Source organism: Scardinius erythrophthalmus (genome assembly GCF_964197995.2).
Source record: "Scardinius erythrophthalmus genome assembly, chromosome: 18".
NCBI lineage: Eukaryota > Metazoa > Chordata > Actinopteri > Cypriniformes > Leuciscidae > Scardinius > Scardinius erythrophthalmus.
The window spans coordinates 33,826,702-33,883,821 of NC_138238.1; the positions used below are offsets into that span (position 1 = coordinate 33,826,702).

Genomic DNA, 57,120 nt, shown 5'->3' on the forward strand with positions numbered 1-57,120 from the left:
TGTGCAATGTGTGATCAGCTGATGATGGAAACTTTAAGTGGCTAAACCTCATCATAAATCAAATTCATAATGACCCATTACAAGTCTGTGGCAAGCAAGCTGTTAAAGACATGCTTTTGGGTGGCTCTATTGCCACATTCACAGTCTACGACACAGTCTATCTCACAAATGAATATGGAAAAATCTGTCTGAATGCATGCTTTACCATGACTTACTGCTTTAGTCACAGTGATGACAAACGAGCAAGGTTTTTTTTTTAGCGAATTATGGGATAAAATTCACAAAGTGATCAACTAAGAACAGTGTCATTATAAATAACGATTATTGATTGTAACATACTGTATTCTGCATGGTGAAAATGAATTGACTAGAAATATTTTACGCTATATGGATATTTTGTAAAATAAAGAAAACAAACAGGATGCCGCTTTCTGCTGTTCCGGTTTCCTTTCCGTGAAGCTTGTGGAGCGTGTCAGAATGTATAGAAATTCAGCGTGCATAGATCATCTCTTCTTCTGCTCTTTTTCCTGTTGTGGTGGTTAGCAAACAGCACTGCATTACCGCGTGCGCCCCCTTCTGGATTGGAGTATAGATCGCCTGTAACTGAATGTATTCGACTGTTCGGGACAGACACATGTACCATTACACCCCTAATGGATAAATCATTTATAGTGTTGTTCAACATCAGACTGCCTACGATCCTGGGAAATAAAACACTTGCTGATGAAAATATGAACGGCGAATGAATTATATAAATTATGAATTGCTATGCGGTTCCTACCGAACATGGAACATTCTTAGAACTTTGGCTTTGTTGGCTTTGAACTTTGTTTCAAGTATCATTTATAGAATGTACGTTCAGAATTATCTGGTCTTTAATAGTATTCTCAAAAGTATACCAAAAACAACAATAAAAAAAAAAAACAATAAAAAACAACAACAAATAATGAAATGACCCTCACAATAGATAATGCTTTACAATGAACTCTGTTAGAGAGCTGCATATGGCAATTTATCAGTTCAATAAAAAAACATGTCTGCATCGCTTTTACAATGTTTCAGATCCCTCAGTTTTTGCTGATCTCCTAAAAGCCTAGCCAGCGTTGATTCTCATTTTATTACGAGCTCTGTCACATTATCTTTTTGCCAGCATGCTCTACTCTGTTCTGCATTTTTTAACAGCTGATTCCCCGGACAGCAACATAGTGTCGGCCCAGATCCGGGCCACATCTGGTACGGGCCTCATGTGGATTCAGCACATAACGGATGTGGGCCAGATCTGGGCCGACACTATGTTGCTGTCTGGGTCCCCTAGTGATGAGCGCTTTCCAAACACGCTTTGTGAAGCTTTGAAACCTTTGTGAATCATTTGTTTGGAATCAGTGAATCAGGGCTGGTATCAAACAGCCAAAGTCAGTAAACAGGGCTTTGACGCTTCGTTACCTCATAGCTGTTTCAAAATGTCTTGAAATTTCAATGGTTTGCCGCTAGGGGGCAATTATCTCTGTGAACACATGAACCAGTGTCTGTATGGTTTTTACATCATCTCGGATCAGTTTTATAAATTTGTACACATTTGATGACACATTTGTATAATAAAAAGGAAAAGATGTAGTTAAAAGTTGATATTTGTTCTGATTAACGAAGCTCTCCATAAAACAAATTAAACAATTTAATAAAATAACACACATTAAAAAGATGCTTAATATTTAATGGTATTAGAGGATTTGTTAATTGCAGTTCCCTTTCGTAAAGGGAACTCCCGCTGCATCGATACTCGATACTTTGGGGAATGCCTTCGGCATGAAGCGTCTGAAGTCTACTATACAACTATCCCAATCTGGATTGGTGCAACGTCATTACGTCACCCGTGACGTCGCATGTGACAGTGATCCGGAAGCTATAAAACGGTCACAGGAACCAGGAAATGTTAGCTTCTGGTCTTCAGCAAGCGCTCTATGTTACAACTGTTTGTCTTATTTGGTGTTGTCTGTCCCGTGATAAGAGTTTTGAGATGGCGGAAAAGCAGTTTAGGCAGTGTGCTTCCCCTTGTCCACGTTATTTGGCGGAAGGTGACACACATTCACTTTGCGTGGTTTGTTTGGGAGTGGAGCATGCACAGGCAGCGCTCGAGGGTCGTTCCAGCTATGGGAACTATGGGAAGCTAGTTCCCATAGTTCCGCTCAGGGTGCGGAAGCCCGCACTGCGGCTTCTTCCGCCCCAGCAGTGGAACCGATGCTCGAATTATCTGGTTCTGAGGAGCTAGATATTTTGGGCATCGAGGCAGGGGAATGTGAAAATTCGCCACCCCATTCCCCTGCCTTTGAGGAGCTGCTAGAGGTTGTGACCAGAGCAGTTCAAAAATTAAATATCAACTGGCCATCTGAGACGCAGGAAGCGACTGTAAAAAGCAAACTTGATGAGCGCTTCCTGCAGTCTCGGTCACAACCTCTACGCCGGAGCCTGCCATTTTTTCCCGATCTCCACACCGAGGTGTCGAGATCGTGGAACAAGCCCTTCTCCTCAAGAATATCTAGCCCCAATGTCCATCTATATTCAAATATAATGGGTGCTAGGGAGGAGGGCTATGGGATGATGCCCAGGGTTGAAGAGTCGTTTGCGTCGCACCTCTCCCCTGACGTTGCGTCATCCCTGCGGGCTCCGGCGCTTCCCACTAAGCCCTGCCGTACAACATCGGCTTTAGTTGTGAAGGCATTTATGGCGGCAGGTCGGGCTGGTAGTTGTCTGCATACGATGGGGCTGTTGCAGGCATACCAGGCCGACCTCCTCAAAGAGGTGGACGACGGTGGGGAGGTCGCCTACGACGACATCCGCGAGATGCGTCGTGTGGTCGACTTGTCTTTCCGTGCTACCAAGGAGACGGCCCGTGCCATCGGCCGCTCCATGGCAGCACTGGTAGCCACGGAGAGACACTTGTGGCTGAATCTGTCGGGCATCGGGGACAAGGACAGGGCTTGTCTCCTCGATGCCCCGGTTTCGCCTTCTGGCCTTTTCGGCGACGGTGTCAACAATGTCGTCGATAGGTTTCAGGAGGCGAAACGACAGTCAGCCGCATTTAAAGAGCTTATCCCCCGCCGTCGTTCCAGGTCTCGTGGGTCTGCTGCCAGGGGGCAGTCCCACGAGGCCGCCGCCAGCTCCTCACACCTGCTGAGGCAGAAGGAGAGTGTGGCCTCTCGTGCTCCCCCCCAAGGGGCCTGGAGACAGAGGCAACACCCTCAGTCGAAGCCTTCCAAGCCGAAAACAGATCTGAGGACTGTTATTCAGGCGAGGAAGGCTTCGACTAAGAGGCCGTGACGGGACGTCCAGGCCTCTGAGGGCACCCCCCTCCGCGTGGGCTTTCTAAAACTTCGCTCCGCGGAGCCCTCAGGAAATCGATGTTGCTTCCCGCCGCCAAGTGCGCTTCGGGACGCATCGAATTCTAGCGAATGTATCTCACAGAATGTTCCTATGAAATCTATGGTTCTGAAACGTTCGCTACCTCTCACGAGGCCTGTAGAAAAGATGATTCGGTTAGTTCCTGCCAGAAGAGTGCTTCAGGTCACCGAAAATATAAATGAGAATAAAGATGAAAATAGAACACCTGAGGTTAGTCCTGAGAGACTGATTCCCTTAGTAGATTATTTAGACACCTGGAAGGGTCTTCAAAATATATCTCAGTGGGTCCTGAGTACAGTTGAGAAAGGATATAGAATCCAGTTCCAGTTTAGACCACCCAAATTTAGTGGTGTTATTCATACGCTGGTATCTCCTGATCAGGCTCAGGTGATGGAAGATGAAGTTCAGACTCTCCTAGCTAAGGAGGCCATAGAATATGTGCCCTTAGAGCAGAGGGATTTCGGGTTCTACAGCCGGTACTTCATAGTTCCAAAAAAGGATGGTGGGCTGCGTCCCATTATAGATCTTAGGGTATTGAATAAATCTTTGAGGAGATTTAAGTTCAAAATGTTGACGATACCTATGATCATTCAACAAATCAGATCCGAGGACTGGTTTGTGACGATAGATCTTAAGGATGCATATTTTCATATTTCCATCATCCCACATCATAGGAAGTTTCTTAGATTTGCTTTTGGGGGTAAAGCTTATCAATATAGAGTTCTTCCTTTCGGCCTAGCCTTGTCACCTCGCACCTTCACTAAATGTATGGACGCTTCCCTTGCTCCATTGAGACTTCAGGGGATCCGTATATTGAATTATATAGATGACTGGCTCATTTTAGCCCAGTCAAAGGAGCTGGCGATTCAACATCGAGATGTTGTTTTGAGTCATTTGAGGTGATTGGGGTTGAGACTCAATGTGAAGAAAAGTTCCTTAACTCCTTTCCAGAGGACTACGTTCCTGGGTGTAGAGTGGGACTCAATCACGATGCGGGCACAATTGTCTCCTGCTCGTATTAATACTATTTTAAACACAATGAAGAGTATTAGGCTAGGCCAGGCTATCACTGTCAAACATTTTCAAAGAGTTTTGGGTCTTATGGCTGCAGCTTCCACGGTAATTCCCTTTGGTCTGCTCCATATGAGGGCCTTGCAGTGGTGGCTCAGGAACAAGGGGTTTTCTCCTCTGGGAAACCCTTTTCGCACGATCAGAGTTACGAGCAGATGCCTTCGTTCTCTTGTCATTTGGAAGAAACCATGGTTCCTGTCTCAGGGCCCGGTGTTGGGAGCACCATGTCAGAGAAAAACCTTGACTACGGATGCGTCCCTCACGGGCTGGGGTGCGGTTATGGAGGGCCGTTACACCCGAGGTACTTGGAAGGACCATCATCTCACATGGCATATTAATCGCTTGGAGATGTTGGCTGTATTTTTTGCCCTGAGGCACTTCCTTGTGGACCTCAGAGGCCATCATGTTCTTGTTAGGACGGACAATATGTCGGTGGTCTCTTATATCAACCGCCAAGGAGGTTTGAGATCTCGCCCTCTTTGTAGACTGGCGCATCAAATTCTTCTTTGGTCCCAGGGCAAATTTCTCTCTGTCAGATCCATTTATATTCCTGGGGTTGAAAATATGGGAGCAGACATCCTGTCGAGGCAGGGGCTGAGGCCCGGGGAATGGCGGCTCCACCCTGAAGTGGTTGAGCTTATATGGAGAGAGTTTGGCCGGGCGGAGGTTGACCTGTTCGCTTCTCATGAGAACTCTCATTGCCCGCTCTGGTACTCTCTCTCACATCCAGCTCCTTTGGGCTTGGATGCTATGGTTCAGATATGGCCGAGGTCACGTCTGTACGCTTTTCCCCCGATCGCTCTGCTCCCTGGGGTTCTAGAAAGGGTCAGGAGGTACGGAGTGAGACTACTCCTTGTAGCTCCGTACTGGCCGGCCCGAATTTGGTTTTCGGACCTTATCAGTCTCTTGGAGAGTCCTCCATGGAAAGTTCCTATTAGGAGAGATCTTCTGTCTCAGGCTGATGGTACATTATTTCATCCCCGACCAGAGTTATGGAGACTATGGGTCTGGCCCCTGAGGGGGTCCCACCCATAATTGGGTTGCCCTTTCCACTGAGGTGGTCAGGACATCCGCACTAGAACCCCACTCTACTAGGAACTAAACAATTTAGTTAGGGAGGGCATTGAACCCAGTCTATTACTGCCCACTGGCTTCAGTTCTGGTGTTCCATCCCGCTCTCTAACGGGATCTCCTGTTCATGCTTAGGGCCTCTGTGGCGGCCTAAGTGCCCTCCGCAAGCCTCTTAGGGTGCTCGCGATAGGAAGTTCCCACTGAAACTCCATGTTCCTGTAGATTGGAGGATGAATCCTTTTCATCCAGCCTATTGGCATCAGGCTGATGGGTTATCCCTGGCACCCATCATGTCCTGTGGATGACATATATGAATATATACAAGTATATATAAGTATATAGGAGAATCTATTGAGTTGCTTCACGCTCGTCTTACTCCCTGGAAGAGGGGTGGTGCTGCCCCCTCTCACTTACTAACGTAGGAGCCACTCTACATTATTGTTGCCCCGGTACCGAGGTGCCGGTAGGCAATATCATGATTCTTCAGGTATTCCATCCTCCATCGCATGTGTCGGATGGTCAAGGTTTAGCCTTGGAGGTTCCTATGCTAGGCCTCGGGCTGGGAGAAGTCAATCCATCTAGTAATGTATCAAGGGTTAGGAGTTATTCCCCTCTATCAAGTAGTCAGTTGGTTATCTGCAGAAACCACTCATAATTGAAGTACAAGGTGCGCTTTTGCCTTCACCTCTTATCCAATACTTTCTACTGTCTGGGGTTTCCCTTTCCATGGGGTCAGGTTAGCCTCCGGCTCCTCACCTCCCCTTCTTACACCAAATCTTACAACAAACTAGTTTGGATCTGCTCTCTACTCTTTCTATCGTCCTTGAGTGTACCAGATCTTTGTACCAGGGCGTTTTTTCTCTCAGTGTGGCGGCGTGGGTATTCGTTCCCCAAAGTATCGAGTATCGATGCAGCGGGAGTTCCCTTTACGAAAGGGAACGTCTCGGGTTACGTATGTAACCCTCGTTCCCTGAGTAGGGAACGAGACGCTGCATCCCTCGGCCACACTTTTCGCGCCCCTGAGAACGACTTGCTTTGACCAATTAGAAGCTAACATTTCCTGGTTCCTGTGACCGTTTTATAGCTTCCGGATCACCGTCACATGCGAGGTCACGGGTGACGTAATGACGTTGCACCAATCCAGATTGGGATAGTTGTATAGTAGACTTCAGACGCTTCATGCCGAAGGCATTCCCCAAAGTATCGAGTATCGATGCAGCGTCTCGTTCCCTACTCAGGGAACGAGGGTTACATACGTAACCCGAGACGTTATAGATTACACATTCAATAAAACATAATTGCATCTACCGGCAGCCGGGCCATGAGTGCATGAGTGGGGGGTTGTTGTTGTTTTAAATTAATTAAATAATTAAAGGATTAAATGGATTTAAGGGAATAAGGAAAAATAAATAAAAACGTTGTGTGGTGAAGTTTAATATTTCCAGTTGGGGTTTGCTCAAATAGAAATTGTAAAAATAGTAAATGTTTGGTACATTATATGTTTGTTTATTGCAATTTGTCAAATCTGAATAGCTTAGATTTCAGTGCACACTGCATAGTATCATTGTTTAGAAATCAATTTGCATTAGCTTGTCAATTTTGCTAAATCTGTGCCAAGTTATTTTTGACATCTCAGTCTATGTTTAGAATGGGTTTAAGTTCAGCTTTGAGTCAATTGTTGTTTTTAAGTCTCCACTTACTCTAAACACATTTGTTTGGATGGGAAACACCTGTTCTTGTAGATGAGATTAGGAGCGTCTCTCAGCGTGGAACACTGTGTTTGGCTGATAATAAGATTCTCTGTAGTCTGTTTCAAAGACTTCACTCACAGTCTCAAGCAATGACCGTATAGTTGGAATAGTTCAAACCAAAATGTAAGTTCTGTCATCATTTACTCACCTTCATGTTGTTCCAAATCAGTATAATTTTCTATTTTGAGTGAAACAGGAATAATGTTGTTCATGCTGCTCCTTTCTGTACACTGAAATAAATGGTGGTGGGTGCTTTTGAGTTCTAAAAATGACAGAAAAAAAAAAACCTTGATGTAACGTTAACATTTCATGTGATGAGCTACACCTGGTTACTCTAAAAGGACATCTGTGTGAATTTGAGGAGAACTGACTTCAGCTAAGGGGCCATTTACACAAAACCGTTTTCAACGGGGGAAAAAATATGCATTTTGGCTGTTCATTTACAAGACAACAGCGTTGTGGGGGACTGAAAACACAAACCTTAAAAAATGGGTATCAAAGTATCAAACTATACCGTTATCGTCTCTGAGCAAACTACAAACACACGAATTTGTGAAAACGGTGACCTCATGCGCATTCATATTATGTGCTCAATCTATAAGCGTGTTAGTGTTTCTTTACAGAGTGACACCGCCAACTACTGGCCTGGCAGCAAAATACAGCGTTAATCATAATTGTGTGTGAAAAAGATTAAAAGTGCTTGCTGTTTTACTGCCTCTGGTGTTCATTTCTGTAGAAACTGCAGTGATATGTACATAGTATGTAATTAGCATTTTGCAAAAATGTTGCCAGATATTTTTTTCCAATGAGCCTTTGTTGAAAAATCACCTGAGGCCAGGTGGTTAAAAGTCAATATAAAATAATAATAATAATAATAATAATAATAATAATAATAATAATTAACCCTTTTTTGGTTCCCCAAAGAATCTTTCAGTGCATTTTTAAAATGTTCTTTAAAATAAAAATAAAAATAAAAATTCTTAGTGTGAATATTTTTTTTTATAAACTAAAGAACCTTTTCTCATGATTTAAGAACCTTTTGTGGAATTGAAAGGTTAAATGGATGTTAAAGGTTCTTCGTGAAACCATAGATAAAAAACCTTAAATTTAGGTATATAAATGAGTCATATAAATTCCTTTGCTATGTAGTAGTATTAACACAAGCTCTTCTTTATTTGACAAAGTAATACCACATGATTCACGCACCAAAATATTATCACAAATGTTAAATAATTGGTCCCATACACTATTTTGCAGTTCAACAGCTCTGTGATACATTCCTTTTTAAAATAACTAATATACCATCTAGTCTAATCAATATGAGGTAATTATAAAAAAAAATAAAAAATATTTCCAAGTGTTCATGACTTCAAATATGCTTGAATTCCAATCTTTCATCTTTACACCTTATATGATCTAATTCCATATTGGACTAAAGCAACAAAACAAAAAAGAAAAGAAAAAGAAACAATCCATTTGATATAAGAGCCAAGCCCATTTCCTTTGAAAACAGAGGCAATGCTGTAGATTCCACAATCAATTCAGGATCAGAGATTAGGATAAAACAGGAGAAACAACTGGGAATCGAACTGTAAAATAATAACAATAATCTTTTGCTGTTCCATTAATGCAGTCAGTAAAATGAAACCTTTGAGACCTGTTTAAGAAGAGAGTATGCAGATGTTCGCCAGCCTTATAAAGAAAATCAACTAAATGAATTGTGAATGTCAAAAATGACTCGCAACCCCTTGTTAACCCTTACTGACATGTCTGTGGGGGGGAAGACAAAGTAAAACGTTTCGAACACACAGCCAAAAATATGTAATGCAAGAAAATGTGACATCATCGACAACCACATTATGTGACCGCCGTGAATAGCACTCTTAAGGCGCTGATGTGTGACTCGATATATAAACGTCACCGTCTGTCATCTCGAAATGACGTGAGATAAAAAGTCTAATAAAGTAATATGGGTGAACTTATCTTCCTTTTATGTGAGGCCTCTCTGTTGTTTTTATGATATAATTGATGAAACTAAGCCTTTGTGCTGGTGTGTATTTTCTCACGAGGCAGCCAACTGTAAAACGGGAGGTTAATTGACACAGCCCATGGGGGTGACGCGAGGTCACCGCCGTCGTCTCCGTCAGTTTCAAGTTCTCCGGGACCTGTTTGGATCTTTTTTATTTCGGAGGAAACTGTTAAGTGTCCCTCGGGTGATGATGAGTGATGTAGCCCCAAGTCTGCACACATGAATAAGCACCTTGAAAATAAGCACACTGCCTGGGCTCTATGGGGGAAGAGAGCGAGCCTTTGAAGTCATGTAATGTACACCTACCCCTCCCTCCTTCTCTTTGACTTATTTATGGTATTTGTTTCAAGTGTAGTTGAGAAGAAAAACTTTTCCCCCGTCCTTTGCATTCATATTTAGAGTGAGGCCTGGTGAATGGGCCTGGGTAGCACGGTTGCTCCTCTGAGGAGATGGATGGTGTGCTCTGCTCTATTGTGTGTGGAGGAAGTGTATTTGAAAAGGTCATTGACGGAGACCCGAGGACGCCCCTCTTTCATGTGGATCCGAGCAGCTTGTTTGTCATTAGCACTAGGCGCTGAGGTGCTAAATGTTGTTTGCCTTTCGACGGCGGCCAAAGCTGCTCTTTTTGAAGTGTCCCCTCCAAATTAAGCCTGCCCCGCTGGTCCTCTCGGATGACACAGATAAACTTGACGGGCTCGCTGCATCTGTCCACCCATCGACACGTATTCTTTTCTCCTAAACCCTTGTGCAAATGAGCAAACACGCAGATAGTAATGTGCGGGTAATAGCTCAAATTAGGGGCGCCATTGTTTCGGTCAGCGCCTCACGCTGCCACACAACGGCCTGCGGTCCGAGTAAAGCCAACACATTTGCACCTCACTGAGATCAAAGATTCGAGCCTTTTTTTGTGGATGCAATCACTTAGGCAAATGAGATTCTGTGTAACCACCTCTTTGTGTAGTTTAAGTTGGGCTTTTGTGTAGAACAAATGGGGGCATTATGGGTTTGGCGGAGGAAGAGGTAATATCAAAGGGAAGCGGCCTGCCCTATTAAGCCCAGTAAACTGTACGCAGCACAAAGGAGACAATTGAAGAACATTAAATTGGCTTTGGCTACTTCCCTTCAGAGCAGAGAGAGGAGAAGTGAATGTGACATAATTGTCTTTAATGATGAAGATCAGTGGTCTGAGCGCTCCTGTGGAATGACATTGTCTCTTTTCAGAGGGAGACAGGAGATATGCCTTTCTTTTCCGAAGCGATTGTGTGGATCTCTGTTGAGGTTTGCTGTGTTATCTGTCTTCAACTCTGGGTGACCTGCAAATCTCAAAGAGGCCTCCAGCATATCTGCGATTCGGGGAATCGCAGATCCAGCCTTACGGGGAAGGGCGTCACACGCAGAACACCTTAAAATGTTTAGTCCGCTATATTTAGTCGCTGTCTTAAAGGGATGGTTTGCACTAAACTGAGAAGTCTGTCACCGTCTGCACACGCTCGTGCCGTTCCAAATCTGTGTACTGAAGAATCAAAACATCTGTCAAGCTCCAGAAATAAAAAAATAAATAAAAAAATTGCCAATACGTCCTGGATCATATGATTTGTGCCTTGTGTGCAACAGATCCAAATTTCTATAATAATAATACAATTCTGAATCTGAAGGCTTGAAATGCAGGGTTGTAAAACTTTATGGTGTAGAGTTTTTATATCTGCCTGAACTATTTCTTTTAGTACAGTGAAGTACAGAGTCCAGCATTTTCCCTTTGCCCCTCTGCTAATGCACTGATACTCAATAGAGACTTTTTATGAGTGGGTGTGGAAGCTTTTGGACTAATCAGACACTTAAACGATGATGACACCCAGCACTATAGTGACAGCAAAGAAGCTGCCTCTGTCCTCCACATGACACAACCATACGCAGCCACATCATCAGCTCAGTGCTCCTATAGGAGACTGAACAGTGCATTGCAGTACATCTAGTTCAGTGTCACATTTGCATGCTTCTCTGCACATTTTTTCACTGCTATTTCATTCAAAGGTTGATATAACGCTACACCATTTCTCCGCAGCACACAAAGCCAAGTGTGTAATCCCTCTTTTGGTTCTATGTAAATGTTTTACACTGTAAAAAAGAAAAAAATTGCTGCCTTAAATTTTTAAGTACAATCAACTTGGATGTTTAAGTCATTTTAACTTAAATTATATTAAACTGACAAAAAAAAAATGAGTTGACTCTTGTATAATAACTTATTTTGATAAGCAATGTAACATGATGTCGAAACTTATTGATCATATCATTTTTTACAGTGTTTGTTTGTATGTGTGTAACTGTGAAGCTATCTCCAATACCGACTGTTTGTAATGAATAAATAAAAACCGGTTGATAATGTATCATGCATTTACTCCTAAGATTTATTCCAGAGAAAAACACCCTATCTCACATGTCCCCTTAAGAGTTTCAGAAGAGATTGGAGCAATGCCTCAAACTTTGCCAGAATCTCAGCCATTTCAGTATATTCCGTGTGAATAATCTCTTCCAAAACCAATTTAATTATCATGTTGTACTTTACAATAAGGTCCATTAGCTAACATTAGTTAATGTATTAACTAACATGAACTAACAATGAGCAATACATTTGTTAATCTTTGTTAATGTTAGTTCATAAAAATATAGCTTTTCATTGTTTGTCCATGTTACTTGACAGTACATTAACTAATGTTAACAAATACGACCTTTGATTTTAATAATGCATTATTAAATGTTGAAATGAATATTAACTTAGATTAATAAATGCTGTGGAAGTATTGTTCATTCTTAGTTCATGTTAACTGAGGTAGTTAACTAATGTTAACAAATGAACCTCGTTGTAAAGTGCTACCAATCATCTTTTAAATGAGTAGTAACAAATTAACATGCACAAATTGGTAATAAAAACGGTGAGAAGAATAACAGTCTATTAATTAGTTTGAAGGCTATTCTGTTACTGAAGATGCAATGTCAAAAAAAAAAAAAAAAAAAAACATGACAGGTGCAAAAAGTGATGTTTGTCATAAAACGTAATATACCCATTCCAGAATCTGCTACTTAAATGAAAGATGAGAGGCTGTTTGTCCTTTTTCTCACATCGTATTCTCCACCAGTGTTTGAAGAGCCAGTCATTTGTCAACACGAATGAAAATCACTTTTCCATGAGACATCAAAACATGTCAAATATTTATCATGTAATTATTCCGACAGGCCTTACTGACCAAGATGTCCATAAATCACATTGTAAAGCTGCGTGGAACAAGAGCGAGCGTTCAGACCGTTCTCAGATGTTCCATGACACAACATGCCCTTTTAGTTTAATGATGAAATAAACAGTCAGATAATGTGTCAAAATTATTCATAGAAAACCAACAACATTTCACTAAACCAAGTGTTGCATTAATTTTGTGCCAAGCATCCAAACCAAAGCATCACTTTTGCATATGTGGCTGTGGTTCATTTAAAACGCTTCAAAAACATCTCATCTAGAGTTTTAAAAAAGATCTCAACAGCTGATCTGATTTGATTAGGCAGAGATCTCAATATGAATTCCAGCATTTCTCATTCTTCTAAATCCAAGTTAACTGATATATACCATTGGTCATTTTATAACTCTATACTAGTCAGCAATGGTCATTTTAGGAGAAACATTTAAGACAAGGTTGATCCCCCAAAGTTGAAAGTTCTCACCCTCAATTTGTTTCTGTATGAATTTCTTTCTTCTGTTGAACATGGAATATATTTTAAAGAATGTTGGATAACCAGACAGTTGATAGGCCCCACTGACTTCTATAATAGGAAGATAAATACTATTTAAGTCAATGGGGTCCATCAACTGTTTGGTTACCAACATTCTTTAAAATATCTTCTTTTTGTGTTCAGCAGAAGAAAGAAAGTCACACAGGTTTGAAACAACTTGAGGGTGAGTTAATGATGACAGAATTGTCATTTTGAACTATTGCTTTAACTCCATTATACACAGCAAAAGTGTTGAAAAGTAAGCCATTTTAACCGGTTTGTTTGTAAATTTGGTGTGTTTGTCTTATCTTGAGATACCTCTCGTGCTTTAGTTATGAAGGGCAACCATTCAGAATAATTGTTAATGCCACATCATAAAATTCCCCTATAGTTGTTGTCATTGTTAACTGTTTCTTGCCCTTTGACTTGAGATAAACAAAGCCTTCGAGACGGTGGTGTTACGTTCTCTAACTCTGTGTTTGGACTGCTGTCTGCTGCTGAAAACCATGCATCTTAAAGAGCTCATATCTGTGACGCCTGCCATCATTACAGTCGGATCTCGCTGTCTGTAATTTGCAAGCATGGCAGTCAGTCAGCTAGTAAAACAGCACAGGGTCATTCCAAGCCATTCTACAGCCAACACTGACCCACAAACCTCTACTCTGTGACACAGACGAGACATCTCTGTATTTATGCACATTGCTTAGACTTGGGGATATAATTCCTCAAATGCTAACTGTGTTAGTGAACTGAATCAAATCCAGTAAAATGGCACAGTGCGAATCATCCTTCCACAAATTGAAAAAGTAATGCTGCTTAATTATTTTCATAATATTCATTGACCTGCTGTTTTAATCACCACATCAGTATTTTCTCCCCTTTGATGAAAACATCTAACAGTGACTAGTAGGGTAAGATCATACTAGTAATTACACACAACCTTTAAATTAAAGACAACCACGCAAATGTCATTCATTTATGCAGCGTATCTGCCATTATAATATAGAGCTGTGAAAATCATCTTTTACCACACAAAATGTTTCCTTAATTGTATCCTCTCATCTCACTTCCTGCTTAAGGCTAATCAACATTAAGAGATCTGAGCCTTAAAATATAACCTCAATGAAATCGTAACCTCTTTTGAAAGCGTTATTTTAAGGCAATGTCAAATATATGTGTATCTGTTCACTTTTATTTCTTGTTTGCTAATTTTATTCCTTCTTCACAGTTTCTCAACTTAAATGAATTTAAATAGTCAATCAATAAATCAATCAAAAAATCAAATATTATGATACAGTACATGCAGCCATGTGTCCCATTCATCTTGCCTAACTGACTAACTTGGCTAACAGGCACATACTTTCGAGGGTAAACGCTCAATTCACATTAATGTGTTTGGGTTCTTTTTAAGTAACTCTGCGTGTGAGTCCCAGTTACTTAACTATTTGTTGAAAAATAGTATGTGCCGTGAAGTGTTGACTGATCTCAACTTCAAAGTGAACCAGGCTTTAGGGGCAGTTCGCAAACATTCACACTGCTATGCTCAGAAGCCCCAGTATTGCTGCTTTATTGTGCCTACTTTGAAAAAAGAAGGAAATCCACCTTTTCACACTCGTGTTTGCAGATCATTTCTGCCTGAACACTAGAAGCATCCTTCATGGACCCTTGATTCCTCTTAGTGAAGCATATCAAATGGCCTTGACCTTACTTAACTGCTTTACTGTATGCAGACTGCGGAGGTTTGGGTTTCTTTTGCACCATTGTGCAGCTTGGGATTCCATCCACAGATGTTTGTGGTCTTCAAGCTGTTGACGGTATTGACAAAAGCATGGGATAAAGCCTATCCAATGCCAGCAAAGGCACATGGATGGGAAAGGGACAATTGCAAACTGTATATCCTGTGCTTTGAAATGCTTACCCCACTGCTTTGTCTATCTTGACAGCTCCAGGTAAAAGACTTAAAGTTTCCAATTACAGATGGGAGAAATGCAAAAGGAAGCAGAACGCGCAAAACCAACTTTCTGAATGAGGGCGTGTTTTGAGAAGAAGGGTATTTGCTCTTTTGCAGCATTGTATTCTGTTTGAATGCTACTCTGTTAAAGTCCCCCTGTGGTGAAAATCAAGCTTTTAATGTTGTTTATATGTCAATGGGGTGTTTTTAATACGCTTTAAGACAAACCAAATTCATAAGTCAGCAGCATTGCTGGGTATTTTCTCCTTAAAACTTCAGAGAACCAAAGACGGTTACTTCCCGTGGTTTGAAATCGCTGGTATCGCTGACATCACAAACTACCTTGTAACCAATCGTCAACGAGCTAGTCAGCTATTTTAAGGCATTTTTTTTTTTTAAATGTCATTTTGGTGATCAAAGATGTGTTTTAAGGGATAAAATGATTGATTACAGGGGGGCTTTAAAACGACCAATATTAAAACATAAAGGAGGTTAATAATCATTTAACAGTGTATAAAACCAATAAACGTCCTATAATGATTCACTGAAATGTAATAAAACTGCTTCCCATCCCATGCTCTCGCTATGAGCAGACAGAGCCATTAAACGCTGCCACTATCAGTGAGCATCCTTGAACTTTAAAGAGAAGGTGACTATAGTCAGTCTCCACGTGCTAGACCATATTAAAGCCTCTCACCTTCAAAGAGAGAGAGAGAGAGAGAGAGAGAGAGAGAGAGAGAGAGACAGACAGAATTCACAAGCAGACCTCAAACAGATGCTTGTTTGTAATGTGTGACCTGTCTATATAAATGCTTTTCAAAGCATCGGATCAATCAGACATTGGTGGCTTTTAATCTCCGTTTCAAGATGGGTTCGTTTACATTACTGCGATTTTGTTTTTTTGTTTTTTGTAACATCGCTTTATCTGTTTATATTATATTCTTTAAAAAAGTGTTTTATTTAAATGATTTTGAATATCGTTCTCTTTGGTAACTTTGTTTCAACATGTGTAACACAAAATGACTTCAAAGTAACACAAACTAAAAATAGCCTCCCTGATGCAATTGAATATGACTTTTTTTTATAGACACCTTATTGAATACCTTAAAGTTATAGAGGGGAATACATTAAACCTCCTCAGCTCTGACCACACCTAACTTAACATTCTGTGTATTCTTTACATACAGCTCGAGAAACTCTCTCTTAATCCTCTTAATGCAAGCATGACTTAAAACACAGCAAACTGAATATCATCTGGACAATCTTTATTTAGAATAAAATAGACATTTAAATCAGCTCTATATGACTGTAAAAACCAGATATACACAAATAAGATAGACTAGTAAAACACTGAAGCACCTTCTTTCAAAACAGGGTTGACAAAAACATCTGAATTAAGTGCCAACTGCCTTATATTATTTACAGTATAATACAGTAATTTACTGCAATATTTAAGTTCCGTTGAGAAACAATTATATCTACTCTGCAATGTTGACACAAGAAAATGGAGGAAACCAGTTGAAAAACAGAGTATCCCATTCCAAGTCCTGTTCCCCTCAACCGCTCGTCGCTCAAGTCTGTTTTTGAGAAGAAAATTCCTTAAATGTTCATTCAGTGTCTCTGGCAAGTGTGCAGACTCCGTGATGACTTGCCGCCGTCTCCTCTTTGCGTTTTGCAGGACAGACCATCCCCACAATCGCAACGCTGGAATATTTCTAAGCCATGGGTGCCTTTCCTCTTGTGCTTGGTGCAGACCTGGCCTTCTCTTAAGACGGGCTTGCAGATTTTGGACCAAAAGTGACGAGCGCAGCAGAGTCCCTCAGCACAATCTAATGATCTCAGACAGGTTTCTCCCTCCAGTCCTTTAACAAAATAACATCCATGAATATCATGCACAACTGACGTGTTCTTTTTGGGGAATCAATGTCACATTAAGAGATCAGGTTGATGAACATTAACTTAATGTCTTAAACTTAGTCTTACTTTATAAGCATGTGTTAGATTATAAACACATTTCAACATGCTCCAAAAGTTCTACATGTCTAATCTACGTCACATCTAATTAGATAGAAAGTTTCTAAGAATTTCTAAAAAAAATCCTGGAAAGTTTCTGGAAACTTTACAAGCCTAATTAATACCGCTCACATTCCTGAAAAGTTCATGCCTACTTAGTGATACACCAGAGGGTTCAAATATCTGCCTACTGAGTTGCAATTATTTCAAAGGAACATTATCTGAAAATGACCTGAAGCTATTCTACACATAGACACCCACACATAGCTAATAAAATCAACATAACATGGTGGTTAATAAAGTCTATTAGTTATTTAAAGCATTATTTACCTTTTAGCATTTGGTTTTGTGTTGAGCCTTGACTTGGAACTTTTGGTGGCATCACAAAAGTAGAGTTCTCATTGGAGATGGACACAAACTCTTCCATTCCAATCTGATGAATCATGTCAGGATCATTTGGAATACAAACTCCTAATAGGAAGAGGTTCATAGTTAGCCAAAACTGCTTGTTAATTGTTTATTTAATTGTTTGTTTTCTTTCATAAGTTTGATCTTACCATTGCTGCAGTGGTTGCCAGGGCAGCACATCGCATCCCGGATGCAGCGCTTCCTGCGCTTCTTACACTGGAGACAAACACCGCGAGACAGGAAGCAGAACCCCTCGCCACCGCATTCCTCGTCACTCTCGCAGATTAAAGGCTGCTGGAGTTTACAAATACACTATTAGTCTGACGACCACGATTTAAAAACAGCTGTCTGAACATAACATGTGCTCGTTTATATTCTTACCTGCGGTGTGTCGACGGCGAAGTTCAGACTGCCGCTGTCCGCAGGTGACTCATCCGGACTCGGGCTGACCGGGTGACTGGGACTCGCCACACCTGAACCGACCTTAATAGCGTTCGAGTTGAGCACCACAGAACCAGCGGATGCCACTTTGATAAAGCCCACAAGAATGAGGCAAGCGGTTGAGAACATGACAGTGTGCAGCATCGTCAGGTCTGCTATTCCTTGGATGGAGGATGTATTCCCGAGGTGAGCAGAGCTCTTCTGTGGTTCCTCATGAGCGCGAGACGCTTCATTTATACGCGCGCGGGGTTGTTTGCGCTCCCGCCCCTCGCTGAGAGTAACAAAGAGCTGGATGAAATTTCAAAGCGCAGTGTCTATCAGTGTGTTTGGAAGCACGTCTTCACGAGATGCCATCAAACAGCCACTTCAGTAACACTGCTTATTTAATTCACATTAATGGGGAGGTCAGTCATTTGCTGAGAGAAATAAGAAGTTAAGTCAAAAATGACTATACAGATTATTGATTATGTACAGATTCAGTATTATATTGTATTATATGGCCATATTATGCAATAGCCTACTGTAGGTGCACATTTACCCGTTTACAAAACTTTATCTGCTTTTATTTCAAATCAAAGTGACGCAAAAGTCAAAGTAGTCTGTACCTTATATAGTTGGAATAATAATATAATAATAATAATAATAATAATAATAATAATAAAATAATTATATATATATATATAGCCTTTCATTTGTATATTTTTTACAATATTACATGCAGTCTGATTATTTCATTATTCAAAAAGCAGGATACTTGACACTGGACATCTATCGCCTGAATATTCCGAGTTTATTTTCCTATAGTTTCATAGTTTTTCACAGTGAGTTTGAATATTCCATGTTAGAAATGCAGTAGGTTGGCAGATTTAGCAGATCTTGAGTCATAACCGCGATGGAGTGCTCTTTGAAATGCGTTTGATTAAGTGCACGAGATCAAAGTGAATATGCAAATAAGAAGAAGTGAGAAGTTTACCGAATTAATTATCGTTCAGTCTGTGCTTTTAAACAAACAGTGAGTGATTAGCAATCTGAGATAAGAATGCGATGCTCTTAGGTGACGTGGTTCATCTATTGATCTATATTAAAACGATTTGAGCTTTAAATTTTAGAACAGAATAAAACAATTAAGCTTCCTAGTCTCGCTTTTTTTTTTAAATAATATCATCCAAATGAACTGAGCTACCCATGTGAATCTTTATTAAAATTGAGTAGGCTATGTGACTCCTATAGATTTGAAACATTTCAGATATTCGCAGTCTAAAATTAAATCTGTTGCAGCATGGATAGATTGCTCCTAAATGATAACCACCAATAATAATGTAGCATGTATTAATAAATTGGTGAGCATAAACTGCGCAAACGATTTAACATTTTCAAAGTGTCTGTCTGCCCAATTCTCCGGGATAACTCCCAAATCAATGTCTTTGATGTTGTTGACAGGGCCGGGTCACTTCTAATAGACGACCACAGGACAAACGCTCAATACACTTCATTAAACGTGAATTGGCAGGGTTCATCCCCATCCCTTTGTCTATTGGCTTTGTTTTAATTGTACATCCAAAGCCTACAGTGGTGTAAAATGAAGCCTGTGTAAAGGACCCTTTGATGAGCTCAGATCAAACAGGACTGAAGCCCGTGTCTTAATCAGACTTCCACAGCGATGCGATTTTCGCAAACAGTCCATTTGCTCGGCTTTTAGCGGCTTTTTGTGGGCAATGTACTTAGCAAATTCATTTAGAGGGATGCCAGGTAATCCTGTTTTAAAATTCCTGATGACATCTCAATCAGGTCAGGGCTCCTGAATGACCCTGAGTAGCTATTATTCACTATAGGCAACAGCAAAAATTAAAAATCGTAACCGTGTGTCCTTGCATTTATAAAAGCAATATGAAAAATGACATCAGTTCAGTACAGAATGAATGAATGAATGAAAATAAATCTGGCAATAGCTATGGCCTAATAATAGTTATAGCCAACTAACTAGCCTATAGCAAACTAACTTGGCACATCAATCAATGTAAAATGCGTGCCTTTTCCAATGCATTGCAATGGCTTTGAATAGTAGGTTCGGTTCTTTTGAATTGGTCCTTTCAAAGAACCGGTTCAAAACACCGAATTAATTCTTTTACGAAGTGACATAATTAGCTACTTCATCACTTGACGTGGCATGCATGCTCTAACATGTTCGAATGATATGTTTTGCATGTTGTTCATTAAGCTTTTTGATTAGCTTTCGTTTTATTAATACGTTTTTTACTGTGCCCCATGATTCAAGTTATGAAAACGTTAAGAACCATAATATGCTGTATATCATTTCCAATCAAGTCCATTTAACTCTTGATGTTTTAATAAAATATATGTATGCGCGGCGCATTACTAAAACGGACATGGTTATGTTTATAGCCATGTTTTATTTGTAACATTTCTGCTGTTATCATCGCCCATCTGGTCACTCTAACAATATCGGATGATTGCCTACGAATCGGACATGTCCAAGACAGACTATTTACTGGTTTACACTAATCGAATGGAAAAAGATCCGACTCAAACGAATCGTTCACGTATCGGTCATCGCTATGTATCTAAGATTTAAGTAGCCTTTACACAAAACATACTCCCGTCACCTATAAAAATCGCAGCGATGTCCTTGAAAGTGTTAATTAGATCACTTTGTTTCATTGTGTGATGTCAAATTTTCAAATGATCGCGCGGGAGTCAGACTTTCCCTCTTGTGGTAATGGTGTGTTCTTCATTCCGCAGATGGAATGCGAAGGTCCGTCGCTTACTTTTGTTGGTTGCTATCCTTTCCTGTCCTCCTTTGGTGTGACAGTCTAAGCGGGGGGTTGATGCATGTCCTCTGATGACTCTCCAAAACAAACTTGTTTCTTTGTTGATGCTTTGTTGGACTTCATGTTTGAAGCTGGGTGAAGAGTTTACTGTAAGTACCTGAATGGCCCAAAAATTGTAGTAATATGTTTAGAAACATAAATAAATAGTCAAACATGTCTACACACTGAGAAAAAATCTCTCCCAGTTATTCTCTGAATGACCATAACCCAATGTTATACCCATTTAATGCTTTCAGGACATTTGTGAGATCATGCTATTTATAGCTATATTGTGCAACGATATATTAAAAGCTTTATAAGTCAAAATCTCCAATTAGTAGTAGATGGGTCATTCCATGAAACAATACTGCATATTTTACATAAAATGTTTATTAACTTTAATGTCCCTTGGTTTTCTATGCATAGATGTACCCCGATTAACAAAAATGCATTAGTACCCAATAATAATATAATAAAAATAATAAACTTTTTGAAGCACTTGACAGGCAATTACCCCAATGAATGTCCCCAATCATGTTTTCTCTACTTCACTATGAAATTTTTCTAAATCTGCAGTTTTAAGTATTAGTATATGCATTAACTTATTCTCTTTTACATAAAATACAATTTATTGTGATACATATTTTGTGTAAAACCATTAAATGAGCTCATGTCCCTCAAACTTCAGTCCACCCTGTTACATGCCATGTTTTCATGTTTCCATGTTTCCACCCTGTTACATTAAAATCTTATCCATATGCCCTAAATCACATGACTTGCTAGAAGTGACATTTCCGTTGAGGGCAAGCAACTCTAAGAACAAAGTAAGAATTAGTCATAAACTTTTCTCTTTTCCCACCTCATTTTTAAGTGACTTATCTAATAGCGTAAAACAACGTCCACCCTGTTGTGTCAATTTAAACAGGATATGAAAAGTTTTTTTTTAAAGTATTATATATATATATATATATATATATATATATATATATATATATATATATATATATATATATATATATATATATATATATTCAAAATCTTCCTGAATCTGTTCTGTCGTTCTTTTCTAGCTAGTAATGGATTTTATAAGTGTAAAACATCTACCCTGTTACGGTCCACCTTGTTGCACATTGCATTGCAAATATGCCATGTAACATGGTTGACAAATGTCATAGAATGTGGTTTTTGTAATAGTTGGTCAGACTTATTAGGTTACACTAGCATGAGCTTGACCAGTGTGTACATTTTAAAGATGTTTTTTCAAAAAACCTGCTCTGTCCAAAATCCACCAAACTGTAGAAATGACCCAGATATGCCATTGACTGATGGTTTTAGCTGCTGGAGGTCAAAGATGTATTTTCTACCCCCCTGGGTTTACATCTTTTGATGTCTATGGGCCACAGTGCTGGCAATGAAACATTACCATGCTTGTGTGTTATCTGTTGAGAAGAGGGGAGGGCGGATGTTTACAGAGCATTATCACCAGCTGATAGGAGTCAGACCCTTCATAATACTGACACCTCAAGCTAAATCTTGTTTGTAGGACAAGATAGCAAATCTTGTTTGTAGGACACCCTGAACTTCTGAACATAACATGCTATGAAAACAGCAGCATTCTGCAGACATATTACTTTGAAAGATGCTTTTATTGTAAGAAAAACGCATATAAATCTTGGTACCTTAAAAAAAAAAAAAAAAAAAAAGCCACAACTGATTCAAAAGAACATTTGAGGTGTCTGACCTAGCCGTGCAGCATCAAAACAAGCAGGGGGAAATCTGAATGCCACTGTGTTAAGGCACTTTCAATAATGCCAAAAGATATATGGTGAGCACATAATATCCATTTTGAAAAGTAAAGATAATACAAGACAACTAAAATAGCTTACGGAGGAGAAAAAGAAGAAGAAGAAGAAGAAAAAAACTATGCAAAAGGAATGGTTTTACTCTGACAATAAATCTCTACGAATATCACAAAAATATTACCACTGTATATTTATATATATATATATATATATACATAAATATTTAACCCTGGTCCTACAATAAATAAGATTACATAATTGGTTTTCCAGCACAGCACTTTGTGTTCAAGCTATTATAGACCATAGGCAGTCTTCTCATCATTGTTTAAATGAGTCAGGGAGAGTTATGAATATGATTGGTGAAAATGATGGAAGAAAAGTATGTCTGGGATAAATTTTAGAGCTGATTATTTACCTTCATAAACAATCCTGATCTTGCCCACATTTTATCTGGGGAAACTGTGACTCGACAGCCCTTCCACTAGAGAAGTACAGTGTGTATTTTAGTTAAAATCCTGCCCTCTAGTGGTGCACAAACTGCATTGAGTCTGATTCAATATTTTAGTAGATTCCCGTTGTCTAAAAAAATCTAATTCATTAATACACAGGAACAACTGAATAACACAATATTAACATTCTAGTAACTAACTAACGAAAACCTGTGATTAATTAATTAATAGTTTCGGTTTTTCATACCTCCCAGAGGACTACTAAGAACTATGTACGCATGTCCATATGTGAATAATGCATAATTAATTCTAAAGTGAGGATCATGGTAACCCACCAGTAATGTCTCCAGTATTACCAAATCCTTCAGAATGAATTACCAATTATTTGTAAGAATATTCTAAAGTGAAAAGCATGATAACTTTGTAGTAATGACTAAAGTCATTGTAAGCTTTTGAGTTTTGTATAGTAATTCCTTCTGGTGGATGTGTTAACACTTGATGTGTGAACACTTGAGTCACTACTAGTGAGTTACCATGATCTTCACTTTAGAATGAATTAAACATTATGCAGTATTCACATTAATTATGAACCTTTATGTAGTTCATACCTCTGTGAGGTATAGTGAACTATAGTGAACCACATTCAACTGAGCGCTATTCGTTAATCAGAGTTTCTTGTTAGTTAATAACAGTTGCTAGACTGTTAATATTGTGTTACTCACTTGTTTGTGTAGTTATTCATTAATGATGAAACAGTATTTTAAGTTAAAGTTTCCCATTCTACAAATACAAAATATCCAGTCTGGAAACCATTTATTAGAAGATTCTGATAAAAGACTGAATAGATAGTTCACCCAAAAATTCTCTCATCATTTACTCACCCTCATGTCATTCCAAACCAGTACGACATTCTTTTGGCTGTGGAACACAAAAGAATATATTTTGAAGAATGTTGGCAACCAAACAGTGTCCGTTCCCATTGACCTCCATTGTATTTTTTGTCCATATAATGGAAGTCAATGGAAACCAAAACCATTGGACCGTTGTTGCCAACATTCTTCAAAATATCAGCTTCTGTGTTCCACAGAAGAAAGTAAAGAAGTTTTATTTTTGGATGGATTATCCCTTTTAAAGGAGTATACATAAAAAAGGACAACATGGAAATTAATTTAATCAAATGTAAAAATCAATCTGTATCCACTACAGAACCTTTTTTAAGTATGTGACATTGGTGTGCTTCTGTTCCAAATGTATTTTACACAGAACTATGTCATTCAATTAAAAGTAAATGCAAACTAAAATCCTGATTGAAATGCATCTTAGAAACATTATCAATGCCCAGCCCAGATCATAGTCCTGTCTCTATTTGTGATTCTATTTTGAAGACCCCAGACACAAAACTGCAAATGCTGCGTGTGCAATCGGTCAAACATAAAATAACAGAAAAAAAAAAAATATATATATATATATATGAAGGGCTCATTTATGAAACATCGGTGCCAGTCTGAGTCCATATCTGAGGCCAAATATGAACTCCAGTCTTTATGATTAGGACAGTTATGTGAGTCATGGGTTGCGGCGGGGAGCTGGGACGCCCCCAGTGGCACCGCAGGACAGAAGCATGGGCGAAGGCAACTTGGTGTCACAGAGCTGGGCAAGGCGTCTTCCAATCTCCTCTTTATCGCACCCTCAGGCTGACGAATCGCACGGGACGCTCCAGGGCGGGGCATGTTACGAGTTTCAGTTTTAGAAATCTGTGTCCCAGCCGGAATTGTCATCTGGGGGAGGGTCCTCGTTGTCCTCAGGAAAGCTATCAAAGTTACTGGTGTCAGTCGGGCTTGCAACCTAATAGGAACGTGAGTGGAGGAAATGGGATGTTAGACGCACAAATATTGAGCAGTAATGTGAATGTCATAAACACAGCTATAAAAAAGCTTAATAATAATGTGTGCATGCATTGTTTGTGCATTATTCTATCTGAAATTGTTTGTTATTGTGTCTGAAATATCAACCGATATAAAAGTATTTCATTTATATACATCAATTAATCAATTTTTGTAGTAATTTTACAGTTGCACTATACATAAAATTCATATTATATTATATATTATTTATACTTAAAGATTTTTCACAGTGAAATATTACAATAGTGATATTATTCTTAATTTGTATTAATAATTAAATAATAATTATTAGTATCATTATTACAGTATATTTTTGGCCAAATTGTGCAGCCCTACAAACAAGTAGAGCAAATCTGCTATATTTTTAGCTATATTTCATGGCAAAAATTAAATCTGTTTTAATGGCTGTGTTAATTCTTCATATACCCAAATTAACGACGTAATTATGTTTTGTCACAAAGGTTTTGGGTGACTGTTGAATTTATTTTAATTGCAGTTCTCTTAATTCATCTTCCTATCATTTAAATTCAAATTTACACTTTTGAATTAAAAGGAGCTTTTTATTTGGATTTTGCTCAACCCTCTGGAGATGCGGATGTGGAATACTCACATCAGGAATAATTGGAGGTACGAGAGTTCCTTTGCGCAGGCCTTCCCAGTTAAAGCCTTCAAACCATCTATGATGGAAAAAATAGAATAAAGATCCTGCGTAGTGTGGTGTTCCAGTTGAATGACACATATCATTTAATAGAATAGATTTAGATTTAAATGTCAAAAATAGTTAACCCCATGCACAGCATAAGACAAAATATATAGTTTGTATACAATACATATTAATTCATTGACTTTAATGATTTTATAAAAGTTTCAGTACTTTTCTAGACCTGAAAAATTCAAATTCCCAAATAATAGGGACACTCACTTGTGTTTTTGGATATCTTTGACTCCATTTTTCAAGTTTCCTAGCCTCTCAGATGGATTGTCCCTGGGGGGAAACAATATTTGGAGGAAAGAGATTAATTTATGGATCTGATTTTGTCAAAAATGGCCTTTGCCAAACCCAGGTACACTATATTTCAAACTAAGGATTTGTTTTAACCGTGAGGTATACATGTGTGATAGAAGTTAACAGCTTTGGAACAGCAAAATATTTAAAGTTAATTTAAAATTCAACTGAAATAGAGTATTAATATGTCAATAACTGTCAATAAATCAGCACAGATTGAACCTAAGGGGTTTTAAAATGTACCCACCTGCATAGTTTTTTAATTAGATTGCCTGCATTTTTGGTGATCTTCTTTGGAAATTCTATCATGTCGATTCCTCTTAAAATGATATTATATGTCTTCATTGGATCTGGTCCTGAGAATGGTGGGCTGAACAACAAATACATATCGGATTTTTACAAAATTAGAATGAGTAAACTTAAACACACAAATGGAAAACATTTTAGCTTAACTTGATTGAAACAAGTTTTCAAACACAGTAATAGTAAACATGATTTACCTTCCAGTCAAGAGTTCATACATAAGAATTCCCAATGACCAGTAGTCTGCTGAGATGTCATGGCCTTTATTAAGAATGATCTCTGGGGCTACATACTCCGGCGTTCCACAGAAAGTCCATGTTTTTTTCCCAAATCCAATCTTTTTAGCAAAGCCAAAGTCCACCTACAAGAGACGAATGGACATACAAATTACAGCTTTTAGTACTTGTCTGTTAAACTAAAAAAAAATAAAAAATGCTGGGTTGTTTCAACTCATGTTTGGGTCAAATATAAACAAACTCAACTGTTTTAAACACAACGGTTGGATTTGTCCATATTTGACCCAAACATGGGTTGAAACAACCAACCATTTTAAGTGTAGCTTTGAATTTCCTAGTGTACTAAAAAGTTGATAAGAAAAACATATGCACATTCAAAAGTATTTCTCATTTTGGGAAAATGGACCAAAATTATTGATGACTCATCTTGCACTCAGAGGCGTATACAAATTGTTGTCCAATCAGATGCTCTCTAGAAAGAGAAGTCCCTCCCCCTGATACCACTTGACACTAAAAGCAGTCTTTAAAATTCACCAGCCTCACAATGTGTCATCTCATTAAAAATGATCTTGAAATGTATACTCACAAGCTTAGCATATCCTCTATGATCCAGAATGAGATTTTCTGGCTTTAAATCTCGGTAGATTATTCCCTTGGAATGCAGGTAAGCAAATGCTTCGACCACACAGGCTGTATAAAACCGTGTAGTTGAGTCTTCAAATGATCCTCTATGAATAGAGAAAAGAAACCATGCTGTTTTACTGGGTTTCTATTATTTAGAGTGATTAGCACCTTCCACCATCACAAAAACAATTTGGCTACCTGTCTCTAAGAATGGTCCAAAGCTCTCCTCCTAGACAGGCTTCCATCAACATGTACAGATATTTGCTGTCTTTGAAAGTTCTGTACAACCTGAGGGAACACAACCACAGAATTTTGGCAATCAATTTTTATTTTTGCCTTGATAATTTTAGGATATGACCTCCAATGATGCTCTCAGGAGGTTTTAGCACCTACCTTACAATGAAGTCTGAATGAGCCTCCTGCATGATCTGTTTCTCAGAGCGGATGTGCTCCTGTTGCCGCGTATCCACGATGTGACGCTTTTTCAGAATCTTCATTGCAAATGTTTTGGTCTCTTCACTCTTGAGCTGTACCTGTGGACACCAAAGGCACAAAAAAAAAAAAAATTGCACAAAAAATGTGCTAATAAGAATATTGCCTATGGAAACAAGTAATACAACCAAATGGTAGTGTTAATATAGCACTTGAATCATGGTCTATTAATGTGTAAAGGGTCTTCAAGGGACTGACTGAGAGAAGGAATTCTTCACATTGCGTCTTCATGAAGGCATTTGCATGTTCATTCGATCCTGTAGCTATCTAGCAAACGGATAGCACTACAAGCATATATAACCCCCTGGCGAAAGGCCACTTGTTTTTACTATGTTGCCGCATTGCCAGAAATAGGCGAGTGGAAAGGGGAATCCTCTTCCAGGACCACTGGGCTTTCCTTTACAACAGAGTCTGATCCGCAATGCGGATTTCTTCCCTCCTCTTTATGTTGAAGTTTCCGTCATTTTCTTCCCCCTAACATTAATGGTCATGCAGAAAATGTCACGCATTAATGATTTTATGATCTATCTATCTATCTATCTATCTATCTATCTATCTATCTATCTATCTATCTATCTATCTATCTATCTATCTATCTATCTATCTATCTATCTATCTATCTATCTATCTATAATAAACTAGTCTTCTTGAACTTTGTGTGGCAGTAATTCAGATGTCTACCCTATTAGCTCTGTTGTGGAAAGTTACCCTGAATAGAGTTAGAGCATTCCCAGACCTGATCTGTCCTTTAGCACCGTGGATCATTTGAGAGCTGCTCATATTTCCAGCAATGTAGATAAGTAAAATGTATTTGTATTATCAGTTAACATATTTTTTTGTTTTTGGGGTGTTGCATACCATAAGCAGAATACCATAAAGCAACTAAACCATATGCATTCACTGTTTTCTTGCTGCAGTCACCTTGTAGTGCTTTTTTATAGAGGCTGGTGATTTTTTAAAACCCTTTTTATTTACATGAAAACATCAAACGTAAAATGCACACATATATAAGGTGGACCATCCTACCAGCTCAACTCTTCCAAATCCTCCAACTCCCAAGGTGTCGATGATGTTGAAGTCCACCAGCTTCAGGTTGGAGAAGAAGGCATTCTCCGCCTCGTATCTGCATTTTTTGAAGTGGAAAAATGGAAACTTCTTAGAGGTTTGGATAGAGTAGGTAATAGGGAATGTTGGAGCAGGAACTGGTGCAGGAATGCTGTTTATTCGCTCCCTCTCCTTCCTCTCCTTTACCGGGATAGGAAGTAGCTCACGCATTGTGGCCTCCTTGTGGTTTGACCAAATCAAATACTGTGAAACAGTTAAATGTACAATTCTCAAAACGACCAGCACTATTGCAAAGATGAACTTGCAATATTTGGCTTGCAATATGCAGTATAGTCCTCGCCTCAAGAGCACGTATGGCAGAATAATAACAACAGTCTTTGTTCAAAAGTAGAGTTAAGGCGCCATTTCCAGGTTACATTTCGAGATTTGGGATGCAGTGCAATTTGAGTCTGGCGAAGGACAAAGCGATCCAGATTGGTGGAGCCTCTCCGCATCAATATTGGTCTGTGAAAGCTCTTCTGGACACAATGTTTGGCTGCAGAAATACCCAAAGTTGTCACTGTCATCAGCATAGACAGTACTAAAAGTTGAGCAAAGGTCTTCGCTGATTTGCTGAAAATCTCACAAAGCAAGAGATTCTGTCCTTGTGCTTGCCCAGGGACAGTACGCTTGACTGGCAAGACTAGTGCTGTCCTTGCGACTAAGTCTCAATCCGTTCCAAAACTGAGCTTGACTGTGTTCTCTATGTGAGTTCCAGTCTCTGCTAATACTGCCTTGCCTGATCCAGCTTTATTTTTAGCATGTGAACTTGGCTTGTGGTTCGCCTAGTCAGAAAAGGTTTCCCCGCTCTACCCTCACACCACCACATCTCTCCTTAAAGTTCAAATTTAACTTGAGAAGGACACTGGTGCTGCATAATTATGAGCCCATTTAGATGCTTTAGCACTGAGAGACTGTGAACCTTTCAATTAACACATATAATAACAAAATTAGCTCATCTTGGAAATAAGTGCGATAGCTAGGTCCTCTGACCAGAAGAAACCATCTGAAAGACTGGACGAAATGTATCTTTAGCTAGATGGCATGTCATATGGGACCAAAAACAGGTATCTTCATTACTACACTTAAGTATTGTTTTGAGGAATTTACTTGAATACTTTTCAAACTGAATAATTGCATTCCTACTCAATTCCAAGGGGAAAAGCTGATTTTTTTACTCTTTCATTTTTTTTAAACATATTTTACAACATAACAATTTGCGAAAGGGTGACAGTCCTTGCCCTAAATAAATGTTTTTATTTATAACCAACTGTCAAATGTCAAACAACAACAAATCTGACATTTATTTAATTTAATTCTTCAGTGTAACTCTCTTGTGTGACCTAGAGATTTACATAGGACACATTACATTTGGTTTTAACCAAGTTTGACAAGGTACAAGGTACTTTAAATTAAAGCTACAATATGTAATTTTGTTTGCCGCTAGGGGTCGCTAACCTCTTACAATAACAAAGGCGTAGGTTGATGACGCATAAGCGGAATTATGGAACTTGTCGTCATGCCGACTGATCTAATAATGTTTATGGATGAGTGAAAACATTGATGTTTTTAACATGACTGTGGTATGAAGCAGGACGTGATTGCTAATGAGAGACAGATATCAGCGCCACACGAGAGTCCCACGGATATAAAGGAATGCGGACATTTTATTCTACCGAACTACCCGCTGAAGTGCTGAATTAATACTCACACAGATCAGTTTATTTGACGAATTAAACTTGTGAGGTAACGCAGCGCTGTTTTACTTGGTCTACACTATTACACTAAACTGCATTTGAGTCTGTTGAAAGTTATAATGTTATTCTATGTTTTAGTTTGTTGGCTATATGAGACTAGCAGTAAGCTAGATCAACATTAGAATAACATACTGATAATATTCTAACATTTCATCATGTTGAGCTATATAACATTGATTAGTTTTATGTACATTTGCTCACCTCTACATTTGCGCGTCTCTGTCAAGTCGAAGTTTGTCACGGACGTGGAGCTCTCGGCATCTCGAAAACGCCACGCTGATATTGATCCTCGTTTTATTTCTCCTTTTGTCCCAAAGTCTGCTTGCCATGGTCCATCATTTTTGAACGAAACAACAACAGCGTGAGCGTGCCGCTAAACATAATGCAGTTGTCCACGTCTGTCGCCATGGTTACTATGGCAGTACCAGCCCGATCTCATCCCAAGGCATCATATACTGACGCTCCTGACATTTTGTCTACATCGAACGCACATGGCACCCTTTAGCATCAATATGAGACGCAGATAGATATGGGCCAGAAGGCACCTCCTACACCAGGCCTAAACCTACCCATAACCGAACAAAGCTCTGTGCGTCTCATATTGACGCTAAAGGGTGCCATGTGCGTTCGATGTAGACGAAATGTCATAAGCGTCAGTATATGACGCCCTAGGATGAGAATGCGTTGGCAGTACATGCGGAAACCAGGGATAATGCGGATATTACGTCACTGACAGGCGACAAGTGAACAGGGATGAGCCATTATTTAAAATATTGTAAGTACACAACTGCAGGAAATATATCACAGTGCAAGTGATTTTTTGATATTTTATTACACAATTCTTACATATTGTACCTTTAAAATTATTTTACTCACGTCGCTCCAAACCTGTATGACTTTCTGTCTACTGTGGAACACAAAACTAGATCATTTGAAGAATGTTTTGATCCAAAGTATATAACCTGATAGTTCAGCCAAAGAGTAAAAACCAACGGGATTAACTTTCATTGGACCAAAACATTCTTCAAAATATCTACTTTTGTGTTCCACAGAAGAAAGTCATATGGGTTTGGAATGACATGAGGATGAATAAAATAATATGATTTCCCCATACTTTTCACAAATTTAGATGTTAGAATGCTAAAAGTCTCAAGGTCACAGTCTCAGTACAAGCGCAGAAACCCTTATGTCACTTTAGAAGCTGGAAAACACCCTGGAGGACCACCACTGATATCTGACACGGCAAGGACACAGTATATGCAGTAAGTTTCCATATTTAATCAAGACTCCATGGGCAGTGGGACAGCTGCCCCCTCCAACCTCTCACGCCAATGAGAGACCACTGCACTTGTCTGCATAAGAAGATTATGGCACATAGTGATTTGGCTGTTTCTGCCAATGTCGAGAGTCATTCATCTGTAAAGAAGGCAGTATTTTGGTACATTGTCCCACCCACATCAACAAAAGAATGCATGTAAATCAACTGGTTCCAGTATTCTGGGGAAAATAACGATAATTAAAAAAAAATCCTAGCCCTACATAAACTGCAATTCAAGTCTGGGAGTAAGAGTTCTAATTTGATAAATGAAACTATATTGGTCATGGTTGTTTACTGGGGCACAATCTACTACAGGTAATTGATATAATCAGCAGTTAATAGGATAGTTCACCCATAAAGAAAATTCTAATAAGACTTTTGTTCACATAAAATATGTGTTCGCATAATTCTCGCAAGTTACTGAATCTGGTCATCCTTTAAAGTGATTGTTTCTTCAGAAGACTTGGTTTAACTTCTCGATTCATTTTAAAATGTACTTTTTGAAGCTTGAAAATGTTGATTACATAGACTGTAAATGGATTGACAAAAAATATGAAAGATGTGTTCTGAAGATGAACCAGAAGGGTGATGGTGATGACAGAAATACAAGTCCTATGTTAAATGTATGAGAACACAGTGTAACACTGGTTCAAAAGAATCACTAGGCAACTAAAAAGTACATTCAAATAAATGAACCATACTAATTAGTTAAGTTAAATTACTCAAGAGTCTATTAATTGTCATTTACTTTTTTTTTTTACATCATCTAAATTTATTCTTCAAATCAACCATTTTTAAACAAGAGTCTACAATCCAAGGTTGTTTTCCATGGTTATGGTTACAAGCATAACCCCTCAAGTGTTTGAACTCCATGAGTGGGAAGAGGGGAGTGGGCTGGATTTCACATAAGCTGTTGAGAGGTGATATGTTAGGTCTGAGCTCTGAGAAGAGCTACTGATGACTGACGTCACACGGTCAACCAGAGAGATTTTCCACTGCCGTAGCTGAGAGCATTCATTACAGTTTGTTACCCATATGTACTTATAACCCGTTAATGGGACAGTAAACAAGTAGAGGGTACTGACTGAGAGGCTTTGATAAGTCTGAAATATCCAAAGCCGATTTACAGTACTTGGGTCTTAAAGCTCTACTGGAAGAAATCATTTGATACAGTATATGTTTCACACAAAAGAAAGTCATAGAGGTTTCGAACGACACTTATGGTGAGTAAATGAAGAGAATTTCCCTAGTGAAAAAATAGTATACTTAAGCACAATTTATTTGTATGCACTTTAGTATAAATGTATTTGTGGCCCACTATAAATTGGTATACTTAAAGTCTGTTAAATTGGAACAACTAATGTTGAACCAAATGCATTTTAGTTGTCCAAAGGCAGTGCTGAAGTTCAACTAAAGTTGTATTAAAAATGCTTGTTTGTGTTAAAGTGGAACTCTTCCAAGTACACGTATGTATACTTTGTATTTAAGATTTGAAATGCACAATTCACTCAGCATAATTTTCAAATGTATTTGGTGACATTACAATTACAACTCTATTGCACTGTAAGAGTGTTGAACATACATTAATATTATACTGATGACAAACTTTTAGTGCTTTTAAAACACATTGCAATGGCATTCCAAGTAAACTTGAAGTGTGCTAATAGCATCATTGCTGTGTGCTTCAAATACATAAATAATGGCACAGCTTAAGAATTTGGCTTTTACTGACATTTTACAGACACCCCCCAGTATACCAGTAACTCACCTATCCGGAGAACATCAGTGAGACAATGGAAACAGATATATGTACACTGAATGTAGGAACAACTACGGACTAGATTTGAACCCGAGTCCCAGCCACACTAGCACACGCGGTTTACCAGTTGCACCTAGGCCTGTCACGATAACAAATTTTGCTGGACGATAAATTGTCCAAGAAATTATCGCGATAAACGATAATATTGTCGTACTGAGACCATTTTCATTTAATATAATTATAATGGCATAATAATGCAGGTACACCTTTTCAACGATCTATAAACTTTTATTTCTAAAGAATATTAAACATTGAAAACGGAAAACATTTTAAATATCCAAAAAAATGAACAAAACAACCAAAAACAATGAAAGCAATGGACTCTTAGTGTCTGTTAACAAAATAAATGTCTGTTAATAAAAAAAAATGAAACAAAATTGCACTTCAAAAAATATTAAATATTAGGCTTTAGACATTATTAAATAGTGATACATTCCATAACAGGCAAAACTGACAGTTAGGACCTTTGTAAACAAATAAAAAAAGCCTCAACAAGCCATATCACCCAAATTTTGCACTGTTACTCCTGTTACTTTGTCAAGTGATTGTGTACTGTCGGGAAGACAGAGACGCACTTTATTGCGTGCATGCTACGCACTGAAAATACTTGGTTAGGATTAGGGGTGAGGAGTGCGTGCGTATTACACGCCATAAAGAGTGTATCATATGCACGCAAAAACTATTTTTGGCATATAAATGGCACGAGAAATAACATTTGTGGTATAGATATGCATTTTCATGTGATTGGGCTCGCTGTCGCAACTCACAACTAGCGTCTTCTCTCTCTCCCGGCAGTAGCCGCAAACAGTCCCGCGGCCGCCGGCGCTTTCCCATACAAAGACCATGTGACTGACAAGCGCCGCCTTCCCACACAAAGACCATGCAACTGACAACAAGAGGGTTCACTCCTCCTATACGCTAAAGAACCGAGCGAGAGTGGTCATCCAGTCTCTTTGGTAGAGAGAGAGAGACGAGGAAAACAAACAAGCATGCAAATGGAATTATCGCGGCCGGAAAAATTATCGAGCTCATTTTTTTTATCGTGCGATTAATCGACTTATCGACTATCGCGACAGGCCTAGTTGCACCACCACGCAGATATTCACTATGCACAACTGGGGTTACTTTGTGTTCTCTCTATACTTTTACAAGTACTACTATAAGTAAACCGTTTTTCGGTATGACAGTCTCACATTATGCTGCAGGTTTAAATGTGACGCCTGAATTGAAATTATTTTAATACAATTTAAGTTGTTACTTTTCATGCAGTTTCGTTAACGTTTCTGAGTTTATGTGAGATTTTAACTTTTTGTGGAATTTTTGAGGACTGGTCAGGATAAAATTCATAATTCATAATATTTTGACATTTCCACATTTCAAAGACCAAAGGACCATTAAAGTAGCATTAATGGAAAAAGTGTATTAGCACCGTAGGTGCATTAGTACTACAATTTCTGATCAAGTACATACATTTATTTCACCATTTCAAATTGGATGTATGTTGTTTTCTCTTTTTTTCATAATTACATATCTTTACTTTTGTAACTACATTCTCTATGTATGTAAAGCTGATTTTCAACCATGCAAAATTGTGAAAAGTGCAATAGAAATAAATTTCAATTGAATTAAAGAATACCTTATATTAAAAGTGTGGTTAAATTATTGAAAAGGTAAAGGTCATAATTACAAAACTTACTTCATTATGATGAATTATTATGAATTATACTTTTTTTGCAACTCAAAACACATTTCCTGTAAACCTTTTTACTATTTTACTCAAGTAGAACTCAAATTAAGTTCATTGTATTGTACATTTAATCATAACAGGTAATCAGATGATTTAAACAAAAATTAATTACTTAAGTAGTACTTAAATATTTAACAAATTAAATAATTTTATTTGCAAAATACTCATTACATTTGCGCTGTAGGCAAAAGTTGTGTTTGGAAATTCTGCCCTTACAGCACCATTTAGCAGAAACAAACTAGATGTTTCAATTCATACCTCACATTTTCATTGGATTGCACAAAAAAGAAAGTCTCATCTAAAAAAAAATTAAAAATAATTTCATAATTCTCAGGTTTGAAATACATGGTGAGACTTGTGTCTTTAGCTGCAATGAGCTTCTAGACTCTAAAGGTTTCCTTCTGACAAATCTGCAACACAGACTCTCAATAGTGTGCACTCTAGCGAGTTCGGCTGTTTAGCAAAAGTACAGCAAAATCAATTGTCAGTGAATTCCATTTCACAGCCCGTGAATGTAAGGTGAGGAGAGATTGACTTATCATACATATACAAAAACTGCCCCCTTCACTGAACAAAAATACTGTAGCTTATATTTAGGCCTATATGTTAAAACATATTATTACATTACTTCAGACACTTTTAAGGTGTGAAGTTTGTGTGCTTGATGAAAGCATGAAATAACTAGGCCATACATTCACAGTTTATTTTTTAGATTTTTTATTTTATTTTTTACATTTATAGGTTTCAGTTAGTACATGGACATGTCAGTTAGTCAATAGACATGTCAATCTATGTTTAGTATCATGAAATAAATGTATTTTAAATACAACTCAGTAACTTTTTTTTTTTTTTCACTAGGGTGAACTATCATTTTGAAATGCTCCTATCTAGCATGAACACCAGAGTTTTTAGGAGGAATGTTCTAGACCTTGACTGGCCTCCAATCTCTCGTAAAAAGCTGAAGACCAGTCAAATTCCTCCATGCAGAAACGGCAGCCTTTCAACATATCCACTTCTGCTGTTACAGCTGTGAAAATAAGCCCTAAGTCCGAACTCTAGTCGGGCCGCGGGCAGTTTCCTCAGGGGTCAGTGGTTAGCTAAGAACGGCTGGGTGCTGGGGTTTGACCTCATACCCAACAAAGAAAAGATGGATGAAATGACAGAAAACAGCGTGCTGCGGGCGGCCTGCCCAGGTGTTCTCCACAATGCAGCATTTGACTGCATTACATCCCCTTGACTTAAGACGACCTTTTTAAGTCTAGGTTAGCTCTTGTTGACTTGGTTCTTGTCACGTTATATTTTACTCATTTAAGTTTGCACGTGTCTTACATGACCTATTTGACCACACTGGGACTTTGAATAATGTTAAAAACACTCTTCAATAGACAGGCCTTACAAAATGTAATGTCAAAATGTCATCTCTCTAGAGCAACTAACAAAAAATGTTATTTAATGGTTGTCCATTGGCAAGCTAAATCCAGTACATGCATGTGACCATTCCGCATACATGTGAAATCTGATGCGCTGTAAAGCCACCAATGGAAACAACACTCAACTTTTTTCCATGCTATAATGTCCTTTTTAGGCTTTGATAATAAAGTTTAAACTGACAGAATTGTACACAGACTGATATTTTATGCAATATATTGATTTCATTATTTATAAAAAAATATTTCTGATTAACTAGATGTGTTTATCAGAATGTTACTGCCAAAACCAATTGTCAATTGAACTCCGGTTGGGATCAAATAAAACAATTTGCGAATCATTGGTCAGTGCAGCTCATATTAATACAATTCACGATTTGACTGAGTCCAGTTTTGCTACGTTTTAGTAAAAATATTATTTGTAATGCCTCAATGCACAATGTCAAATTTGACTCCAGAAGTACACCGCAAATGCCAAAGTGCAAAGCTTATCAGCTTATGCAACAGCCATTCGTGTCGGCTCATGTATCATTCGTATAATGGCCTGTTTTTTTCTTGGGCTGTTTTTAGATCAACGTGCGAAGTCTCAGTCACATGAATCCTAACAGCAGCACTGACCTTGCACTTCTCCTTCAATTTGTATTGTTCCTTCAACACCCTCTTCTGATGCCACAGATAACATCTGTCATTATGATGTACGGGTGGCCTTTCTCCAAACTACAGCAGGACAGTAATAACACATGACAGAAGAATGGCTTGGCAGCTCAGCTGACTGAAAAGGTCTTGCTTGTATAATTATCACTTAGAGTTAATTAAAAATAATGGCAACACTTTAGTTTAGGGTCCAATTCTCACTATTAACTAGTTGGTTATTAGGATATTGGGTGTTTATTAGTACTTATAAAACACATATTAATGCCTTATTCTGCATGCATATTCTACATCCCTTTATCCTGCCCAATACCCCAAACTTAACAAATACCTTACTAACTATTAACATGCAGTGATTAGGAGTTTATTGAAGCAAAAGTTGAAGTAAATAATTAGTTAATAGTGAGAATTGGTCCCTAATCTGAAGTGTGACCCACATTTTTACAATCACTAGGACCCATTTCTCAATACTTAGATCACTTTTTCAAAACTCTTCACACAGTGAGCACAACAGCAGTCTATGGGGTTCAAATGGTGGTTCTTTTTCCATTGCTTTGGCACAAAATCACATAAAAAATCATTCGTTTTTTTTAGCTATTAATTCAGGGGCCACTAACACAGCCCAGTTCTAACAGGAAAACCCTAACGCGCTTCAGCCGCCCATCCGCACAAAACAGTGCCTGGTGTCCCGAGAACACACTCCCTGAAATAGGTTCGAAGGTGCAAACGATTATCCGTTATCTCTGCGCAAACCTCAAAAACGTAAACCTGCGAAAACGCAGATGGTCACACAGTACGTGTTCAGTCCATAGGTATGCACGTTTGAATATATATGTGCGCAGGCGTGTATTCATTCTAAACCATTTAGTGCCTTGTAAGTAATCAGCAAAATTTAAAAATGTATACATTGTTTAATAGGCAGCCAGTGCAGTGTTGACAGAACCGGACTAATATGGTCATACTACCTGGTTCTGGTAAGAACTCGAGCTGCTGCGTTTTGGACCAGGTGGAGTTGGTTTATTAAGCGTGCAGGGCAACCACCCATAATAGCATTACAATAATCTAGCCTTGATTTCATGAACGCATTGTTCTGCATTTTTCATTGAGAGCATATGACGTAATTTAGATATATTTTTAAGATGAAAAAATGCAGTTTTACAGATACTAGACTCATGACTTTCAAATGAAAGACTGGTATCAAAGAGCACACCCAGGTTCCAAACCGACGACGAAGACTTGACTTGTCCAATAATTAGAATCTCTGTTTTTTCCGAATTAAGTAGCAGGAAAATGCTAGATATCGAGTGTTTTTTTTTTTTGTTTTTTTGTTTTTTCATGTAATGACATATAGACGGATGTGGAATTCATAGTCAATGATACAGAATACAACTGAACCTCTGGAGGATGTAAGCAACTGAGCTGTCAAATAGGTTGCACTTGAGAGTGAAAGGCCAGGTGCAAAAATAAATGCCTTACATAAGCATCTGTCAAGATTGTGTTTCTAGAGATGAAGGATTCTGCAGTGTATGACTATAAACTATCATATGAACAATGTTATGCTGAAATTAAGTGCATGATTTGTTAGAAGTTCTAAAAAACAACAATTTTAATTTTGATTCTGATTTTAATTTTAATTTTTCCCAATTACCAATAGTTGAATCATATTTTAAATGGTACATTAAGGAAATATAAACCAAATCAAATACAGCATTAAATTACTTATTCATTTTAATAAGTGCCAACATTTTAATAACATGACAGTCTGTTTAAGTCAGATATAATTTGTAACCCACTGGTAACAATGTAGGCCATGCATGTGGGACAGTGGTATTTAAATGGCGGACCGGTTCCATCTGGAATGTTCACATAATTGTGTCATTGTACCGTTTCTACAGCGCGTCAAAACAACGGAAAACAAAAGTTTTGGTCTTAGCAGTGGTCTCCAAATCTGAACCAGCTGAAAAGTGCACAAAACACCTCTAAAACCAGCAAACCAAGCTGGGAGACCAAAAACGAGCTTGTTCTGGTTTAAGATGTATATATATATATATATATATATATATTTATATTTATTTATTATTGTAATATCTGTATAAAGATACAAATATATGCACTTTTTTTAATTAATATTTTCTTGGTCTAGAATAAATTTGATAAAAAATGAAAACACTCCTTACATGTCAATATTGGTCTGTAGCCAATTACTATTCAGTAATATGTATCACATAACCCCTTTGCAGGGTCTCCTCTGCTGCCACATATAGAGGCTGTTTATGTCAGGTGATTCCCAAGAAAAAGGACATGCTAGCAAGAGGGACATGAGACAGCTGCCTCAGCATGTCCAGCCCAAACACAGACACACGCATGAATGTTGTTCTAATATGTTCGCTAATATATCGCTATTTTATATTTAACACATTTTTTTTTTTTACCCCTGTGCGATGAACAAAAAAGACCTGTGCTGTGTGTATATCAGGGCCTTTAGTATTTGTTGACTGATGGCATGAGGCCAATGTGTCCACCCTATTGCAGAGGACAGAACATAGTGTACTCGTTTTTCTGTTCCAACATGGCGTGAAATGACATCTGCCTTATCGGTGTGCTCAGCATGGCAAAGGAAGCTAAACAAACATGGAGCAACTTTTGGGGTAACCTCAGATCAGAATGTCAAACTATTTGCCAGACAAGTCTTTGAGTCCAAGTCTGAAGTCCTCTGTCACAAGTCCAAGTCAGCAACAATTTTGCATACTGCAGGTTATTTTTATTAACCCTGTTGCAGGACAATTCTTTTAACATACACTGGTCTGCGGTCTGATTTTTTTTTTTCTTTTTGGAAAATAGTGTCTTCACCAAGGCTGCATTTATTTGATCAGACATATAATAAAACAGTTTTTATATTTTAAATGTCATTTTTTCCTGTGATGCAAAGCTGAATTTTCAGCATCATTACTCCAGACTTCAGTGTCACATGATCCTTCAATCATTCTAATATGATGATTTACTGCTAGAAACATTTCTGTGATACACTTTTTTGGGGGGATCAAATACTTATTTCAGATAAGATTTTTCTGGATTTTTTTGGTTGATATTCTGTTTCTGCGTTTCAGCAGGGGATCAAATAATTATTTCCCCCACTGTATATATGAAAAATAATAATAATAATGATTTCAAATTCGTGTTTTCCATTAGCCAAGGAAACAAAGTCCCATCCCAAAACTCCACCATTGAAAAATGTATTATTATTATTAATAATAATAATATTTAAATAATTATTAATAATATAATACAAATGCAAATATTGTAAATAATAATAATAAATATCATTATTATTAAAATTATAATAATTTTCTATTATATTACCATTCAAAAAATCAGTATGACAGCGTTTTATGTGCTTATGTTTGATTCTTGCACATTGCTCACATATATAACTTGCACATTGCTCACATATATGAAATATCAACAACAACAAAATGAGATAAATATATTAGCGATGCAACAATGACAATTTTTTGCACTGCACTACCAAACCCTATTAAATGCAGGGGAAAAAAAATCACTATTTCTGAAATATCCAAATGTACCAATTTGAAAACAGTACAGTCTGCGGAAGCAGAAGTATGAAGCACACTTACACACACGCTAATTTATCCAAAGGCCAGTATCCTAGTAACTAATGAATGTAACGTAATTCTCTTGAGTGATAGAGGTTGTTTAGACACTTGCTATTGTGAGCACAGTGCATTTCATTAACACAACTTCATAGCACTCTGTGTATTCACCACTCGAGACTCCTGATGCTCTAGTGAGGACAGTGGTGCTGAATACACACGCCACCATGGCAACAAGACCAGTTCATCAGCGCACGTGACCGTGAAGAACAATGGTTCTGACCGTTCGAGATGTTGGTGTCACTGCAGGTGCCATCCTTCCTTCAAGCTCACTGCTTGTTTCACTGACCTAAATCACCTTGGATGTCAACATCAGAGCGCTGTCTAATGTCAGTGTTTGGACTGAGCAGTTGTCACATCTCTGACAATATGGGCCAGATTTACTAACAGCTTTCGCCAGGGCAAACCCTCTTTTGCCGTTAAAAAACTACTGTCAGGATTAAGCCTCTGGTGCTCTTCGCGTGTCGGTCAAAAATGATGAATTCTTTTTTTCTTTTTTTTTTGTCAATGAAATGAATGTGCTATATTTTAGTTTGATAATGTTTTTTATTTAATCTTTTGTATTTTGGGGGGATTTTTTTATACTAAATTATATTTACGCTGTATTTATAAACCATTTATTCACTTTTTGAGCATCGACCTGAAAATGAAATTTTCAAGTTAAACTGCCGTAAATCTTGAATGCTTTAGAACATTAGAGAGTTTGATCTCTTTTCAAAGACGACACTTGGCAGATTAAAAAAGTGAACTTAAAAAAAGTAACAGAATTTTGTGTGTATTGTTATGAAAAATGCACAAAAAGTAGTTAAGTTACTGGTATATGTGCCATTAATGAATGTCTGCGCACGAAGGTACCTCACGAAACTTTGCCCGTGTTGTTCGTAGATCACCCGCACCTGATTATCATCGGCTCTGCTTGTTTGCAACCCTAAGCTAATTTGCGCTGCTCTTGGATTGAGTTGGTCATAATGGAAATTAGCTGTGTCAGTGTTCTTTAATTTGCGCATTGTCAGTATATCACCTGCAGAACTTTCCACTTCCAAATGCTAATTTGCCCTGTATATTAAATCTGGCCCTATGTTGCTGTTTGACTCTCAGGAACAAAGGAACATTGTGATTCATCATCTACAGCAGACGACTGGAAGCAGGAATCACTGTGTGTTGAGTCACAGATCCAGCTGTGTTGGACCAACAGCAGCATATGCACTGAGCAAACACGAGTTTATCCTGTCAGCTGGGAAACGTTCATTCAGTTGGGCCGCTTAAAGCGCCCCATTATGCTTTTTCAGATTTTACAAATTGCACATTTCATTGATGCAGAGATGAGTACGTGTATTTTGCAAAACATTGGCAACTGCTTTTTATCACTTAGTTTGAAGCAGCACCACAATTGATTTGTTACATAGGGACTACTGAACATACTACGTTTATTCTAAAGTGCAATGTACTTACAATCATCATTGGGTAACCAAAACTTATTTTTGATTACCTTACTTGCATTCTTCATGTCCACTTGAACATTTGAGCCAAATCCAGGAAATACAGTATGGAAGCTTGTTTCCGCCACAGAATAAAACATTTTAAAAGATAATCGCGACTTTTTATCACACAATTGCGAGTTATATAATGTCAGAATTGCGTGATATTAAGTTGCAATTGCATGTTATAACTTTTTCTCACAATTGTGACTTTATATTACGCAATTCTGACTTCATAACACACAATTGCGAGTTTATATCTCGCAAGTCTGATAACTTTTCTCAGAATTGTGAGATATGAACTCGCAATTTTGAGTTATAAACTCGCAATTTTGAGTTATAAACTCAAAATCTTTCTCAGAATTGCATGTTTATATCTCGCAATTCTGACTTTATAACATGCAAATGGGAGATATAAAGTCAGAACTGCAAGATTTAAAGTCGCAATTGCGTGTTATAAAGTCAGAATTGTGAGTTGTCTTTTTTTCCTTAGAATTGGAATTTATCTCAAAATTGCGAGTTTATAAAAAGTCAGAATTGTGAGATAAAAGGTCGCAATTACCTTTTTTTATTTTTCAGTCTGTGGCGGAAACAAGCTTCCATAAATACATCATGTAAGTAGACAAGCGGTCAAGTGCAAAGACAGCAAGTGTGGGCATTGGGACAGGCCCAATTGTCAGGAAAACTACAACATGAGCAGTTTTGGAACAAGATTAGGGGATTAAAGGATGGCAGATTTTTCATTTTCTGATAAACTAATCCTTTACAAACAAAATTGACTGACTACAGCTACTGGCTAATGTTTGTCTTATAATGCAACACTTCTATCTCAACTCGTCCTCATATCTGGGCTTTTAACAGGCATCCTCTTCATTAAACACTCATCTATTTACAGCTAGAGCTCATCAACAATATGCAGCTATATCATTTTATGCATATCGAAACCACCCTCTCATATTTGCACAAATTACTTGCATTTAATTATATTGTTCAATCTACCATATGGTTTTGTGCAGACAAAGGGTGCAGTGGGCACACACCTTATAACAATGTAGCACTTATGATCAGATATAACACATGAAGCGAGTTTACAATGCATCATATAACTAAAAAACAATGAGTACGTAATTGAAATCGGATATTTTATGTCTAGGTATGGCCACATGAGGGAGCTCTTAGATCGGTTAGTGAGTGTTGACCCACGCTTTAATGCACATTTTGAGCCAGACATGATTGATTAGATAGATAGATAGATAGATAGATAGATAGATAGATAGATAGATAGATAGATAGATAGATAGATAGATAGATAGATAGATAGATAGATAGATAGATAGATAGATAGATAGATAGATAGATAGATAGATAGATAGATAGATAGATAGATAGATAGATAGATAGATAGATAGATAGATAGGCAGACAGACAGAAAGACAGACAGACAGACAGATAGATAGATGTTTTACATGCAATTCAACTTTATCTGAGCAGGAAAGCTCCACATGGCAAAACCTCTAATGCATTTGATGATATTGGGTTACTCATTCCTGAAAGCCTGTCCAGCTCAGATAATTATCGCCACAAGGAGGTCATGGACGCGGCCAGACATGCAAATCAAATGAAAGACACAGGCCAATTAATTTCTGCCTTGTATGGATCTTCATCATACACCACATGGTCGAACTCATTACAGATTAGATTAATTCATATCACAGACAAAGGTGTTTTTATAAAGGGAGTGTGTTGTCTTTGTGTGTGTAGTCTTTTCAACACTTTTTGTCATTATGGGGTATAGAGTGTACATTGAGTTGGAAAAACATTTAAATCACGTTAGCATAATGCAGGCTTTCTGAATGCACTGGCCTTGAATGGATCACATTGAATCACAATTTAATGTACAGAGCTCCATATGGTCTGAATACATTATCAGAAGATGTTGAGTTTCACACTTACTTTGCTTTGGTGCCAGCATCATCATAGCCTTTGTTTGAGACGTCGTCCAGGCCTCCGATCAAGTGTTTGAAAGAACTGCAAACATGAACAAAATGTCAAACGATTACTTTTATATACACACACACACACGCACGCACACACACACACACGCACATGCACACACACGCACACACGCACGCACACACACACACACACACACACACACACACACACACACACACACACACACACACACACACACACACACACACACACACACACACTATTGATAAAAAATTGCATTTTACACAATTTTTTTTTTCAATATGCATGGTTAAATCGGTTAAAATCTGATTAGCTGACTTTATGTAACTTCAAGGAGTTGAGCGACACAAGTTTTTATTACTCTGTCTGGAAGTAAAGGGAACTGAATTGAGTCAAAATGGTTTTATTAAATAATGTTGTCTTCATAATTTAAACAAAAATACACACTGACCTTTGTTTTATGAATGAGGCCCAATGAACAGTATTAAAAAGCAAAATGTCAACACTAATTTTCCACTTTTTTCTTTCTTTTCCATATAGCCTAGCGGGGTGATACTTTTTTCATTTAATAGTACTTTGTTTTTGAGTGTGAACCCTGGTGAAAATTAATATGCTAAGTATACTTGCAGCCAGACTGATTCAGTATACTTCAAGTGTGTTAATGATTAGTTAACTTGAAGTGTGCAATTTTGGAACAACTCATTTTGTACTTAGTATATTTTAGTTGTATTAAATTGTAGTAAAGCATAACTTTAAGTGTATTTAGTGTACTTTTGTGTGCTAAATTGGAACAACATCAAGTATACTTAAACTTTAAGTATGCCTGTGCTTGGTTAGTGATATTAAAATGTACTTTATTTGTGTTACAATTACATTACAAATTCATAACGAGTGTCTTCGAAACATACAAGCAATATACCATAAGCGTATTATTTTGAGTAAAAAGTATATGCTCAGTAATACCTTTGGCTTATTCCAAATACTTCAAATTGCACACTTTTTTTGTTGCTGTTAATATATTTGCAATGCACTATTGAAAAAGGGAATATATTTCAACTACAATAAAGTATACTCTCTTTTTTTTTCACTGGGGAATCACAGCTGAATTCCTGATTTATGCAACAGTTCTGCCCTTTTTCAGATTAACTTGCCCAATGATGCTATCAGAATTCAATTTGGATGCAACTCTAAAAAGAAAAAAAAGAGTCATTGTTCAGCATCAATTCAGTTCTGCTGTAAAGATCATCAATTATTAAATGAGTTCATTTCATTTATAAAGCGGCTTTGCAGAAAACAGTGATGTTATCATCCAGCTCAGTTCAGTTCTCATTCAATAGTGTCAGTACAGCAAGATATTTTTGAAAAATCAAAGATATATGATTTCAAAACACACCGAAATTTCATTATGTAGAATTATGATGTTTAATTTGATGCTTTCAAATTAAAATTTTCAAAAACATAATTATAAAAACAGGACGTTGCCAAGGCTGTTGAGTCTAATCTCTGCCAAACAGACATGGTAGGTTTTTTTTTTTTTTTGGTCCACCAAGGCATACTCAGTAGAAAAACAAAGTACAACAAACTTGAACCAAACTATAGTTTCTTTTCTTTTTTTCTAATGTCACTCATGTTTACTTTTAATAGTTTATTCATCATATATACGTCATAGCTTGCCAGGGGTTAAAATGATATGTCACCCCTTAGCCAGAAGCAAAAAAAGTGCTTTTTCCCCCCAGACTTATTAAATCAGAGAAATGTTTTTATATATTTTGCTACATCATAAGAGATTTAGACATGAGAGGGAGCCAGTAAGTGTTCATTACTACAGCTGAGGGCTTCAAGATGTGACTCATTCACCAGAGAAATCTGACATTATCTCATATTTTTGTTAGAACTCTGATGAAACATTGAAACTAAAAGGGGAAACAATATTTTATGGTTCAGAGCTGAAATGTAGGATTAATCGCTAGCTTTAAATCCTAATGGCATCGTTTCGTTTGATGTACCCATGATTTATTCAGTCTTTTAAGTCTTGGCAGCAGAGGTCGGGCAGGACACCAGTAACCCGAGCCATAATAATGATTTGATGGACATTTAAAGTGTAAATGACTTTATATCACTGCACTGTTGACCCCATTCCATGATGTAGGCTATTCTTAGCACAGTCCCAAGTGAAGCCCCAGAATCAGTTGCAGAAAAGTTTTGCGGGTGTGAATCCATGAATGTCACTTATTTATACTTATATGTCAAGCATTAAAATGCTATTTAAAGATCTTTGAGTTCTTTGATTCAGATCTTAAAGGCGAAGTCTATAATTTCTGCTTCAGTCACCAAACGTAACTGCATACATAACGCTTCAATACAAATATTTAGTGGGTCCATGACAAATAATTCCAAAATCTATTGTAAAACCATATCACAAATCTATTTTTTTAAATATAATATTATATAAGCTGATTTGGTGACGCTTTACTACTAGGTCTCATTTGTTAACATTAAGTTATGCATTAACTAACATGAACTAACAATGAGCAATACATTGTCAGAGCATGTATTACCCGTCGTTAATGTTAGTTGATAAAAATGTTCATGTTCATGTTAGTTGACATTGCATTAACTGATGTTAACAGATTCAAATTTTGATCTTAAAAATGTTTTAGTAAATGTTGAGATTAATATTAACAAAGATGAATAAATGATGTAGAATTATTGTTCATTGTTAGTTCATGTTGACTAATGTAGTTAACTAATGTTAACAAAAGAACCCTTATTGTAAAGATACTTTATCTATGCATTTATTTAATAAGCTTTAAATTAAACAAAATATAACAAATGTATAATGGCATATGGTATAACCTTCAAGTAAAATATATTTCCCTTACATCTTAAATACATGTGAGTGTACAGATCATAATTATCTTCAAGTTTTAAGTACAAGCTTTTAAATACAAACCGTATTTTTTTTTACAAATATGAATTTTTAATGTTGATATATCATTTGTTTTTGTGGGTTGTACCATATGACATAAATTATATTTTATCAAAACTGATTCATTGCCTTTATAAAAAAAGATGATAATAATAATAATAATAATAATAATAATAATACTAAATTATGGCAAAATTAAAACGTATTCTAAGATTTTCATCTTTTCATGAGGCCTTTTTCTTTTTCTTCTCAGTAAGGTTTTACCATCTTGAGCATTTTTTTACTTTATCAAAATCAGTTTAGTTCATAAATTAAAAAACATGTTCATCATAAAATAGTTGTATATAAGAATGCCATTTTTATGTATTTTATTAATGTATTTAATGTATATTTATTATTTAATGTGTGATTAAACCTGGAAAATAATAGTATTTTAATGAGCATTACCATAAACCTTCTGATTAATGATAAGACTGAGGTAATGCAACTTCCTAAAAATTGTTTAGTGCCTTTGATAATTATAAGTTGAACAGTTATTTTTAGAACACAAAAGGAGTGGCTGTTAACCCTCATATTTTTAACATTTTAGTACGTTTTTAAGGAAATGGTGTAATATTGCAACGTTGGGCCAGTTGGGTGGCAGAAATTCAGTCTGAACAAATATACACTAATAATCACACAATATTAGTCATATTTTTAAGGAAAAAATAATTTATTATAAAAATGATGTTCAGATTGTATTTACAAAACCTGATGAACTGAATGAAAACTATGGCATTCATGTGATTTAGCTCCGTTCATAGCAATATTCAATTATGATAGTCCCAAAGTCAGTTCTTGTCCTCCGAGAAGCAGAGGTGGACATTGAACTTGCTGGAAAGTGTGTTGGTGTAGCCTTTACCACAGTGTCTGCAGCGTCCTCTATTTTCCTCAGATCTTCTGACACAGACTTTTGGAAATACTCCAGTGGTGTATGAAGGGAAATGGCATCATTAGTGATACCCTGACCTGAAAAAACTGGATTTATCAGCCAGCGATACCTGTCACAGTGCATGGCCTGTGTTCTTGAACGACTTGATTTTGTTGGCATGATGTCCACATAATCATCAGATGGGTGGTCACTGGGTTTTCCTTTTCCAGTTCAAAGGCATCTCCACATTCCTCCAGAATCCCATTTTGGATGGCACCAATGACATCATACACTTTTTAGATAATAGTCTTTCCTGGCTGGTGGCATTCTTAAAAAAAAAAAAAAAAAAAAAAAAAAAAAAAAAAAAAACACTGGTTATGTTCCATATCCCAATCATACACATTTTAAATAATTCAGAATTCAAAAATAAAAATAATTTAAAAAAAAAAATCAAAATTCACAGAATACAGTATGGCAAGCTTATTGTGTCCTCTACTTGTCATGCTAATTTTATACCCCCACATTCCAGAACATCATCACCTGCCCTTCATGCAGCAAGCAGATATTTGGGCAAACAAACAAAGCCCAGTATATTTTGATAAGATAAGTATGATAAGATCAGATCAGATCAGATAAGATAGGATACTGTAAGATAAGATACAGATAGTTTCAAATATTGCTGCACATAAACTTTCAAATTCTCAAATAAATAATTTATTTATTCTTTATTCCTTAAAACTTTAACTTATCATTTAATAATAACTACTGTAAGTTTTGATTGAAACTCAAAATTGTAAAAAAAGAAAACATCTAAAACTTGTTCTATTAGTATTTATTTCACATGAAACAGGTGAGAAGTCAAATGTATCCATGTAATGTGCAAGGTGCACAGAAACATTTTGCTACCCAGTAAAATAACAACACTGACATTACAAGCTATATATATATTTAAAGCATTCAACAGTGCCTTAATATCGGCATGATCTAGAAAATATATTTTGTGCATTTTACTTACTTGAATGTTGATTTATTCCGTCCAGTAAAACAAGATGATGTGCTTCAAGGCAAGTACGCAGGTTGTGTGAGTTCATGGCCAAGTGAACAGGCCTATTCACTAAATATTCCACCCAATAGCATTCCACGGCTGAACATTAGGACCTATTAGTTGTGTTAATGGGTCTTTGCGGGAAGAAAAACATCTGCAGGTTTATTTTAGCAGAGCTAAAATTGATGTTGTAATATTACAACAGTGGGTATATTGTTTAGTTTTTGACCATAAACCATAACCAAATCTGTCCAGTTAGTTTGTATATTTCTTTCTGCCAACAGAAACAGCTTCCAGCGAAGCCAAAGTGAAACTCAAACTCATAACACTATGAAATTTAGAATTTCTAAAATTCCTATGGAGAAAATGAATGGTACAAATACTTCTGGATTCCAATCAACTAAAAAACATGAGCATCACTGTTGCGCTCTAATCCTACAGGGAATCATCTGCATGAAGCAGTGGTTAAAATCACAGGTCAGCTAGCACACAATATGAAGAGTCTCTTAATGAGCATTACCATAACGCTCATTAAGAGGACTGAGATGATGTGCAGAGATTTCCTGCAGCGAGAGTAAAATGCGGTTTGCGTGAGGGGTTGCTTATTTTATCTCTTCCTCAGAGTGAAGGAAAATCAAAGTCTCTGGAGAATGATGTCTACAGGGATAAGAGGAGGTTTCGTGAGTCCCGCTGTGCAGATAGGCATTGTGTCCCGCACTGTTCTGCCACACGCTGTGCCACTCAAATGAGGACAGAGTTTGTTTCCTGACAGTCTGATGTCTAACGAGAAGATGTCGCTCCCTGAAGTTAACTGGCGTAAACTAGCCCGAACTTGCCGCGGTGAAAGTCGTGAGAGGTCATACGAAATTAGTGGCGGTAATTTAGTGAGCACACAGTGGAAAAGATGAAAGTCTAATCAAATTTCACAGCATCGACACACACACACACACACACACACACACACACACACACACACACACACACACAAAACTCACTCTCTGTCGATGACGAGGCAGGTGACAGCTTCAGCGGAGACGACATTAGCCGTCCTGATGTCTTCTCTGCGGGGACACAAACAATTTATGTCAATCATACACAGCCAGAATCTACAATGTATTTGTAAATTTTTTTTTATTAATTATTGAACCACATGATATTATTTAGTTTTTCTCAAATGCTTTGGCACATTTTTCAAAACAGTCCTTACATTCTCTAAACTGTAAGTTCAATTGTTCATGTATTTTTGTTTTTTTTTCTACTTTTTTGTTGATGCTTTTTAGATACAGATTTCAACAATAGGTAAAAAAATTACTGGGAAAAGTCAATACTGTAGTACATAACATCATACAGTAAGTTTTTTTGTAGAAATATGTTACATGTAAACTACAAATTAACAGTTGCTTGTTCATTTTTACAAACTTAATTTTTTCTTCCTTTAACATTCTTACATATATTGGTCTTCCACGACAAGCAACTGCAAATGTACAGTTCACATTTAACACATGTCTACAAAAAATAAATGTACTTTATACAAATGTATTTATACAGTAGTGCTGTAGCTGCTGCTCTTTAGAGTTGTGACGTTCCTCCATGCTCAAGAATGGTAATGATTGTGCCATGGATAAACTCCATTTACTGTGCTTCCAAACTTGATTGGTAAGATTGTGATTCCTATTTCATTACAATAAAACCCACTGTAGCATGTTTGTAACTGCTCAGCATGTGAAAAAATTATTCTGTTTCAGAAAAATTAACATCCACAGAACACTGACTCTTCCTAATCAGTGGCAAAATGAAGCAAAGTTAATCATCAGCCATTGTTATAGCACATTTCTTCATTCAGCATGGTTGCCCTCTGTGTCACTAGAGTCTTCTTCACTGCAGTCTGACAAACATTCACAAGGACTGAAGTCTATGTCTAAAGGAAAGATGAAGGCATAGACTGTCCTCTTTGTGGCCCTCTTTACTGAGCTGAACTTCAACACGGCCCTGTGTGTGTGTGTGTGTGTGTGTGTGTGTGTGTGTGTGTGTGTGTGTGACTGGTTTTGTTCCCACATGGATAGTAATATCAGTACATTTTGACCTTTTGGGGACATATTTTTCGGTCCCCTTGAGGTAAACCGCTTATAACTGCAATTTGTACAGTATAAAAATCATTATTGCTGTGGGAAGTCCCCAGAAAACATGGAAACCAGTGTGTGTGTGTGGCTGTGTGCATGTACTTAACTACTATATTTAATAAATATGAATATATTATCAACTATATTTTGGGGACAAATTTGTACCCAGAAGTGACCAAAACCTGACAAAATCTCCAAAAACCTCCCTTAGGGACGTCCTCATTTGTAAATCTGGTATACAAATAAAGTATGTGTGTGCGTGCGTGCATGTGTGTGTGTGTGTGTGTGTGTGTGTATGTGTGTGACAGCTCCAAACATTAGCACAATGCCAATTCACAATCACCAAGTGGGAATGCTGATTGCCTTCACACACAAACAGAAAGTGCCTCTAAACTCATTGGAAAACATGCCTGTGGCGATATTTCTGCAAAATTATATTACGTTGCCTCTTGCATGTTTCGTGACACTTTCAAAGTGAAACGTCCAGTGAGTGACAATAAAAGCATGTTCAGATTTATTCGAAACCTGAATGTGGCAGTATTTTATTACACTGGTTGTTTTACATATCACGGCAGTTCAGAAACGAAATGTCTTGTGATTGACGCTATAAACGGTTAATGCTCTATCGTGTTTGAAAAACACATTTGCTGAAACTACCATGGCATTTTAGCTTGCTTCTACAAGATTTTGACATCTTTTATTGTGACTCGTATTTCACGGGATTCATACCTGAATGATCCACATCGCAATACAGTGCTGTAACAGGTGACCTACCAAGCAAGTTTACTATGTTAGAAAAGCCATAAATATGGAGCTCAAAATGTATTAGTTTACAAATCATGAACTATGGCACAATAGTTCTGAGGTCATAACATAGTATTGTTCATGGAAACTCATGAAAAAAGTCTTTACTAAACAATATTTTGCTCTTGTAACCATAATTAAAAAATAAATTATTGTTGTTGGTGTTTTACTGTAGATAGAGGCATGTTTTTTTATTTATTTTTTATTTTTTATGAGCCATAGGTTGCTTCATATTATTTTAAATCAAATTAGTCTGTGAAAACATTCCCAGTAGTGCAATATTATATTTATTAACTCATATTTGATATCTTTATGACTTATGACTGATTAAATATAATACAAGACATTAATGTTGAACACTAAAGCAAGCTATTATTGGTCATGCTTTTTGAACAAATTTGAACAAACCCCTAACTATAGGTAATAAATGTTGTGGTGCAACTCACCCTGTTTGTGCTAAGGACACAAATCGTGCGGCTTGTTAAACTCCATGGCAACTGCAACACATGAAAACCACTCAGAGCACCGGCAACTCCACAACAATTCCCTGACAACCACCCACAACCCCTTGCATTATGGCAGAGTTTTAAACAGGGAAGCACCACTCAAAGAAACTGCAAAAATATTGTTGCATCTTTACAATTACATTGATTGTTCTTCAAATAACTGATTTGTTCAGCAACATTAAAAGGACATCAACAAAACCAGCTGCAGACAGCAGACCACTTATGTACAATTATCATAAATAGCCCATAAATTGCCTGCCACATACACACAGTCATGGCGTGTGACAAAAGTACACACATTTAAAATTATAATTAACATTTTTATGATGGATTTTCATATTTTAAGCTCTTGGTAGATTGCGTTGGTCATTATGGTAATGATCCGGCTGCGTCTGTGTTCTTTAATTTTCAAGTCGTCAGTAGATCACGCGCAGAACTTTACACTCTCATCTGCGCTTTTTTGGTTTTGCGCTCTCATGCTAATTTGCCCTGTTTAGTAAATCTGGCCATAAAACTCTTGGGGCCCTATCTTACACTCGGCGCAATGCAGCGCCAAGCGTGACGCAAGTGTTTTTTGCTAGTTTCAGTCCGAAACAGTTTTCATTTTCACGTCCTGCGCCACGTTGTTTAAATAGCAAATGCATTTGTGCCCATTTGTGCGCCCATGGGCGTGCTGGTCTGAAAACGAGGTGTGTTCTGGCGCATTGCAATTTTGAGGCAACAGAAATAGACTGCTTTTAAAAAAAAAAAATGTTTTTGTTATTCACGCATAGTGGTCACTACAGTGGACAGCTATTAAAATGCATTTTCTTGAATTTGCACGGGTTTTTATGGCAAAGTTGCACATCAATCTCTTCATTGGACCCTTGTGCATCATCCTATAAATTGCAATCAAGTGGCAGGCCTTTGTGTTTCGATTTTTTTCCCCCTCTAAACTAAGATGGCAAAGGGTCAGTCAGACATGCCAAGTTGCTCCAGAATATCCACCCATTCCTTCTAATCTAGGAGACTCTTGTAGGTAAAAAAAATATTGCAGCATCAAGCAATATCTAATGAGTCATATCACAGTAAAATTTTCCAAGTTTTGATTTTAGATTGAGAGAAAACTCTGATTAATCACATGTCCACTGTAGTGGACGTCATGCATCAACTGCTATATTTCAGCTACAATTCATAATTATAATGTGAATATTGTTTTTGAAATTTAAAACTTAAAAACTTAATCTGCAGTGACTTTTTTACTGTAAATAAATGTACTTGTATTATTAGAAAGTAATTTTCATTGACATTGAAAAAAGTCATGTGATTACATATGTATGACACTTGTAATGCATTACTTTATTTGTTAGATCAAAAAGTAATCTGATTTCATAATGCACGTTATTGTAATGTGTTTTTTTACTCATAACATCAAAAAGTAATCTGATTACATAATGCATGTTACTTGTAATGCGTTTCCTTACTCATAACATCAAAAAGTAATCTGATTATGTAATATGCATTATTGTAATGCGTTTCTTTACTCATGACATCACAAAGTAATCTGATTACGTAATGCATGTTACTTGTAATGCGTTTCTTTACTTGTTACATAAAAAAGTAATCTGATTAGGTAATGCACATTACTTGTAGTTAATTACCTGTTAGATCAAAAAGTAATCTGATTAGGTAATGCATGTTACTTGTAACACATTACTTTACTTGTAACATCAAAAAAGTAATCTGAATGCGTTATGCATGTTAGTTGTAGTGCGTTACCCCCAACACTGATCATTTCAGATGAGATTGAAAAAACGCTAGGTTTTTAAATCAATTATAACACTAGACTATCGATGCAAATGTCCGTTGAGAGAATAATGTTAGAAATCAAACTTACCTTTCATCTCAATGATCCCAAAGGAACTAGTTTCTCAGCAGCTGCGGAATTTTACTTTGCTCCAGTTAGTAATGCGGCAAAAAGTAAACACAGAACAGAAGCGCAGTGTGTGCAGTACCGTGTGTGTACCGGCTCACTCGGTTGCCTAGGTAATCAATATCACTCCGCTGCTGCTGTAGACAAGGCTTATGATTACAGGGAACAAATTATAACTAATGCAATGTGATGAAAGGTAAGTTTGATTTCTAACATTATTCTCTCAACGGACATTTGCATCGATAGTCTAGTGTTATAATTGATTTGCGTTTGGTGCACTGTGGAGTGGGTAAAATGTTTTTTAATGGCTGGCTAACATCTTCCATTGACTCGCGCTAGCCTAGCATCGGCTAACTATCCAAATATAAGGACTGGATCATTTTTTTTTTAAAATGTCTCCACTGATGAATAACAACCAGGCTGACTTAAAAATGAGGTCCGATGTCAAAAATCAATTCTTGTTTTTCATGCCCTAAGAGCAATAAAAACACATAGGAAAAAAATCCTGACTGAGGATATCATAATTCATGCATGAAAGGGTTAAAGAGCGTGTTAGTAATGTGTGCCTATAGGCGGGTCCACAACGCGCGTACACTCTGCTTATTAAAAGAACATGGGACGCACAGCAGCACACAAACATGCCACATTTTATAAATAAAAGGATTACAATGTAAAAGATTATTATTGTGCACATAAAGATATGGTGGAATCCGGCTTGTCCCGTAGATGGTCTGCTTGCACACTTTTACCTCGCGCACGAGCAGTTCCGTTTGCGCTCTGGAGACGCGTTTGGTCTTTCCACTATCAAATTCCGTCATGTAAATAGCGTATCTGCCATGGCGCAACTGGCATTTAAAGGGAATGGGAGATGAGACTCTGATTGGTTTAACGCACGTAAATCCTAAAACACACCCATTACTCATTATGAAAATAGGGACAACCCTTTCAGACCATGCGCCTGGCTCGGCGACCATTTTTCCCGTCGTTAAACTAGCAAAAGTGGATTCGGACACGCCCTAATGCCTGGTTCAGATTACACGATTTTAGCCCGATTTTGGCACGATCCATTTGACGTAGGGTGTCGTGGGGATTCGCAAACGACAACGGGCGTCGGGACGCAAGATTCGATCGTTTCATCTCGTATAGTGTGTCATAGTGGGCGACAACCTACGTCGCGTCTGCGATGCTTCACGACATCACGACAAAAAGACTAGCATGTTTAATTTTTTAACGGTCCTCCACGACGACGGTGCGCGAGTGAGTGAGTGAGTGAGAGAGAGAGAGTGTGTGTTCGCGAGTGTGTGACTGTGAGTGTGTGAGTGAGAGAGCATGTGTGTGTGACTGTGTGTGCGCGAGAGTGAGTGTGTGAGTGAGAGAGCATGTGTGTGTGACTGTGTGTGTGCGCGAGAGTGAGTGTGTGAGTGAGAGAGCGTGTGTGTGTGTGTGTGTGAGAGTGATTGCGTGTAGGCTATGTGAGTGAGCGTGTGTATGTGCGAGTGAATGAGTGTGTGAGACGGCTCGCGATGACTGGTCGGAAAACAACGTGTAGTCTGACATGTTTCTTGTCCACGACATAACAAGATTTTTAGGAGTCAAAATCGTGTAATCTGACACAGTGACTATCGTAACAGACAAAAAAATCGTGTAATCTGAACCAGGCATAAGTGAACTTGCGCCGTACGCTTTAGACCATGCGCTTAGATCATTAAAATATGGCCCTTGGTATGTTATAAGGCTTTTATGCATTTGAAAAGTAGCATAAATAAATGATAAAGTTAAAATGTTTCCGGTTTTAATGTGACATTTAAATAACACAATGACAAAAAATATGTATATATATCAATTCCTGTGACATGCCACCCTCATCCTCAACTTTGACATATGGGTCTCCAATTAGCACCATGCAGTTGTGAATATTTCACTTTCCAGTGGACAAGTCTATGTTTAGGGTGTCATTAGTGTCTGCATGCGCTAGAAATCAACTGCCTCAAACTGGCTCTCATTATAATATGATGTTTCCCAGTACAACTGCAAAAACGATGAAAACTCCCATTGAGACAGAACATATCAGAGGTGCTGCAGCTCTTGTGAATAACGTCCAATTATATCACCTGATGTGATTATTACAACAGTCCTATGCTATTCACATCTCAGCTACACTTATCACGTCAATCGCACATGAGGATTAAACTGCCACAAAGAAAGTCCAGCACAAGGGAACATCCTTCAATTACACTGTCACACTTCAGAGGCAGAGGGATGTCTTTGAATACTGTGACAGCATTAGGTGAGGATCGAGTCAAAGAAAGACAGAGGGAGGTTAAGACCAGCCAGTGCAAACGTGTTTCAGCTGTCAGTCAAAGTCTGGATGTAGTGAGCGCACATCACAGCAAGTATGGAGTGAGGTTTAT

At 37.6% G+C, this 57,120-nt stretch overlaps 2 protein-coding genes across 2 annotated transcripts; both read right to left on the reverse strand.

The window, feature by feature from the left end:
- Positions 1-16,278: 16,278 nt before the first annotated feature.
- Positions 16,279-18,092, reverse strand: dkk1b (dickkopf WNT signaling pathway inhibitor 1b). The gene is made up of 4 exons (XM_081392028.1): positions 17,831-18,092; positions 17,599-17,743; positions 17,372-17,512; positions 16,279-16,890 (listed from the first exon to the last, which is right to left on the reverse strand). Exons 1-4 carry the CDS (start codon positions 18,032-18,034, stop codon positions 16,640-16,642), a joined length of 741 nt encoding a protein of 246 aa, XP_081248154.1. The 5' UTR covers positions 18,035-18,092; the 3' UTR covers positions 16,279-16,639.
- Positions 18,093-24,563: 6,471 nt separating this feature from the next.
- On the reverse strand, positions 24,564-28,960 carry LOC308706879 (cGMP-dependent protein kinase 1-like). Its single transcript, XM_081392751.1, has 9 exons — positions 28,561-28,960; positions 27,436-27,575; positions 27,241-27,330; positions 27,005-27,146; positions 26,380-26,543; positions 26,127-26,249; positions 25,796-25,858; positions 25,484-25,550; positions 24,564-24,814 (listed from the first exon to the last, which is right to left on the reverse strand). Exons 1-9 carry the CDS (start codon positions 28,807-28,809, stop codon positions 24,716-24,718), a joined length of 1,137 nt encoding a protein of 378 aa, XP_081248877.1. The 5' UTR covers positions 28,810-28,960; the 3' UTR covers positions 24,564-24,715.
- Between the last annotated feature and the right edge of the window lie 28,160 nt (positions 28,961-57,120).

Bases quoted from the DNA above. Each gene is read 5' to 3' on its own strand.
- dkk1b (XM_081392028.1), bottom strand. From the start codon at position 18,034: ATGCTGCACACTGTCATGTTCTCAACCGCTTGCCTCATTCTTGTGGGC. The intron at 17,744-17,830 runs GTAAGAATATAA...TGTAAACTCCAG, and splicing joins TCGCCGTCGACACACCGCAG to CAGCCTTTAATCTGCGAGAG. The intron at 17,513-17,598 runs GTAAGATCAAAC...TCTTCCTATTAG, and splicing joins TGGCAACCACTGCAGCAATG to GAGTTTGTATTCCAAATGAT.
- LOC308706879 (XM_081392751.1), bottom strand. From the start codon at position 28,809: ATGCGTGAGCTACTTCCTATCCCGGTAAAGGAGAGGAAGGAGAGGGAG. The intron at 27,576-28,560 runs GTAGGATGGTCC...TGGTGTCCACAG, and splicing joins GATTTGGAAGAGTTGAGCTG to GTACAGCTCAAGAGTGAAGA. The intron at 26,544-27,004 runs GTGAGTATACAT...CGTCTCTTGTAG, and splicing joins ATAGAGGATATGCTAAGCTT to GTGGACTTTGGCTTTGCTAA.